Here is a 70721-nt window from a genome sequence, read left to right on the forward strand (position 1 = left end):
AAACTAAGCAATATGAACCTGATATACTTTTTTTTTTTTTTTGAAAACACCTGATATACTTTTTTTTTTTTTTTTTTTTTTTTTTTGAAAACACCTGATATACTTATTAGTTATTATGTTTGTAGTAGTATATTGCTTCTCTTATCCTACCAAATCCACTCTATATTAGGGATGACAATATTATATGGATATCCGCTAATCTGATCCACCCGTTTAAAACAAATGGACGAAAAGCCGAAATAAATGGATGAAAAGCCGGTAATGGATGGAGTGGATGATGGATCGGATCGGATGTAGATGAAGATTTTTTCACCCGTTAACCACCCACTCACCCGTTTATATTACCATATACAAATATATTTAATATAAGAACAATAAAAATACTTAATTTTATTGCAAATTAATTTTTTTCGAAGAATATGTAGTTAGTACTTCCTTAATTCATGGTAAAAATAACCATAAATTAAATTTTATGTGAGATTTTTTTTTCATAAAATGTTCATCCATTAGTCACCCCGATCCACTCATTTCATCCGCAGATGATGGATAGACGGATATGGATAATGGGTGAAACAGATGATGGATGGATATGGATGGAGCAATTGGAATGATGGATGGATGCGGATGAAGCTCCACTCGATCCAAATCTGATCCATTGTCATCTCTACTCTATATAAAAGGGCCCTGGTGCAATATGTGGTACCATTCACTAAGCTATATGGACTTGTATGTATGTAGCCTATGAATAAAAGCTACATAGTATTTGGCATTGGAATATTATTATGTCATCATAAGTCATTAGTAGCCAACTTGTTCTTTATTGCTACACACAAAATCAATCCTCCACCAGACTTTTCTTTCTTCCCCTTTTCTAATCCTTAAAGCTCCAAGATACGAAGTATACCACAAAATCAAACCTTTTAAGTGGATCTTTTTAATTATTTATTCAGCTTCTTGTTATGATTGGATGATACAATTAGTATAGCTGGCAAATTGGCGATATACTCATTCATTTATTTTCTTTGAGTCGACCTATTTTATCATTTTATGACAAGGAAAAATATTGCTTAATACCTTATACTATAAAGTCTTCTCTTTTTCGTTTTACGGAGTATCTCTACTATATAAGCTTAATTTTGTCAAATATATTATTCACACAACAATACAAATGGAATACTAATCAAGTTGTAACATCTTAAATAATTCTCATTTTTTCCACATTACAAAGCATGTTCTAAATTGGCTAGGACAGTGTGCCTAATTTACGATCGAAGGAACAGTTTTATATTCAATTATATATCAATATCTATCAACTTGTGTTCAATGTATTTGCAAATTGAGTTATTAATTTCACAGTGGAAAATCAAGCTAGGTTGAATTGAATGAATGGTATGTAGGATAACCATATTACCTAATACTCAAAACTTTATTTAATTGATTTTATTGACCTTTTTTATCAAAAGCATTGCACTAGTCAATCTTTTCTCTGAGTGCAAGCACTTTTAAGGTACACATTCTTAATTCTTTGAATATATATCGAAATAGAATGTAATGACTTGACTTGTAAAAGTATAATTAGTAATTATTTATCATTTTTTTATAATAGGGAAAGGTCATGGACAAATTTACCTCATATATAATCGTTTTTTTTTTTTTTTTTTTTTTTTTTAATGTATCATTTACGGATCAAACACGTCGTGGAACGTAACTATTGGAAGTAGGGGGAGAGGAAAGGGGTTTCTCACCTTCAAGTAGCAAACTCACTTTGTAAAATTCAAACCTTAGAACTTTACCATTAAAAGTAAGAGTTTTAATTTATCAAATGAACTAATATAAGAGAGCTATGCCCAATTATACTTACAAAAATTAGATGACTATACCAGACATCATCTTGTATTTTACATATATTTATCACTAAATATTTATAATTTATGATAAAAAAATTAATGAAATTTTCACATTTTGAAATTACACATAAATATGAATTAGTATTTTCTCTCCTTAAAATTAGTGTACAATAAATTATGTCAAAAAGCTAAATCATACAATCAAATTTTAGATCTAATGATGAGATATATAATATTAGGTGAATTAATCATAACAATAAAAACAAAGGTTGAATTGGAATCGGTTTACTTATTATTGTTTGGCCTGGTAATAAGTTAAAATCTTGGCATGTTGCATATATAATGGGAAACTTAAATTTATAGGTATGAAATTTGATTTCGTAATTTATACATATAACCGATTGTACCACATGCATGGTATAATCAAAGTTATTTTTTGCCTAGTTTATACTTTATACGCTTCTTGTTGCTAATTAATCATATAGAGATAAATTTAATCTAGTAATTTCTACATATATAACCAGTTCTTTTTTTTTTTTTTTGAAAGAACATATATAACCAGTTCTAGCTACCTTGTAACATGGTATATATATTATTGGACATTGTAACATGGTACTAATATGAGCGATGAAAATCCTCAATTTGATCTTGTGATTTTTTTTTTTTGAGTTGAGATATTAGCTAGACATAATTAAACTCTTATACTAAATCTAACCTAATGAAGTAATTAATTATCCCTCACGATCATCCAACTGTATCATACATTCATACGAATATAATTTACGTGTAACTTTGCACAATTTGATAGAAAAGTAACCAAATTTGAATAATTGGGGCATAAATCAGACATTAGTGGACATATTAATTAAGCATGCAATTTAAAATCCATCGTCATCTTTGGAGGCTAAGTGGATTAGGGAAAAATGGTAGGTAAAAGATGTACAAATTAATGAGCTGTGATTTTGAATGGATTAGCTTAGCCACCGACGCCAATCTTTTAGTCACTTTGCTATAGGGTTATTTGGCAATTCTTCTAGCTAAAGATAGTAACACCTTTTCCCCTTGTTTTTTGTATAGTACTAAACTTTTATGAAAATGATTGATTTGTATTTTAGAATTTGCTCAATAACATATGAACATTTGGTACGTATTTGATAAATTTTCATTAGGGTAAACTAAATGAACTCACGTTATAATAAATTTGACATTATAAAACTCTATTGAAAGTTAAAAACTCGGTGTAATTGATGCTCTGTAGTAAATGAAGCAGATTTAGCACATGATATTGAAATTTTATATTAGTTTTTTTAATTATTCCCTTCTTCTCATCCCTAATCTTGCATAAAATTTATTATTCAAAAAAATTTGTATGTTAGTCATCTGATTCCTCCTTAATTACTCCATTCTCCTCTACTTCTATGTGGAGTAGACTCACATGTGCTGAGACTCTTCTAAACAACAATAATTAATAAACGGACGGAGTATATCTTTGCTAACTTTCAACTATACACTCTGTATATTCAATACAATCATCTCTTTGTCAAAGAAAAAACAAAATCAATCATCTCAAATAAATAGATTGTGACATATTTCCTCCGTAGTTATTTAAGTGCATCACTTTGATTAGCAATGTGTCAATATATAACTTTAACTATCTATATCTTTAATTTTTTTTATAAGCTTATTAGTGTATGTAGGAGTAGTGTAGGAGTAGTAGGAATAAAAGCTAAGAAGATGAATGAGAATGAGGTGAGGTGAGGTCATATCATATAAGAATCGAAACTACTCAATCGAAAATTCCTTTAAATGAATGATTTTGATAAATGAGTAATGAGTTGGACTAATTCCAAGGTAGATGTTGGCGGGCCGACGGGCACACACAAAGCTGGCCATGTGGGGTTCGCTTATTTTCCTTTTTTTTTTCTTTTTTGTTTTTAAAGAAAAAAAACTCGACCATGAACCTTCACGTACCTTCTAATTTTTGTTTCGATCGTACACTTCTTCTTCTTCTTCTTCTTCTTTTTTTTTTTTTTTTTTTTTTTTTTTAATTTTTTTTAATAACTTTTTCCTTATTTTTGATTAAGTGGCAACTGAATCTACCAACTCATCAATCTTCCTCCATCTTTTTTATAACGTACCAACAAAGTCTTGCATGAAATTTGTTGGAACAATAACAGTTAGTTGTTGAGTGAATTATTCCTTTGCACTCTTTTTTGTTCTACTCAGTTGTTAAAAAGTTAATTAAATGTTATTATGCTTTTAGGTAGTAAGGTGAGGAAGAGAAAAGTTAAAATTGCCTAGAATTTAAAAGATCGAATGATTATAACGAAATATTAATATAATTATACATGTTGAGCCCATGAATAATCCATATGTGAGCATTTTCTTGTCCCACACTAAAAGATTAAAGGGGAAGTGTAGCAGTAATGGAATCCCACATTGAAATAATCCAAGAGTTACCACCACTATATTACTAAGGGACTGCTATCTTCATTGCTATATGGTTTTAAGGTAGAACCTGCTTGATCTTGTAAAGTGGTAGACTTGCACTCTCCCGTGATAGGTGCGGCCCAAACCCGTATTTGACAACTCATAATATGAGTTCTATTAAGATAGTATTAACATGTGTATTGTGATTTTAGGTTTTGTATGTAGGGATATTTTTTCTTTCTTTCATTGATACAAAACCTTGTTGCGTCAATTTTGACATATGGAGGCCGACCATTTTTTTTCGTGGGGTTAATGTCAATGTCGACATAAGGATAATCGGTAACTATACTTATTTATTGCACTGTATATATAAATGTGGTATTGATCTATTGGTTCTTGAAGTTGAGTGTTGATTCAATTTTGAAAGGAGGTTGTAAATGTTTTTTCTTTTCTTGGTGAGAGAGGATGTAAAATTATGATAGGGAGTAAATATGAGGATTTTATTGGTGGTTTAATTATACAATTACATAATCATAATTTCACTACGTACAAATATAAAATAGTTGGAGCAACTCCTCATTTTATTTAAATTTGATGTATTGATTATTAAGGGATAAAGGGAGTACGACAGAATGAAACAATGAAAGCAATATGATATGGGGGTAAAATGTGAACGAGGAAGATTGGATTAGGAAGGTAAGAAGTAGGAATCAAAGGATGTGAGAGATGCAATCACAAATCACATGGCATGAGCGAATGGGAATGCGGTGGGTGAGGCCAATGATGAGCCCACCATCCCATACATGAACACATTTCAAACAAATAATTCAAGCTAAGGTTTCTAAGTCCATCAAATTCAACGCCGATATCATACGTGGCTAGCCCTTATTGATTTATTTGTTATCATTACTAGTGAAATACAAGTACCTTTTTATTCTTCCCCTTGTTTCGTGATTTAGCTTATTTGTTGTTTTATTAGCAAGCATTACCATTTACTACTATTAAGGAAACTTGGAAAGGTAGAAAGTACTACGCAGTTGTCAATTCCAATTTTGAGGAAAAAACCTTCTTTAATAAAGACATCAAATTTCTTATTTTAATCAGGCTAGAATTTTTCGAGTTTCTTTTTCAAATGATAATATAAATTGATTACAATTATTCTCTAATAGATTTGTTGTATCGAATTTGTTTTTGAAATATCAATGGATGTCATCATCTCATTCTAATAAATTCAAGAATAACAATAATACATTCTAACAATAATATATTTATGAGCATAAAATATAAAGCACTTTGATGATGTTGTCAAAAAAGAAGGCCAAAATTATTTTTGTTTGATTCATAATTATACGAAGTATGAAAAGTCAGGAAAATTAAGAAAAATTGAATAAAGTAGGGAGAAAATATTATTGATAATAACTGTTATAGTCGTACATACCTAATAATAATGTAATTTTTATGTAGCTTAGTCATCAATTATTATACATACATTCTAAAATGATTAGCAAGTATTCTAATAAAACGCTTAGTTTGTAATTTAGCTAGGTAGAGTTGGAAATCACATAGTAGGGCTCAAGTGGTAGATAGTTTTTTTTTTTTTTTTTGAAAGGAAGGAGTAGATAGTTAATGAAGGCATTAAGTCAATTTAAAAGCACCCCACCTAGAGAATATCCAGCCTCCCATTGTCTCCTTGGTTTCTCTAATAATCTCAACCTCTCTTTGTCTTTCCCTACCTAGCTAGCTTCTTCTTTCTATCAATTCACCCTCCTTTCATATTATTAGGCAGCAACCATATATTATTATTAATTAGTTGCTCTATACATATACTTATTATCACTACTAATTAATCACTCATCACTCCTTTGATTTCGATCATTTCATTTCTACATTTCATTCTGGAATTCATCACTTTCATTTCCAACCATGACTTGCGGTCAGGATCAAAAGGTATTACCTCTAAATCATCTTTCTTTTATATGTAAAATAAAGTCGTTTAATTAATTCATCAATAGAAATCATAGAATGAATGGGGAAATGTATGTTCAGGTAACAACTATGGTGTTGAAGGTTGATCTTGACTGCTGTCAATGCTATAGAAAGGTTAAGAAAGTCCTCTGCAAATTCCCTCGTGAGTCTCTTCCTTCTAGCTTCATTCGTCGTTATCATTATACTTATTATATGCATGTTTTAATTTAAGTTTATAAATGAAACTGGACTGAGTTATATGATTTGATTTGATTTGATGACAAGAGAAATACGAAACCAAATGTTCGATGAAAAGAATAACACGGTGACCATCACCGTGGTTTGCTGTAGTCCTGAGAAGATCAGAGACAAGCTCTGCTGCAAAGCTGGCAAATCCATTAAGAGCATCGAAATAGTCAAGCCTAAGCCTCCTGCTCCTCCCCCAACAGACAAACCTAAGTCTGCTCCCGCTCCTGCTCCTGCTCCTGCTCCTGCTCCAGCACCCGAGCCTCAAAAGCCGCCCAAGTCCGCTCCAGCTCCAGCTACAGCTCCTGCTCCAGCACCCGAGCCTGAAAAGCCTAAGCCGCCTCCGGAGCAGAAGCCGCCACCGATGCAGAAAAACGGCTCCAAGAACGGCTCCAAGAAATCCGGCCCACCACCTGAGGCAGCTCCAAAGCCAGCTCCGCAGCCTGAGCAAGCTCCTAAGCCTGCAGCACCCGCTCCCGCTCCAGCTCCAGCTCCTGCTCCTGCTCCAGCACCAGCACCAGCGCCGAAGCAACCAGAGCCACAGGCCCAATGGGTTCCAGGATATCCACCAGCAGGCCCACCACCTCAGGCGTTTCCGGTAGCGATGTGCTGTACTCCTTGCTATGAAGGAAGACCCGGTGGGCCATGCTATGGGCCTGGGCCCGGGTACCCGTACGGTTACTACGGGCGACCATGCCCACCCCAACCCTACTGCGCTAGTCGGTGCGATTATTTCAGCGAGGAAAATCCTGCTGCATGTTCTATCATGTGACCTGTTTTTCTGCTCACCTTAATTCAATCCCTCTTAAAACGTTTGCTTATTGCAACCTCCATTTTTTTTTTAATTTTTTTTTTGGGATGGGTTAATTAATTGCACATCTATAGGTTGGTTACTTACAGTCTACAGGCTTATTTTCATGTTAATATAGAGATTATACTATTTTTAATGATAATAAAATTAATAATAAGGTTGTTTATTAATTAAGTGGCTTTGTTCAAGGGGGGTATTACACGTTTTCTACGCACTAAATTAGTGCGCTCAAATTTAATTAATCATTCATATTTACCTTAATGAATCAATTGCTTCAAGGTGTACTGTACTTCCTCATTTTTATATATATCTTCCCCTCTTGGATCTGTTGATCATTTCTTTTATTTATTCCGTTTCACAAAATATTTATATCTAGCAAAATTAATGAATTGATCGGATCGGAAACTAAATTTAAAATTTGATTTAATATTAATTTTTTATAAGAGTGAGATTCTCGCTATAAAATAGTCATGTGTAGAAATTATGTTACTTTATTTTCGTAATCTAAAACGTACAATACAAATAAAAGGGACTAAAATACGAGTTGTTGGTATGATGAATAAAAAGTTGGTACCAAATCCAAAAGGTTGATGTATTTATGTCATCTTTTGCGAAATAGGAAATTGGGAGGATAGTACGTGATTAGGCTTTTTCCACAAGAGTGACTTTAGTCCCAAAGAAAACTAGTAGTGCAAGTTGTGTCAAGGACCATAAATATATAAATTAAATGAAATAAAAATGTATGTACTATAAGGTGATATGAATTAGATTTTAAAACTAAGTGCGACTTTGCTGTAATAACACAACAAAGTGAAATGAAAGCAATTTAAAAGTTACAATCAACCACCATTTATTTAGTAGGTCTATATCTTGATTGCGAAAGTAGTAAATTAGGTGCACGAACAGTGAGGAAACTAATCTTTTGTTACTTATGATTTTCATAACTTTCTGTATCTTTTGTTGGTGTAAAAGCATTGTTTTTTGAAAGCAATTTGTTACTACAGTATTAGTCAAAGTTATATTTATGGTATGTTTATAAAATCCAAAGCAATCATATGCCTATATTTAAAGATTTAATAATCTAAAGTGTTCAATTTGTTTTATGTAACCCCTAATATATAGGCCTAAATACACTAGGAAAGGAGCTGAGGGGTGAGGGGGGTACAATAATCACGCAATGCTTTGCTCACAATCAACGGAAATAGTGTAAATGCCAGCTAACTTAATTAGTTTGTAAAATTTTGTAGGTTTCGAATCAATTTGTCTACATCATCACATACTTTTTTGGGTTTTTCTACAGAAAAATACGGCGTGTTACTACATACAAGTATAAAATACGAGTAACATATAAAATGTCATCTAATTGCTCGATTAGTCTTTAGTCTCATAAACTTTTTATTTGATCAAAGGGAGAGTACAACTGTTGAACTGTAGAGCACGAAATTGGAGATGGTGTATATGGTAGTGATTTGAGTTGAAACATCTTAGTGCTGTAATCCAAACTTTACAAATTGATGTACTCGTATTGAATTAAATTCCATCTATTATAACAAGTTGAGACCGCATAGCGCAGTGGATTAGCGCGTTTGACTTCGGATCAAAAGGTCGTGGGTTCGACTCCCACTGTGGTCGCAAGTTTTTTTTTGTTTTTTTTTTTGTTTTTGTCAATGCATGCACATGGACCAGCCCCATTGCGAATTGGTGTTATTATACGTAGTATATATTGGTACAATTTCATATTTTCATCTGCAGGTCCAAGTACATTGACCTCCCTGCATGCAAACCATATCATGCAAAGTCTTACTAGATCCAATTCACCAGAGATAATTGCAACTCGCCAACTGTGAGAGTCGGATTTCAATCAATCAATCAATCAATCAATCAATCAATTAAATACTACTAAAAGCGAATCTAAAGACATACTTGTCAATATATTATTAAATAATTTCCCGCCAATAGTACTTTCTAAAAAAATTATTGTTATGTAAGGAAAAAATAAATTATATCTAAATTATGACATAATTTGTTTTATATAAAATATAAATCTTTTCCTAAAAGATTAAACTATCCATTATAAATTTATATTTATTACATGTATTTTAAATATTTTCTCTTACATGCTTTTATTTTTAGTATACTCTATAGTTTTTAATACTCAAGTCATTAAATCAAATATTTATAATAAAATTATCAAAAATATTTAACAACCGTGCATTGCACGGGATTTAACCTAATATTTTTATATAAATCAGTAAATGTCACTTTAACAAGAGTTATCTCGTGCATTAGCTATGTATACTAGTTAGGGAATTTTTAATTGTTATGTTGAGTAATGTTATATGTAGCCTTAATATAAGCATTAAATACACCGTTAAAAATTGTATAAAATTAGGAATTCATGACAAAAACACGCGTAAATATTATATGTAGCCTATAGTATTTTTTATTTATTTATTAATGTATGATTAACGATATTTATTATCAAAGTAATGCATTGGTAAACACACAATCAAAATGAAAAGAACATTTAAGAGCGAAGGAAGTAAAAAATACATTGGATTTAAATGTGGGCCAACTTTTCTTACTCTTGTCAAATTCGTGACAAATTTTAGAATTCATTATGTCAGTACATGGCCCATAGCTCACCAATGTGCTTCTCATACTGGTTTTGGCCATTTCATGCTAGCCTAACCCATATCCCCTTCTAACAAAAGTTTTTTGTGGGATGTGCGGCTGAGCCGTATCATGGTTCGTGCCAAAACCTACATGCTTTGGGGCAAGTTAGGCTTGGGCAAGAGCTATGTGTTATGCTGTGCCCCCCACGAATGGCTAGGCTCATGTACCACCATATTGATATGTAATGTACAGTTGTGTTTACATACCTAAGACAAATTTGTGTCGAGTTGCATATTGCCATGTTTCTCTTAAGCAAAGTTAACCCACAACTTGACACGCACAGTACCATGTCGCATTGTTCCATTTTCATAACGTGTTATAATCTCTTTTCGTGTTGGACCAGGCCGAGCCAATGAGCCATGCTTGAGGCCGGTCCAATCCAGTGACATTTTTACCTCTAATTTAAAGGCGCAATGAACTACAGTATATGGAAGTTCAGAAGTCGGAAGTACGAGGATTGTGGAACCTACAAGCTAAGGTGTTTGTGTAATCTGATAAGGCCTCAGCTATGCGGTGTTACTGAAGTGAGTTGAAGATCAATACACAGAAAAAACATAGAATGGCATCTCTGTTTGATTATCAAATCCTTCCCTCCAAATTTCAACACTTCACCCGCTTTTCTTATTCTTCTTCAACCTTTGGCCTTCCTTTTACTCTGAAACCCAATTCTCTCTCCTCCCATTCCAAGCTCTTCCTTGTCAAATCCTCCCAACTCTCTGTCAATGACCCACTTCAAATTCAACCCGGTTCTTCCAACCCAGATACCCGAAAAAGCTACTTATGGGTCAACCCGAAAAGCCCAAGAGCTGCTCAGCTTCGCAAGCTATCATACGATTCAAGGTACTCTTCTCTTGTTGAAATTGCTCATTCTTTAGATTCTTGTGATGCTACTCATGAAGATGTTTCTAGGGTTTTGTTTGGATTGGGGGAAAATGTTGTAGAACAGGATGCTGTTATTGTTCTTAATAATATGAAAAACCCCAATACAGCTTTGTTAGCTCTTCAATTTTTCCAGAATAAGATCAAATTGGTTAGGGAAGTTGTGTTGTATAATGTTACTTTGAAGGTTTTGAGGAAAGGTAGGGAATTAGATAGGGCAGAGAAGCTGTTCGATGAAATGCTTCAGAGAGGTGTTAAACCTGATAATGTTACTTTTTCTACTATTATCAGCTGTTGTAGGTTGTGTTATTTACCCCATAAAGCTGTTGAGTGGTTTGAAAAGATGCCGGCTTTCGGTTGCGATCCCGACGATGTTACTTATTCTGCTATGATTGATGCCTATGGAAGGGCAGGGAATGTTGATAGAGCATTTGCTTTGTATGACCGTGCGAGGACTGAGAGGTGGATGATAGATGCTGTGACATTCTCCACCTTGATTAAGATATATGGGAAGACGGGTAATTTTGATGGGTGTTTGAATGTTTATGAGGAAATGAAGGCTCTTGGGGCGAAGCCTAATTTAGTTATCTATAATACATTGCTAGATGCTATGGGGCGTGCGAAAAGGCCTTGGCAAGCCAAGATAATTTATAAGGAGATGACAAACAATGGGGTTTCCCCGAGTTGGGGGACTTATGCTGCTCTTTTACGTGCCTTTTGTCGAGCTCGTTATGGTGATGATGCCCTCATGACTTATAAAGAAATGAAAGATAAAGGACTAGAGCTCAATGTTATTCTTTATAACTCACTTTTAGCAATGTGTGCTGATCTAGCTTATGTTAATGAAGCAGTACAAATCTATGAAGAGATGAAGAGTTCCGGGACCTTCCAACCAGATAGCTGGACATTTTCATCTATGATAACAGTATATTCATGCAACAAAAAAGTTGCAGAGGCAGAGAATGTGTTACATGAGATGGTCGAAGCTGGTTTTGAGCCTAATATCTTTGTTTTAACCTCGCTTATTCAGTGCTATGGGAAGGCCAATCGAACGGATGATGTAGTGAGGACTTTCCATAGGGTATTAGAATTGGGTATAACTCCTGATGAAAGGTTTTGTGGCTGCCTTCTAAATGTTATGACACAAACACCAAAAGAAGAGTTGAATAAGCTCATAGAGTGCATTGTGGTGGCTAATGAGAAACTTGGCAATGTGGTTAATATTTTGTTGGAGGATGAAACCAGTGAAGAGCAATTTAAAGGGGCTGCATCTGAACTCTTTGATTCAATTAGCACTGAAGTAAAGAAGGCTTATTGTAATTGCTTGATTGATTTATGTGTCAACCTTAATATGTTGAATAGAGCTTGTGAGCTTTTGGACCTGGGTCTCGCTTCTCAAATATATAGAGATTTACAGTCCAGAACTCCCACTCAGTGGTCTTTGCACTTGAGATCCCTTTCCCTTGGAGCTGCTTTGACTTCATTACATGTTTGGACGACTGACTTGGAAAAGGCCATTGAAAGTGGGGAGGAACTTCCTCCATTGCTTGGTATCAACACTGGACATGGAAAGCACAAGTACTCGGAGAAAGGATTAGCAGGTGTATTTGTTGCTCATCTGAAGAAACTTAATGCACCATTTCATGAAGCTCCAGATAAACTTGGCTGGTTTCTGACAACTAAAGCTGCAGCACAATCATGGTTAGAGTCTCGAAAGTCTCCTGAACAAGTTTCTGGTTAGGTGCTCCTAGTTCATTTCCAAATTTTTGTGGAGGGATCTGTCATTTTTAATTGTCCAAGAGTCAAAAGTAAGTTTTCTTCTTTGTATCTTATTTATTTATTACTCGTAGATGATTTCTTTTTATATAGAGTTGGTTTGTTCTCCTTTGGCTATTATTCTTCAACAGTTGTGTGACAAGTTGCCATATATAGCTTTAAGTTTTAGTGAGAAAAGTAATAAGAATACTTTTTAATGATTTAGATTATGCTGGAATTATTTTCTGATTCATAATTCAATGTAATAAATTATTTATTTGATGGTCAAAATTTATTAAATTTGACTACGATTAGTAAAAGATGTGAACTTGTACTTGTGAACAGAAGGAATATATAATATAAGCTGCATGTAATGTGAGACTGAATTCTTTTAAAACACTCTACACTATATTTCTCTGAAATTATACACCTCATAAATACTCCCTGTGAATTTAAAGTGCAATACTCTTAAAAGGAAAAACAATTATCTGTATTGTTAGTTACACAAAGGAAAAAAAGGAAGGCATAGAAAATTATTCATTAACTTAAATACTAGTGGGACGATAAGAAATTAATCTACCTATAAAATGCTACTGTCATTATACTTTGTATAGTATTATCCTCATACAAAGGTATAATTTACTAAAACTACCTGTTAGCTTTTATTAGGATAATTTGATACTATGTATCTATTTCCTTGGCTAATAGGAGGATGTTGCCATGGAAAGACTACTTACTTCCATCTTGTATGAGATGGCTGAATGGACTGTTAAAAAAAAGATGAAGGCAGCCTTTTGCTTGCACTTAATAACGATCCGAATACCAAAGAGGCCAATCTCAATGGTGTTTTGTCTTCTTCAAGCGCCAGTTGAATACAGTGTTTGGTAGTCTCACTTTTCAATTGATGGTGTCTGAGTTGTATCCTCTAGTACGTTTCCTTGTTTTTCTGCCTTTACCTTGTTGAATAGTCCTCAACCTTTTCCAAAGACCAAGGTGAGCCTGTCAACCAACTTGGGAAAAAATACATGATAATTCTCAAATCATAGACACTAAGATAGGGAGGTTCATTATGAAAATTACTTTGTGGATTTGCTTTGAGTATAGATAGAGATTTCTCTTATGTTCTGTTAATGAAGTCGCGATACTCAAAAGATACATCAAAAAATGGTTTGAACTTGGATCTTCGAGGAGGGGATTCATATTATAGTGGATCAAACCAAAAGGTGTTGATTTTTTGGCAAATGGTAAATGGTCAATGTTTGTGGAATAATTTATTGCTTGGCGTTTCAATTCCTCTACTTTTGAGGTGTTTGTATAGTGGGAGGTTGTGCAATTTATTTTGAGCACCATTTGCTGATTTTTTATTTGTAGAAAAAAGAACATGCATCAATGTTGAGTGAGGGCAGCTCTCCTGTCTGGTTGATTCTATGAGTTATTTTTTAGCCCTACTTTGGTATATAGCCTCATAGGTGACACCTTCCCGTTTCTGCTTGTTTGTATTACTGATAATGTATTGGAAGATTTTTCCTCCATTATATGTACAGAGTGTGAATGAGTAAAAATTTTAGAAAATCAAAATCTTATTATCCTCTTCAATGTATCAAACATGTTGTTTTGTTCTTTCCGAACTTGTTTTTACGGTAGCATTTAAAGTTGTCAAATCAGTATTGATTTTACTGGCATGTGAATGCAAGCTCTATTACTATTCTAGAATGGCAGGCTACAGTTGGAAGTGGGGAATTAGTATTGAGAATAATAAATCATATGAAAGTTGGGAATTTGTTGGAAGCTTATTAAATTTCTATATCGAACAATAATGAATTAAAAGATATCCCCTCTAGTGCAAATAGATTAGTGCCGCAGGCAGCTTAGAATTTGCAGCCACTTCAATTTTAAGGGACTCTCACTATGGGGTCATGAGTCATGATTGTGGTTTAGGAAATATTAGTGTCTCTAGTCGAGAGCCTATCAGAATTACGGTTGATAACCATAGCTGAAGTTGAATTGCCTTTTTTACCACTACAGGAAGAACCAGGAGAGGCTCTTAGCGACTTCTTAATATGCTTTTCTATGCCAAATGATAATGGTACATGAACCCTAGTCAGGCTTAATTTTTAATACCTCAAACAACTATCTATCGTGTTCTTAACTCTGAGGTTGGTGTTGTGGTAGTTCAACTAGTGATGAGTGGTATTGATTTAGTAGCTAATAATCAGGGACTGCATTGGAGCTTTTTGGGACATGTTCATGAACACGGAGACTCAAACCAGATCTGGTACTTGGCACTTTGGCAGTGATAATATCAATATGTGGAAATGAGAAAGCTGTTGAGGCATGTATGGGATTGGTTTTTTATTTTTTATTTTTATTTTTATTTTTTTTATTTTATTAGTCTTTGTGTCACAAACTCACAACAGAGGACCTATACTTTACCCTATCCCAGGTAGAATCTTGTTTGAGGCATTTTCGGAAGGGTCAGAGGCTCTTCTTACTGTTCAGTGCTATACTGAAATTTGCTGAAATCATTCGATCAATGGTTTGGTATAGTTTGAGCTTCCTGCTCTTCGAGGAGAAGTAGGTGTTTATCGTCTGACACTCCCCCCTTCTGGTTTCCTTGGATTGAAGCTTTGGATATGATATCTAGTATGGCTTCATAAAAGAACTGTCTGCTTTCTTTGATTCACATACCCTTTGTAATATGAGGTTCCTTTTCATTTCAGTCTGCTCTTTCTTGAGTCATTACGATGATTAAACACCATAATATCTCCTGAGTGTAAATGAAGAAGATTACAAGGGCCTTCCTGTTACAAGAATTCAACTGGAAATGAGGATTTGTTTATCTGAGATGTTAGAGAATCAGGCTGTTGACATGGTGTCAGAGTAATATTTTGTTCACTGATAAACCATTATGCTAAGTATGACGGGGTTATACTTTTTAAGATAGAATTGCAACATCTGGTTTTGTGTTTTAGGTTAATATTCAAGATTTTGGTTCATTATACACTTGTATGCGTGTATTGAGATTGAAATGACTCTTTCCTGTGGCTATTGAAGTACCAATTTCACTTAACTGGTCTTATCCATCTTCCGAATTGGAGAACACTTTTTCAGTGACCAATGATTTGTAGTTATATGAATTGGTGATGGAATTTTAGAAGGAAGAAGTTAAGGCAAGCTCTTTATTGCACCATGAAATGATACAAGTAGCATTCATTATTAGAAATGAGGAACATGTACATATGTTTGGAATCAATGAGATGTTTCTAGTCTCAATTTTAAATTAGGGTTGTGATGAAGCACAATGCTTATTGGAAGTTGCTAAGACTCAAGAGTCAAGGTTGAATTAGGACAGTACCTGAGTTGTCAATTAGTAACTCTGTAGGATTATGAGCTGGCTGTTAACTGTATGGAAGATGACTCTTTTTTCTTCCTCTTTTAAGAACTTATTATTGTTTTTGTTTTTAGAAAAAAAATAAAATAATACAATTGGATAAAAAATTAATCCATCCATTATATTACATTAATCTTCAAATTATACTATTGTTTATTTTGGCCTGTCCTTAAATATTTCTCATTACCTTGAATGAAAATGGCATTCTACCCAACCAATGTGATGCTTTCTTAATTCAATTTCTTAACTATTCTTTCTTTTCAAATTTTCATATTCCATGTAATGTGGGACTCCTCACTACATTTATCAAATTATTATATTTAATCAGTATATATATTACTTTCACACTATATATAAAAAAAACTCACTTTCCTACTATGTATTCTTCATATGCTTGCTTGGAGCTAATAGAATAATATCATAATAATAAGCCTAATATGCTCACATGCCGGTTCTCTTAAATGTCATGGCTCATTTGATCTTAGAATGATGTTCAACTTATCATCTAATATAAGGTTATCCTAGACTTCCTAGCTCCCTAGGACCATGCTATGTAGTCAAATTTTAGCTGTAGTGAACAACATTTACCTTTGCCGATTCCCTAATGATCGAAAGTAGTTATGTTTTAACTATTAAGGTTTGCATTGCTTCTAGCTATTTTCAATAATAAGTAAATAAAGGGTGTGGATTTATCCTTATCCTCCATTGTGAAGGTGGTTTCTGGGATATCTTTATGACTTGTTTGGGAATAAGCATTTCATTTCAAATGCTGGAATTGGCCAAATCGAGTTGTTCGGGAAAACAAATAATTTGGAATTGGATTTATGGAGTAAAATGGTTTTCAATTTCCTCTGTAGAGACATGGGCTGTTGTTTTTTTTTCCTCTCAACCGAATTTTTCATTCGCTCGGTTATGTACAATGAACATCATTGCTGCAGTTGACTTCGTGATTTTTTTAATGTTTTTAATCTATTTGTTTTTAAATAACATCCACATTGTTCTTTTCATATTTAAGATAAAGCTCCTATTTAGAAATGCAATGGCCAATAACCTAACCTTAAGGGTGCTTTTCAAAGCTATAAGTGTTCACATCAGGAAGACCCTGTATAATAGGAAGACAAGGAGCAAGTGTGCATAAACAAATACTTAGTTTATTGTCTGAACGTGCATGCCCACATGAGTGAATTGACCTGATCATGTGTAGAATGTTTAAAACCCAATATAGTAACCATCAAGGTTGCCTGCACGTTATGCTGCCGCCTGACCTGCTTAAACTATGAACAAACTCTATATAAGTCTTGTTGTATGGGTGTTGCTGGTCATTTTATCATTCAGTCTCCACCTCAATAATTACCATGGGTAACTGCATTCAAGCTGTATTGTCTCATACGGGAGCATATAGCTCTAACAAGCAGCAGGAATTTGATGAACCTAAATGCTATGCAAAGGTTCACCCAATACCTGCTTCCGCCTCAATGCCATTGGAAGGTAACACAGAAAACCTAGTTAACCCCCCAATCCCTCCAAAGATGTCAGTTGATGATAGTTCCAAGCGCAAAACTGTAAAGATTGTGTTAACTAAGAAACAGTTGGAGGAGTTGCTGAAAGATGTGAAGGAGTTAGAAGCTACTGGAACTAATGTGCAGTTTGCTGAGACCTTCTGGGAGAAGGATCGTAGATCGAAAAGCAGGTGGCAGCCATCGCTTGCTACGATCCTAGAGTAGATACATTAGAGATACCTTTTTGTAACTCTTTTTATCCTTATTTTTAGTGTTGGATAAATTAGATGCAACCCAGTTTTCCTTGGACCTACGATTTTGCATGTGTAAAATCTGTCTGGAAAATGAGAGGTGTTTTGATTTTCTAGGGCTAATATAACTGTTTTAGATTTTGATGTTCTATGGCCGTTTTATTCCTCCCTTCTTGTCATTCATTACTCAGTGACTTAGAAAGAGGTTGTAATGTTTATCAATTCAGTGGACAAAGCATTTGTCTTTAAATCATAGAAGTGATAGAACTCAGACAGGAAACTTATACACCAGGGCATGTAATACAACCTCACTCTGGAAGGCTTTATGCATTTGAGATGATTTTACTTGAAGCTCTTAGGTTAGAAACTTCTTTTATGTTCTCCTAGTAAGAGCCAACAGGTTTAAGAAACCCTTTACTAGTTTTGTGAGAACATATTTGAGGTGAAGCTTGTGTGTTCATGTATGCGTATGTCAGTATGTGTATCGTCACTCTATCAGAAAACATAAAATCACTCAAATATTAGATTGTGTAGAGCCTTGCTTGGATAGGAGCCTCAGGCACTATGATGTTGCACCAAGTTTATCTTTGCATTTCCTTCTTTTCCCAATAGGTTATTGTCTTATTGATCTGACTTTAGGAGAACGGAATAAGCTTCAGGGTTTGAACAAAGTAACATGTATTTCTGATATGCTAACTTTAATAAAATCAAAATTCACAAAATCATATTGTTTGAGTTGCTTCTCAGCTTCAATCTATACAAAATTAACATGTGAGGCTAGCTGTTGTGAGTTGCAACTCAATAACATTCTTCACAAACATTTACACACCGAGGAAAAAAAAAAACGCAGAAAATCCCCATCCCTTGACTGATTCAATCCTGATTAAGATTTTGTGACCCTGCAAAATCATCAGAAATATAAGAATTCATGACAAATATTAGAACTAAATATTTCTAATTAAGTTGATGCTATCCACAAGAGTACAAGACCTTCTGAGAATAATCAAATAAAAAAAGAGAAGGGTGGGATTGAAGTATCACCGTTTAAGGAAAGCTTTGCTCCAATTTTTCTTGTTTTCATCCTTTGCTGCTGGTATTATTGCCTTTTGCACGGCTGATGTTTCTTTCTTTGCTTTTCTTGCCTCCACTTCTACGGCTTTGGTCAGTGTATCAACCTTCTTCAGGAGAATCTGTCAGGCAATTTTAGCTGGTAAACTTATTTTCCTCACAGAGGAAGGAAAGGCATAACTTTAATTAAGCAAGATATTACCTTGATCTCTTCATCTTTGGAATCTAAGCCATCATCTTTTGCTTGACAAATCTTCCGTAAATTGATAACTTCTTTTTGAAGCCTATCGTATAAAAACCCTGAAACTGCATCTTCACTCCCTATATCTTTGCTTTCCATTTCCCCTTGAATTGCAGAATTACTATCCTTTGACAAACCAGTATTTGCTATTGATTCCGAGTTTTCCTTCCCAAAACGGTCTGTATTGGTAGTCTTAATTCCCCACAAGCTTCTCTTGGCTATATTCTCTTTTGAATTATGGTTCTCCAAACTATTTACTTTCTCCAACCAAGGTTGGTGAAGGGGAGAGCTCCTGCTGTTGATCACTGAGCCTCTTGGCTGCGATGAAGATCTCTTCCTTGGTCCAGTATTGTTTGATACAAACCCCAGGATTCGATTAGAATTTGTGTTTTTTGGTGTGCTCTCGTTGCTTGAAGCATGCTTTAGGCCTTCTTCCAGAGTCTTTAGCCTCAGCTTGAATTTTTCCTGAGGTTATAGTTCGGTCAAACACCATTGATTAATGAATCAGGACGCGGGGGGGGGGGGGGGGGGGGGGGGGGGGGGGTCATAATGCAAAGACAGGTATGTACCTTCAGCTGTGCTTCTGCCTTCGCTGTTCTTTCAGTCACAGCTAGTTTGTCTTTTAAACGCTGCATCTCAGCCTGAGAAGTAGCATAATTTGCATTACTTAACTGGAATTATATACGTAGTATTTGATAAGAGCTCCATGTTAGTAGTTGCGTACCTGCAGGACCCTACGCTCTTCCAGCCATTGCTTCACCGGCATTACCTTATCATTTTCATCTTTCCATTCGTTAGCAACAACAGTTGCCACCCTGTTTGCTGACACCCTAGCCCGTGCAAGTTCCCTCTCAAGAGTTCTCTTCTCCTCCTAAATATCAGCAGAGGCAATTTTTGATTATTAATTACACCATTAAGTTACCTTGGGACTAAGCTAGTTTATATATTTTTACAGTTAACATTAAGAGTGTTGAGAGCATTTGTCACCTTATTACCTCATAAATTAAGTGCAAAGATAAATGAAAGCTTCAAACAAAGGTGAAAATAATATGCAATTTTACAATACTCTTTTAGTCAGATTATTAGACTTCTTTTAATTTAGTCGGATTATTAGACTTACATTCAGCTCGGAGATTTTGCGTTTGTATTCTCTAACAACATTAGCAGTAGCTCCACCAGCCAAAACGGCCTCCTCAAGTTCCTGAATGGTCTGGCTAAGCTTTTCAACCTCTACAACTTTCTGACGGTTGGTCTTTTCAAGTATTTTGTTTTCCTCCAGGCAGATTTCTATCTGTCTCCTTAACTCAAGGTTTTGGTTTTGTACATCCTCAACTATCAAAGCCCTTTCGAGGGCACTCCTCAAGATTTTCTCTGTCTCAAGAAGAGCTGTTTCTTTTGACTTTGTAAGACGCTCCATAGCTTTCTTATCCTCTAGTAAAGAGGCAATCTGCCAATAGAGAGAGATCTTAAACTCAATAAACTATCTAGCAGTCAATCTGTTGATTCTAAAAATTATTTATACATCAAGTAGTACCTCATTTTTGTACATTTTGATGTCAGCTTCAAGAGGAGCTAAGATCGAATCAATTGGTATATAATCATCATCCTTTTGGTTTGTGTGTAGCCTCCTAAGGGCTGCCTCGGCTGCAAACTGTGCAGCCAAAGCATCCTTCTTCTCATCAGCTAGTTTCTTCATCTCTAGATTCTGCATTTGGTCAATTCCCAAAATACATTCATTATCACTTATTTGGTTCATTCACTCACTTCCTTGCACTTATACGAAACCTTTATTAACATCAGAGAGTAAGCATAAATACCTTTTGTTGCAGGACGTTCTCAGTCACTCTCAGTTTCTCATCCAACTTGTCATAATTAACTTTGAGCTGTACAAGTGATTCAGTAAACAGAAAGGGAATACACAATGCATATAAACTTAGCTGAAGATCATGGAAAGCTATAGCAGAAATAAAGTCAAGAACATGACAGAATTATTATATACCTCATCTAGAGCCTTTTCCTTCTGTGCTTGAGTTGCTCGCAAGGCCTTGATCTCATTTTGTGCAGCACATAGATCATTATCTTTCTCTAAAGCCATGTTTAAAACACAAAAAATAATGTTGGAATTCAGACATAGCTGATTAAATACATTGTCTTTGAGGAAGTATAGAATAGGTTCTTATGTAGTCTGTCAAAAGCAATAGTTAGTTATTGACGACTTCATCTGTTGCGTTGTTTATTCTTAATGCAGCTTTAAACAGCGATTTCTGAGTTTCCTAGATACTTACATCTTAACAGACTCGTCTTATATTGCTATTGAACTTAAATGCATGTAGGCTATGTCTTGCATGATTTGATTAAGTTACAGGTAATACACTTCTTAGAAGTTCTGACACTGATATTCAGGTGATTAATCAGGATCAGTTTGTTACAAATTCTGGTAGTGTCAAGTGATTGAAAGATGTGTGTGTGTTACGCTTCACCTAATTAATATCACTAAAATAGAATTTTCTTTCATCTATCTTCATAGGCAGAAATAACAACTTTTTGAATGAAGAAATCACTTTTCGTTTTAATAAAATTAATCTTGTACCTAAATTTTAATACTAGTATTACCCTGTAGTCTAGTGGCAAATGAAGTACTGAGAATTAGGAATGATAGACGTAGCTCGACTCAAGCCGCAAAGATTTAGGGATCAATTCTCACAAGGGGCATGGGTTGAACCCGTGGAGGTTGGGGGGTGGACAGGCCTAATGGGTATGCATGCTTGGGCCCGCGCACCAGCCCCCCACTCAAAAAAAAAAAAAAAAAATGGCTAGTGAAGTACCAAGGAGGTTAGATGATATATCAGATCAAACTAGTTAAATTTCTATGGAGGGGTCACACACTCACATTCTCATCATTCTTTGCCAGAGATATAAGCAATCCACCCCAAAACAAAATTACAAAACTTCTAGAAATGTCAATTACTTCCAGTTCTTCCACATTTGTCATGTGTTGTGTACTACTTCTCATAAAGTGAAGAATTTAAATGGTGCTGGAATGGATCGACTTCTATATTCCCTTTTCATTATGAGATAAAGTTGGCAATGGCATCTGCGATCATAGCCCAACAGTGGACTATGGCTAAGTTATAACTTGTGATTTGCAAAAAATGACACGATATGACGGGTACAACCTAATTATTAATAAATCATAAATAAATGGTTAAGATGGCACATAATATGGGACAATACGCTTGGCATGCACAACCTATTGTGAGCTGTGCTGCCTAGAAGCAAAAGTGCTACATGACTCAATCTAATTTAACCCGCGAGTTGGTGGTAAATGTACTCCGTACACTTTTATACTTTGTAAATTTCTTTGTCGTATTTAGGAGATTTCTACGATAAGAATCATTCTAATTAAAGTTGTGTATATTAGAACCGACCCCCAAACTTTTATAACAAGCAAATTAGGTTATGAATAGAAACACACCTTTAAGTTGATTTTGCAAGTGGTTAAGCTCCAACACAATAGGGTCAGGTTGAGGCTGAGAAATGAAGCTAAGGTCTTCCATTCCTAACATGATTGTATTTAACTTGGAGAAAATGGATAATGTTTGAAATATCAAATATGTAATGTGGAAGAGGGGGGCTAAATATAGTTGGGTACAAAGGAGGGTAGCTAAGGAGAAGTCCATGCTTTTAAGGAATTATAAATAATCAGTGGCACCAAATAATTCCTTTTCTTTCCCCTTCAAAACCTTCATTTTCCTTTCATAATCTATCCTTAATCACATTATAAGCCGTTAAACCCGCCTTAATTCCTCCTTCTATGATAGTTACCGTTACTACCCCCTTATGATATGCTAATGCGATCGGTAATTTCATTTCTCTCATAATTTCTTTTATCTTCTACTATCATTTTCTGATTTTTTTCAATAGTATTTGGATTCTAAAATACTCACAACCCTAACAACTTCCCGAATAATATTAGTATATTAGTGTTACTCCTACTCGATTTGCCATTTTATCTTCATTTATTTACTCACTTAAATTCTCAAGAGTTAGTGAATCTACAGTTGTCGATTAACAAAGAGAAAAGAAAATTATTTTAATAGAAATTGTTTAAACCAAAAGCTAATACTCAATTCTACATGGACACTATCTAGGGAATAAATTTTTAAAATGACGCAAAATAGGCATTAATTTTGATAATTTAAACAATTTCTAGGGAAATCATTCGACTTAATATACTTCGTAGATATGATGCACTTTTATGACACTTGCTACTTATATCATGTGTCATTAATGATATACGTAGTATGTATTAATTTGTACAGTGTACACCATCTTGTTAGAGCAACTCCAATGACAAGCAAATTTGACGATTAGCTTGGCATGCCACAGCTTATTAGTAGTTGTTGGATTGAAAATACATGAAAAGAGCTTAATTGGTGCAATTAGCCTTTTATTTTGGAAAGTTTAATTCCCAAACAAATTAGCTTGACAAAGCTAATTTGCTTAGCCAAGCTAATTGAGTTTTCTTGTTCCAATGGTCAAGCTAGTAGCTAGGGATTTATTAAAATTGTAAGCAAGTCCCTAGCTATAACCGTTGCTCTTAGAGCAACTTCAATGGCAAGCCAATTGTCAAATTAGCTTGTCAAGCCACATAAGCTTTCAAGCTAATTATGTTTGTAGCTAGTTTCATCCCCAATGACTAGCTATTAGCTTATTATTTAAATTATCAATTTATTATTTTTATCTTAATTACTAATTGACTTTATTTTCTTTTTGGCAAGTTTTTTTCAAGCAAATTAGCTTTGTCAAGCTAATTTGCTTGATTAACCTAATTACATATTTTGGCTCCAATGGTCAAGCTAGTAGCTAGGGACTATTTAAAATTGCAAGCAAGTCCCTAGCTACAACCATTGGAGTTGCTCTTATACTCTTTCAAGATTAATAAGTGTCATATATTCCTGCTACTATTTGTAAACATGAGATTTACAAGAATTGACTTAGAGCAACTCCAATAGTAAGCTAATTGTCGAATTAGCTTGTCATGCCACATAAGCTTTTAAGCTAATTGTCATTTTAGCTAATTTGAGCTTCAATGGCTAGCTATTAGCTTAATATTTAAATTAACCACACCTCCTTAATTTATGTTTTTTACTTTCATTTTATTTATTCTAATTTGTTTTATTTTAGCAAGTTTTTCCCCAAGCAAATTAGCTTGGCAAAGCTAATTTGCTTTACCAAGCTAATTGCATTTTCTAGCTCCAATGATCAAGCTAGTAGCTAGGAATTATTTAATATTGCAAGCAAGTCCCTACCAACAACCATTGGAGTTGCTCTTATAACCCTTTAATCGCGTTATAGAGCCTCAATTTCAATTTGAGTTTTTTTTTTTTAATTTTTTTTTTATAAAAAAAAAATTTAATGAAAAATCTTTATCCTCTCACATCGCGCCACTAAATACCCTTCCTTTTTCCAAGTTTAGTGTAATTATCAGAAACGAAAGTTGCAGTGTAAATGGGTAATGGACTGTGAGTTATGACTAAGTTGATGACTAGAACATATATTTGCTTAAGCGCTAAACCTTCCTTAAACCATGCTTTGTTATTCAACCATTAAAATGACATTAAATCAAGGAATAATGAAGAATCCTTATGACTCTTTTTTTGGTTATTGATAGATTTTGTACTGAAGTGGCTTAAAAGTCAAATTAAGAACAAAACAAATACATGAAAATCAAAATTCTCTTCATCTTTACTTGAAAGTATAAGTCATAAATGATGATGTATTTTGATTAAATTTACATTGAAGATAAGAACAACTACTTTACTTAAGCCATTTGGCAAAGCTCTAACAGAAGTTTCCAAATCTTACCAATAACATCCCCATTATATGTAGTAGTTAGTGGCCCAAAAACTATCTACATCAAATTTGAATGTGTCAAAAATGGGCTTTGATTAAGAAATTGGGCTTATGTAGCAAATTAAGATTAATTATACTCCAAATAGAATAATTTATGATAACCAAGAATTGAAAGGGACTTCTCCAATAATGGCGGTCAAGCTTGTTTCCTAGGTGCCTCTATTAGTGATATAGGTTAGGTAAAAATAAACTCGTGTCACACTGATAATTAGCAATTAAGTATTAATTGATCTTTTGTGTTTAATTATAATTGTATTGAATCATCAACTAACTAGATTGGTTGTAGTTGTAGAAGTTAAAAGAATGAGAAACCTTCCTTGATTGTAAATTTTAATTATGATATGAGTTGCCTGTTTGCAACTTAAATAATTACTAGTCTTCTTATGCATAACAAAGCCAAACGTCGAATATAACATAGCCACCACGTTACTAGCATGTCAACCCTTAGAGTTATGTGTTAAAAACACCGAGTCATTAGCTAAGAATGGCAATTGGCAAAGAAGGCAACCATACAATAAGCAAGTGACTACTAGTGTCTATCATATATATAGGCTGCAGATAACTTGCAGACAGCAGAAATTCAGATATAAACTAGTTTCCAAAAGTATTGATTGTTTCGAAGATGCTACCTTTTTCCCACAAGTATATGGAAATGCAAGAAAGATTTCTCTTGTGAATATATTCTGTTTCCATACCCTGTACATTAGCCTGAATTTATTATATCAGCTGTTGTCAGAGTTCCTGAATCATCCACATCTAAATTTCTGAAACAGTCCATCAAAACGGTGACATCTTCATCAGTGATCTTTTCCATCTCTTTTAACTTCATTATAACGAACTCTGCAGCACTGTTATAGATAAATACAGTACGAGTAATTATTAATCGCAACATCTACTATACTTAACTTGCAAGCATCAGTAAGCTTGAATTGAAGTGAGGAATTCAGTGTTAGTGACTTGACTAAGGTAGATTAATCCTATTAGGATAAGTAAGTCAAACTGGATTAAATTTAAGGATAAAGATTGAATAAAACTTTTTTAGGGATTGAAAACCTTAACTGAGATTAAGAGCTTCCTCCAAGTAAGTAGTAACTCACCTCACGACGTTATCATTATCAAGATCAGCTTCCTCAATGTCAGCTAGTGTAAGCTTCCTGCTAAGAACCCAATCCAAAAAGGTCTTCTGCCTCCTCTCTGTATAGAGTTCAGTAAGGTAGAAAAAGAACTGAGCTAGACACATAGTGCTGCACAATATCCAAAAAACAGCAAAAAGCCGGCCTTTTGCTGTGGCAAAGCTCTCATCCCCATAGCCTAGAGTGGTGACCGTGGCACAAACACAATAGAAGGCATCAATCAGTTCCATTTCTTCGTGTAAGGTTAAGAACATTGTTCCTACTGTCATTAGCGACAGGAGAAGGATCGAGGCCATCACAAATTTGTATCTAGTCCTATTGGTTTCTACTGGCACCACTTCAAGCATCTCAGCAGGAGATACGGCCTCCTCTTGAAGGTGAAAAGCCTTGACCACAAGCGCCTCATTCTTTTCAACGATGTATTCAGCTGCTCTGCTGAGAATTATACCGACAACAGCCACCCCGCTAAAAACAAACAAGCTGGCAAGCAGCTTGGCCAGAGTGGTAGCAGGGACAAGATCACCATATCCAACAGTAGTCATTGTGACAATACAGAAATAAAGGGCATCAACTACACCATTTGTTTTCTTGCCATCGAGCTGACCCCTAACTAAGACAAAGCAAATTGTTCCAGCACTAAGGTACAAGGCCAATGCTAGGAACACATGTAACAGGACAGGTTTTTCATTGGGGCTACAAGATGGTGCTGGAGGACTCGGATTATCATCATTATGAATGTTGATGATTGACTCTTTTGAGGGATTGTACTTTGTGAAAGGGGTGCTTTTGCTACGTCGAAATCTTTTTCTTGTAAAAGCTTTGTTGACATCTCCAAATTTCTTTGCAGCCTTACTGACAGAGCGCTCAAGTAATGGGGATTTGACAGTGTCTTGGTCAGCCATCGGAACAACTTCAACTCACTCAAGCATTTGATTCCAACAGCCTGTGGAACACATAGGGTCATTAATTCATCAACAATGTCCTAGAATAAAAGGGCCAGTTTGAGAGCTCGAACTAAATACCTAAACTGGATAGGGTCATTCATACAGGTTATAGCTGCATTGGCAGATTAACCCTGAAAAATGACTGAATCTAACATACTGCGTAAGTATATCGATCCCCAAATGTTCTTACAGCATTACAATAGGTGGTAAAGAGATGTAAAACATGTAATAGTCCTCTTCCTAGTAGTTACTGCTAAAATTCTTTAACATCATAACTTGTTAAACAGAATCCTACAGGAAAAGGACTGTATTACACTGTTATATTTGATTATGAATGTGCCTTATTCTCGTCATGCTCCAAATAATATTGAAGAGTAAGCAGGGAAACAGGTTATGGACTCCATATATATACACAACATCTACATGTATATGTAAAATCCACTTCTCAAGAATCCTCTCAAATTTCACACTTCATGCTTATAGTATATAGTGCAAATATTTATTTACTTGTAACAACTCGAAGATCTTGGCAAGTGTGACTATTTACGAATATCTTAACATAGTTAAATTGACTTTCAGATCCACGGAAAATGGATATTCATTTGAGTAAAAACAATACCTTTATGTAGTTTTAGGTGTCACATTATTAGTTCAAATTACACTATTAAGGTGACATACAACGATATATGTTACCTCTGGATTATGGATGTTATAATCTTTAGCAATATATATAGTCAATCAATCTCCACGAGGAATTGTATGTGCTGCTTTATACTCCTTCCATTCCATTTTAATGTCAGGGGACAGACTGCAGCTGTATAATCTAATCTGAATTCTGAAACCAGGAAATTAACTAAATAAGCAGATACCACTATAGAAGGGATTGAAAGAATCTATAATAATCCTGTATTTTCCAGCTGCATGCAGTAAATAAACCAACACTATAGGTGTGTGTGTGTGTGTCATAGTTGATTTGGGATCTTAGGATATCATAACAAACACAAAGAATAGGCATTTATTAGCATGTTTAAAGCTATTTTATTACCATTTTCTTTTGTAACATTCATGCACACATCGCGTGCACATAAGAAAGAAACAATGATATATGAGTTGCATGAAATAGATGTAGGAGAAGAAAGAAATTACCTTTTGTAATGCTATTTGGAAAGATGAAAGATCTTTGTTTTGTACCCTTAAGATTAGAAGCTAAATTCCTTAGTCCATGTTCTTGAGTGTAATGCCAAGATAGTTAGAGAGAGATATTTAAAGATCTCTAGTCCTATTATTGTGATTGTCCTAGTGTTTCTGTTTTGTTTTCTTGTTATTGTTTTTGACTTTATACTAATATAAGATGTTATATTTTTTGTGGGTATGAATTCTCCAAGTTGGAATTTTGTCAAACTTATGGGATCCCTCATTATTCATTGCAGCTAAATGGTGGCAGACAATGGGGAAGGGCTTGGATTTGTGAGAATATGGAGTTGATTGTCATTCTCACATTACCTACAAATACCAACGGTCCATCATAATAATGTCATGTATTTCGTCTATATAGGCCAATATGTCCAATTATATTTTGGCTTGGGATGTCAATTAGACTGTCTACTCTGGAACTTTGTAAGCTGTGACCCATAAAAGTCGACGAGAGAGACAGGGACTCACAGAATGGGTGAAGTAACACCAACTGCTTGGGTATGGAAAGGATCAAAGGAATGAGGGTTATCTGCGCCCAATTCATACATGAATTTTTTTTAAAACAAAAATTTGTCATAAGAGACATGTTGGTGGCAGAAAATATCTTATGCAACCGTTGTATATCCTACGTATTATTTTCTTGTCAAGCTTTGAAAATAATGTCTATACACAACTCATGACCCTTTAACATCAAAGTTTATTAATTAAGATGACCCTCAATCCCAACATGACAACATGTGAGTGTGTTTCAGGCCATGCATGAGCCTGGCCCGTTTATGGAACATTGGTAGTGTATGACATTCCTTGACTTGTTCTAGACACGATCTATTGAAGCACATGAATGGTCAAGCCCTTGCACAACTCTTTTTTTTTTTGGTTACAGAGGCGCGATAGCAGGTGATGAGAATGAAACTTAAAATTTCTTAAACCTAAGAAAAATTTTAAGCAACTTTAGTTATCCCCACTCTCCCATGCACAACTTTAATGGTATGCTATACCAATTGATAAATGGCATCTTTAGAATGGGCTGCAAATTGAAAACCCAAATAATGTTTTTCTTGATAGGCCATTACCCACATTGACATTTCAATATTTCATACTTGCCAACTATGTTGTTTGGTTGGCTTAATTTCTTGTGGGCAATTAAAATTCCCATGAATTTCACTTTGGGCTTGTTGTTTGGTTGATACAAAAAAGTAAAAATGGGAGCAATTTCAATTCATGAGAATTTTGACTTCCCTCAAAACATGGGAATTAACTTACCCAACCCCCTTGGTAAGTTAATTCCTATGGGAATTTATTTCATTCATTTTCAACCAAACAAAATTCATGAATTTCCATGATTTTTTATAAAGGAATTTAATTCCTACAAATTGTAATTTTATGGGAATTTTCACTTCCCTAATGAACCAAACAACGACCCCTCATGTGTTTTTACAGTCAGGAAAGAAAAACAGTGCACACTCCACTCCAATGAGCGCAGGAAATGCAACAATACCAGAATATTCAATTTGGGAATACAGCATAACTTCCTCCGGTATGCTTTAAATCCTTCAATTTATTCTTATTTTTATTTCATTTCAGTAGAACGAACTCTTTAATATTGTGTAGTTAGTCCGATAATTGGATTTCGGAATTCTCAACTGAATATTTAATTTGGGAATCTGACATTGCATTATTATAATCAAACCAATTGAAAGGCTTCTTCTTTAATACACTAGATTAATTTGAAATGTAATGATCCACTGATCCCTATATCTTCTTGAATTGTTAAACTATGGCTTACAAAGTTAGAATAATACTTCAGTGTTGTTTGATTGGCTAAATATTTTGTGGGAATTTTGAGCACAAAACATGAGAATTTACTTATCTTACCCCTTTTGGTAAATCAAAATTCTCATGGAATCCATTCTTAACCAAACAAATTTGTTAAATTCCCATGATTTTGATGATGGAATTTATTTCCCACAAATTGAAATTTTATGGGAATTTGTCATTCCCTAAAGAACCAAACAATACCGAATTATGTAGGATTAGAGCTGTCAAAAACTGACCCGATTCGAGAACCCGACCTAAATCGGCAATGATCTGAACCCAACCTGTACCTGAACAATGATGTGAAACTAGTGACTTGTAACCCTGACCTGATCTTAACCGAAAACCGATTTGATCCAATACTTTATGACCTGAACACGAACTTGCACCTAACCTGACAGTAACCGTCAACTGATTTAATCCGACCCGACAACAATACTAACCCGAACTAGTATCCGACCCAATCAAAACATGTATCCGAGTCATGGAAGGTTTAATAAAATTTTATATACCTTTTATTCAGCTTATATACTGGTACTGTGAACCCTCAATTCGATTTAATAAAATTTTATATACCTTTTATTCAGCTTATATACCTTTTGTTCTCTATTACTTGTATATAAGTTTAATAAAATCTTGATGATGCTTGATCAAATTATGGAAGGCGTATTTATATAATTCAACTTGACCACATCGATATTTATTAGAATTGAATTTGAATCAAAACCCGACTCAACACTAACCCGAACCTGAATGTACCATCTTATTAACCCATCTAAACCCGACTGGCCGGCTCAATACAACCCGAACCTGAAATTAAACCCGATCTGAATTTGACTCGAATTGAACCCGACCTATATCCGAAAAGGTGAAAGACCTGTTATAACTTGAACTGAAATTGACCCGACTCGAACCTAATCTGAAGTTAGATTGACCCGACATAACCTGATCTTGATTTAACCCAAGACCTGATTTGACCCGACCTGAACCCGACTTAAATACCCAAATTGACAGCTCTATGTAGGATTGGAAGTTTTACTTCACATATTAGGGCCTGTTCTCATTGACTGAGCTGAACTCAGCTGAACTGAATATTTTATAAGAGAAGGAAATTAGGAGCCGAGCCGAGCCGAGCCGAGCTGAGCTGAGCTGGAGCCCAACCCGACCCGACCCGGGCCGGGCCGGCCGGGCCGGCCGAGCTGAGCTGAGCTGGGTGAATTTCAACGTAAGAGAACAGGCCCTTAGTCCTCGTTTCGTTGAAAAGCTCTTATATTACAAATAAATGATATGATTTTAAAAAAGTCAAATTGATTAGATATCTCAATTAGCCTGGGCGATAATGATCAATGAATGAGCCAACCCTCTCATCTAAGGATATTTTGTGACAAAACCTTTTGATTTTTTGTGAACTTTAGGGTGATTTTAACCATTAGGATAGGCAATCCAAGTCACACATGGAAAAAATAAGGAAGAAAATACTTCCTTATATATTGTGCACTTTAGGGTGATTTTAACCATAAGGGTAGGCAATCCAAGTCATACATGGAAAGAATAAGGAAGAGAAGACTCCCTTATAAATGAGAGCACACTCCAATTAGTATGAAGCCTTTTGGAAAGAAGCCCCAAAACAAATCCGTGCAGGCTAGGCCCAAAGAGAACAGTATTATACTAATGTGGAGTGGAGTGTGCGTGCGGTTTAACAAGGTGGGTCAGTGGGTGACCCGGGCCCAATAAGTTGTCTTCTGGCCATTTTTCCCAAGCTCCAGCCATACCTAAGAAGTTACACTTTTTGCATTCTTCTTCTTCTTCTTCTTCTTCTTCTTCTTCTTCTTTTACGTCTTGAACACCTTGATCCCTTAGTGGGGTCGGCAACATGAACCAATAGGAGGACTTCCCAGAATCCCAGGAGGTCACCCATCCTAGTACTACTCTCAATTATTGTGGCTCATGCTAATGGATATGACAAAGTTTTACACTGGCTGTCAGTGGTCTACCAAAACCCTCCTCTTTTATCCAGGCTTGAAACTGGCAGCGGAAAACTCACTTGCGAAAATTAGATACACAAAATTGGTTTATCATGGTGATAGACTTTCTCTAAAATTAGGTGACTTATATGGTTGTATTCTATACCGAGGTTACTTTTGATCATTTTTAGAATAATTTGATACTCCATTTTGCAATATTTATTGTACACTCGCTTCTTTTATGGTATACGGAGTATGCGTGTTCAAAACTCGTGATGATATGATGCTTCTGAATGTTATGCCAATTTTGCATACTGTCTCATATGATCTCCTTGGCATATAAGCCTCTAGAGTCTAGATTTGGTTCAATTCACTTGTTCAAAATAATTAAGCACCTTCAAGTCCTGCACATTTGCTGCATGCCTGCATTCTATTGTAATCACTTGTATCTTTGTAAGAGCTACATTGATAAGTCTGTGATTTGTGACTGCCAAATATTAGCTCTTACAGTAGTGCAATGTTTTTTCCTTTTTAGAGTGCTGATTATATCTTGGATTTACTCTGTATATATTATAGTTTTTTATAGTTTGGTTGTGTATTTTCATTTTATTGCCATAAAAGATTTTGAATGTTGATGGGTTCATTACAATGAACTTGAGCTAATATGCTGTTTTTAAACATGGCCACAAGAAGGACCGCCAAAGTTGAATCTCCTCTTCAGTAGTAATGTGTAATAGTCCTGCAACAATTGCATGACCTGTTTTCTGTTTGCCCCCTGTTCACTTCATACAGGTTTGCCTTTTTTCTGGATTGTGTAAAGTGCTGGAAAGACTTTATTGATGTTGATTTATTTATGTTGCTTTCTGTAAACTCTTGTATTATGTTGTCTGGATTTCCTTATTATTTTTATGTCAATTGTTTCCGTATGAAAATGGAGAACAAGGATCTATATAATATGCCTGATAGATCCATGTGTAAGTTACAAGAGTGTAGAAGACTAAATTATATAGATATTGGTCATGTTTACTATTCTCTTGTTTTGACACTTTTCAGTAGGACCTTTAAAGAAGCCTACTCATTATTTCTTATTCTCACAAAGGTCAATTTGTTACATGTCAACTCTATAACTATCGAAATGGAGATCAAATATAGTTTAACACTTAACTTGGAATGTCATTACATATAGTAGGTCCTTTTAGCAATATTGAAAAGATGATTCATCTAAGTTTGTTAGTTGTCTTGCTGATTTCCTGGGGCTGCAGACATCTGGTGGGTAGATGAAGTCTGACAGTATCTGCTTGGAGCTGTTGTTTAGGATACAAACTGATCTGAACTGGTGAGAAACTAAGAATTCTCCATGTAGGCAGGGAAGTTGGGATTAAGACAATTTCCACCTCAAGCTTATGGCTCTGCCTGCTTCACTACATAATCTCAGCACCTGCATGTTGACGAATGACCGGGGTCTCCTCTGAAATAAGATCTAATAGCATAATCTGGATGGAACAACTTGTTGACAATCGTCAAAGATACATAAATTTGTTAAAAACAGAAATTAGAGGATTAAGCCTAAAAATATTCAAGTTGGTTCACAAATGCATTTTTATACCTTACCCAGGCTTCTTAGACTCAGCTAGTGTACTAGTGTCAAACAAGTCAGTTTGTAAAGCTTTGCATTATTTTGTCCAAATGAAGGGCTAAGAATCCACATTTTGCTGGATTGTCTAGTATCCTAATGGGTAGTTGAGGTGAAATGGAGAGTTCAACTGTTCAAGTAACTGTCCTTTGCCTTTCCTACTTATTTACTCACAATTATGTTAAATGTCCTGCAGATGAACTATATGTGGCTCTTGGCATAAGTTAAATGGCATTGGAACTTGTCAACAGTCAGGTTTAATGGTTTATGAAGCTAATCGGATCCTGTCCTTATTCTAGATCACTCCTCTTGAATCTTGATACATCTCTGCAATTAATTCTGGTGAGCCATTCATCTTGTTGTGTTTGTTTTCTGCTTCAGGACACATTTGATATACATGTTTGAGATTTTCTTTTATGTTTGATAAAGATAGTGGATATGGAAAATAATAATAATAATAATAATAATAATAATAATAATAATAATAATAATAACAATAATAATAATAATAATAATAATAATAAAAAGCTGTGCTTGTTTAGGACCACATAAGAGAAGATTTCATGGAGCAGTCAATATCGTTGATACTGTATTTATCCGTTAAAAGACAAACGAGCATATTCTTTTGTTGTGAATCATTGCCTGAATGCCTTATTACGTAAAAGAAAATATCACAATCTTTTGGTATTCAAGTTGGTGTTTAAGGTCCAATTATGGTCTGATAGCACATGTTTAAGCTTAATGGGTGGCTTAATCATTTAGCTGGCTGATTATCCTTGATTTCTATGGACAGATCTCAAGGATAATCCATAGCTACGAAAAGATCAGTATGACCAAATATTTAACAGTTTATCCCCTAATACATGATTGAAGAATCTAATGGTAAGTTTTCTCTCTCTTCAAGCCCCACTTCAGTGATTCAGTCTTTACTAAGCATTCTTGTCATTTTATATTATGTGCTAGGTACTTCACTTGTTAGGCATATAATTTTTTGTTTTGTTTTGGGGTTTATCTTATTTTTATTTTGCCTTGTTTTTTTGTTGGAAAAACTAGCTTGTGTGGAGCCTTTGAATGAATCAGTTCATAACAGTTTTGAGGCTGAGTTCTTGTTTAATAGTCATATCTAGGAATGAATTTATATGTGTTACTATGTAAAGAAAGTCTCATGGGTTTGTCTATTTCAACTCAAGTGCGTGTTTTTTTAACTCAAGTACGCATTTTTTTTCTTAAAATTACATATTTGGGAGACACTTTGAGTCAAAATTGCCATGGACATTGTAGAAACTATAAAGAGAGAGATGAAAAATACATATTTGATTAATTTGATTGTATTTCTCATACTGAAAATGGAGATACTCTAGGCCCATATAAATAGGCTTACAACTCAAAAAACTAACAAAGCTTTAAAGTAGGAACTAATAAACAAGTGGGTAACAAACACTGCAGTACTACACCACTAACTCAAGTACTTTGAATTACGTTCTAATAAACTGATATTTAGGAAAATAATATGCAACTAACGTTCCACTAGTTTGGGCACTAATAACTAACTACTTTGAATCAATCCAACATACATTGCCACGAGCTATGTTACTTGTACTTAGGTACCCTTACGCAACACGGATACGTGACCAAGTGTCCAACCCTGCTATTCTGCGAAAAGTTTCCATGATTTTGAGCTTAAGTGAAGTGTCTTTGTGACCTACCCATGTCAGAGAGTCGAGGGTCCGACACAAGTACTTAATTTTAGATGAAAAATCCGAGTAACAAAGGTCATGAGACTCATTAAAAATTACATACTTTAATATATATGATAAACTGATTACCATTATTACCATTCATGTATATGCCATTATTACAGTAATAATAGAATTGTCTAGCAGCAGTATACCCGTCCATCAAATATCAAAGATGGAATATTGCTATTAAATTAGAGTCAACTATTGCTATAAAGTTGTGAATAAATTTACACTTTGAATCAAGATCTTTTGTAATTGAATCTTTAACACGTGTAGTCAATTGGTGGCATACAAAATCACTTTGCTGCTAACAGTTTGATTTGGCTTTTCTTGGTTGATTCGTTTCTAGTGTTTTCTACACAGTAAATTATAGGTATAGATATTACGTCCCCATTATTATGCATAATATGTGATAAAGTAGCACAGTTCAGTACATGGGAATGATTGAATGGGTGATTAACTGATTTACTCATTCTGGGAAATAAAACAAAAAGAAAAGAGTAAAAGTAGCAGAAAACTTTGAGGACTAGACATCTATGGTCTCCCACTCTCTAGTATTACTCTTTCTCTTACTGTACTTAATTGTGATTTGACTCTTTTCCCTTAAAACTCCTAGAGCTGACAAAAAGAGAATCCTGTACTAATAAGGCAAATTAAAGGACTATTATCATGCATAATTTCCGAAAAGATGCACAGTACATGGGCTATAATATAAGGGTTATGTCATCAATTTGGGTGATGAAATAAGGATGGTAACATGAGATTTTAGGAATAGATTTTTTTTTTCTTTTTTTGGTGCACAGAAATAGATGTTTAATTAGTTTGCCACAAACTAGTACGAGCTGAATATGGAGTACTCTGTATTACTTTGTTTTCCTTATAACAATACTTTGGCTTGCAATGTCTTTGGTGATTTATATCTAGGGAATAACATTGTCGTTTGATATCTTGTTAAATTTGAGTCAATGTACGATATCTACTTAATATTGATAACTATAGCTATTATTGATTGAAGCTATGCATTCTAAACTTTGCAGCTAATACAGAAAAAACGGAGGAAGCATCATTCTTCTTGATCTAAATAGGACTGATTTTTGAAGTTGAATATCTTTTTACCCCTTGAAACTTCTAGACCTTAAAGAGGAAGGGGGGAAAACAAAACAAAAAAAATTAAGAAAGATGTATTAACAAGGCAAATGACTAATGACTCTCTAACTTCCATTACTAATGCTAGTTTGAAGGGGTTGGTGAAAAGTTTAATGTACTTGAACCTGTAGTGTGCATTCATGGTGACATGGAAAAGGTGGGGAAAAGTAGACTAGTTATGCAGCAATGATTTGCTGTTGTTGAGCTTCAAGTTGAAGTTCTTCCTTCATCTTTCTAATGAATTCTTCAATCTTCTTATTTAGCTCTTCTGTATTGCTTGCAGGTCCTTCACTCTCTGTATCATCCTCTTCTCCTCCTACAATAATTGACCCACTTTCATCCTTGTTCTCTATTTCAATTCCTTCATCCAGCTGTGCCCCATCTTCTACTAAGTCTACCACTTGATGATCTTCTTCAATTAGTACTGGCTCTTTTTCTGCCGCTGTTGCTGCTGCTGCTTCTGCTTCTGCTTGTATTTTAAGCACTTCGTCTCCAATGGAAAATTCTGCTTCTTCTTCAGATAGAGGGTGAACAGGTGCTGCAGTCTGCAACATAAGGTCTTCTTCAACATTCATGATCTCTTCGCGGATGTCAATATCAGTTTCAGCCACCTTTGTCTGTAATTCTGAAGGCAAATTGCAGGAAGTTTTGTGCAAACCTGATCTGCCTGCAAGGAAGACGAGGATTCCGTTGCAGAGAAGAAACATGTACTTCCTCTCATAAGTGTGGGTAAGATAAGGCAAGATAAACTTGGAAGAGTAATAAGTGTAAGAGTAGAGAAAGGAGAGGCCAGTGAAATAGGAAAGAAGGAAGGAAAATAGAGTAATTGAAATGAACAACACTGAAGCTTTTCTAAAATAATATTGGTACTTGGTTCTTAGGCTTGATATGTTATTGCTCTTAGAAAGTAGTGAATCATCAAGCTTTAAGGCTTCAACTCGAAGGCACATTCTTCAGATTCTTTACTAGCTACGGAAATCAAATAAAGAGCAGGGTAAACCGTCAAGTAGATCGAGAAAATGACTTGAAATCCGAGTGGTCCTATACAACTTTCTTATTCATGGAGAAGCAGAAGGCTCTCCTTATATAGAGGGCAACCAAGTTCTCCTGCTGAAAGTTGCATGGAAGACGGTCATATGATGAATGACCATAATACCCTGGCTATCAGTTGTGAGATCATGCATCACGACCTAAGATGAAAGGGTAGAGAAGTCAATATACAGGTGAAACTTTATCCAATTATTTATTCAACTTGCTTTTGAAGGTTCTAGTTACAAATGCTAGATCTTACATGCATAGGGACGATGTGCTGCTGGAGGATTGTTGATGATTGTGGTGAATATGGTCTATAATTTTTACGTGGTACTTCGTATTTATTATTGGTTTGTTTGAATTGATATTTTCAGTTGCTAACAAACCATAGGACAGTCCAGAAGTTGTGATTTTGTGCAATGTTGCTAGATGGGCCCACCCAATAGACATGATTGAGTTAGGAGGAGGATTGAGGCCATGGATTCTTGAATATATCCTAATACTGTTTGTTTATTTTTTATTTTTTTAGTTTGGTGAAATTCTAATACTGTTTACGTTCTCTTCAACAATAAGATCCATTTTAGATTTTAACTTAAACGATGTATGTGTTGCACGTTCACACTAATTAATCTTTAATACGAATAGTTAGAATTTAATTTCTAACATAGTTAGAATCGTGTGTAGTAATTTTCAAGTGATGAATTGTTGTTATGCTATACTTGTATTACGTTGGCAGAACAACCAACTAGTAACTACCCCATAAGCAATTTCATTAATTAGTAGTGTTACAGCTGTAATTGTGTAATTGGTTATTAGTGTAATTTTGTCATACAATTTGCTTGAAAATAAAGGTGAGAATAGACTAAAAGAGAGTTAGTTGATCAAATCAGTTGCATGCATGCTGCTTCAGTCCTCATTTACCTGCATTATTCTTCGTATTAATCCATCTTTCTTGTTATAAATAGTAGCCTAAGCTATAGTCTTATTAATTGCCTACTACCGCACGTACTACGTAGTATACTCCTTCCGTACATCTATTTGATCATATATATAAATGCTGCTGCTTCTTCAGTTCTCTTGAATAAATCCCACTTATTGTACGTATAATTGTCTCATCATCGTTCTTCCTTAGGATCGTGTCATGGGAGCTGCGCGAACTTGTGTGGAGCTATGTCACCTTAAAGATTACTTACCCTTTATTACTTTCCTGCTACTTTCTATCACAGGTATACTACAGCCACTCTTCAATTCAATGCCATGTAAAAAATACTCGTACCAAAATACTAGCCTTGGTTTACTACATTCTTCTCTGATTTTCTCGGTTTTTAATTTTTTTTTTTTTTTTTTTTTTTTTTTTTGACAAATACAGTAGTGATTTTGTATCTACTACTGAGTAAGTGCTGATCTGATCAATCATGTTTTGGCAGGAAGTTTAGGCAGCAGGTCTTTAGTGAAAGAACAGACAAGCAACAGAGAGATTAACATTGCTAAACTAGTCATTTCCAAGGACTTTGTCAATGGCACCAACTCTAGCTTGTTGAAGCATAAACTCCCTCGTCCTCTCGCAACACCAATTGGTAAACAAAATGCTGCAAGATTTTCAATTTTATGTTAATAGCTGATACCCTCATTTTAATGCGTGACATTGGTGTTGTTATGGATCAGGCACTGATAGATTTGGATTTGGACCAGCATGCTCTGAGCGCGATATAGACATATATCAAATGCCGAACCCAACAGTCCCAATCCAATATTCATACATCATAGTCGCGATAAGTAACTTCTGCACATCAGACGCCTGCAGACTTGGTAACATCCATGTTAGTTGCAGGGGGTTCAACTTCGATTGGGGCCCCAACATAGATCCCACTGTGTTGCGGAGAATCTCTGATGATGACTGTCTAGTGAACAACGGTGATCCCCTTGGGCAGACGGAAGTGTTGATATTTAAGTATGACAGAATTCACATTTATCCTTTCTCTGTTTCCTCTGTTTCTTGCCTATAATATCTGAAATACGTACTCGTTTGCCATAATACAGTAGATGGGGGTATGTATGATTATAAAACATAAAGTGTGTATATATCCAATAATAATGCTAAATTTACCAATGAATTGCTTTGAGATATTTATCCATTATTACTGTTCATTGTTATTCAGATTGGTTACGAAAAGAAAAGAGAGACAAAAGTTAATATTCCTTGAAAGTTACAACATCCTATGTAAAAATAATGCGCTACCTCATGCTGGATCTATTTTGTACATGACTCGTATACTCCAATGCAGTAAGAGAAATGAAATCAGAGTTGCTCTTCTCCTTTGTCTAATGCACCATGGGCGGACCCATGAAGGAACAAGGGGGGACGACCATCCCCCAATTTTCGGGAAAAAAAGACAAAGAAAAAAAAAATAAAAAAAACTATGAAAATAGTTATATACAATTGAGTGTAAGAAATTAATAAGAAGTTTGCCTTAGCCAAGTTGGTAGTGGGCTAGAAATAATATGACAAGGGGCCCAATATGAGATTCACCTACAAGGGTTTAAAACCTCTTTTTAACATTTCTCCCTTTTTTGGGTGTTTTATTTGAACCAAACCACTCGACTACTCACTTATTCCTGTTTGCCAACCACAAAACACAAACCACCACCCACGTGGCCACTAGTCCCGGACTGCCACGCCACCGCCCGGCAAGTTGGTTTTCCCTTTTTTTCATATTTTTAAAACCCTATTTTACAACGCTTAAGTAATGTTTTTGTGAATTTATCAATTATCATTGTTCAATGGTTGTAAATTAGAGAGTTATTTGGTTAATTAGTTTGTGAAATGTATTTTTAGTGAATTGAATTATTGGGGTGAATTAGTATGGGTGATCAAGAATGATTGTTTGTTAACTTTCATTGAGAAAGAAGTGTTTTTACAAGTCCCTGATGATGTCATTGATCGATTTCAAAGAATGAAGACTTAACTTTTTTAAATTTTGTACCCGAATTTTTTTTTTAATAAATTTAATTAGCTAAATTGCCCCCCCCCCCCCCCCCCTCGTCAAATTCCTAGGTCAGCCAGTGTAATGCTCATAGTAAGAGGATATAAAAACAGAGATATGTACATGTTTCTTTTATACAGCTAATGTTTAAATCAAACCAAAAGTAAAATTATATGTAGTAAAAAATATTGAGGTTATTTCTATATCCATATACAGCTACAGAAAAACAAGAGGTAGCACATGCTACCCTTGAAAAAAAAAAATCTATTTTTGTTAAAATAAGCTCCAGAAAAGAGTTAATACAAATTGGAGAAGTTGCAGGTAGAGTACTCATAACAAAATCAACCTACTACAACAAGTTACCAAAGTCAAAAAAAAAAAGGAAAATTAAATTTCTGACATTAAATCAGAAGGTACTAATGTTTGCATTTGTTCAATGTTCAACTCCAAAAAAAATTGACTTCCATATATATTGTTCTCCATCGCCTTCTTCAACTCACAGACCCTGCATCAATTCAAAAAAAAAAAAAAAAAATTCAGGAGAAGCATTTTTAAAAATTACAGGAAAGTTAACAAAAATAACAAAACTTTCACATCTAATAAGTCTAATTATAAGTTTCGGTAACAAATCAAAATTATCCTCAAACAATTCAGATTCAGAATGAAAAGATAACATTTTAGATAGTAAGAAATCAAATTACCAGAAATAGATGAATAATCATTGGAGTAATTGGATAGTACAGAAACAATCGATTTACTTGAGCAGTTGAGCTTCTACAATTGTAAATCAATGAATTAGTGTAGAAATTGAGAACATTGGTCTTGTTTATTGATTCAATGAGCCGCAAATATATAATACAATGTCTGACTTCTCCTAAGCCTAGTCGAATACCACTAGCTAAAGCATGGGCAAGAAGATATATATGGGAAATAATATCCTAGAGAATCAAAGTATATCCTAGATAATCAATCAAGTATTCACAAATCAAATATACTCCCAAATATTTCCCTAAAATATATCGTAATAATTAGAAACTACATTAAAAATTAAAAAATGCAATGAAATTAAATTGGGTGAAATTAAAGATACCTTTGGGAGGGTAATGGAAATGGAAATGGAGAGGTTTTAGTTTTCTGAGAAGCAATTGTAGAACAAGTAAAATAGTAGGTTGAAATTGAAGCTGCCACCATTTTTGTGATTTCTGGGTGCTTGGAAGAGTGAGTGTGTTGAAGACGGAGAAAGGTAATGATGTTTTTCGTTTCCCAATGTACACCTTAGCTTTTTTTTTTTTTTTTTAGTTTTCATTTTTTATTTTTAGTAAAAAATTGTTGTAACCGGTTTTAGCAAGTTACTACCGGAATCTTTACCTCCAGTAATGGGTTCAGTCCCTTTTGTGCAACTTCTCAAACTTCAATACCTTTTGTGCAAATTTTGTCAAACTTCAGTACCTTCAATTTGTATTAACTCCTCCAGAAAAATAAAGTAAAACACATTATTGGGGTGAATACAAAAGAGAAGGTGTGCGTATACAAAAGAGATGAGGTGTATATATGTATTAATAGTGATGAAATGACCATAATGGGGCTATAGCTAGTTACTAATAACCATGCAACCTTAGTAACAGCTTTAGGGTTTATTAACCTCTGTTACTCATTCTCTCTCCTCCCATTGAATTGAATTTAAATCTGTGAGTTTAGGTCTCATTCGCCATCCTGGTTTGTTTCCCCCGCAACTAACAGCGAGCTAGGACACCAAGCTCCTCCAATTCTCCTCCCTCCTTAGGGCACCCAAATCAAACTAATAAGGTCCTTTAATTTCTTACTTGCAATAAATAATAAATTGGTTTAAGTTTGTGCATGCATCATAATTATACTACTTGTTCTTGTTTTTATAATTAGGCGAATTGAAGGAATTCGTTCCAACTTAACCTCGACTCCTCCGCCCCGAAAAACAATCCACCTAATTGATTAAGGTACACACACTCAAATCAAAACCATTTTTAATACTCTACTATATTGCATGTCTGATTTTCAGGCAGGGTTAATTGTATCTTGTTGCTGCAGTTTTTATATACTTCCTCCGTTAATGGTTAATTGCAACAAAGGGTATTATTTGTGAGATATAAAATGTTCCTTTGTTGCAATTAACCATTGATGGAGAAAGTATGTCTATATGTCATGTTTTGTTCACATATTGTCTTTAGAATGCTAATTATTAAGATTTCTTAAAAGATAAATAAATAAATAAAGCTGCATGCTACTGTTGTAATGCAATTGTTGTTATAGTTCAGGCCCGGCCCTGAGGCCTGAGGGTGCAATGGGCCTAGGGCCCGTCGTTGAATGGTAAACCAAACATCTACACCAGATTTCCGTCAAATTTTCAACTTCTTTCTTTGTATTTCCAACAATACCAACCATACATCTAATGCTAGTACTTCGTAACGCTTAAAGTCAAATAAAGTCCTTAGAATTGATGACACATTCCAAGGCACCAGAAAACCAATTGCCTTGGTTTTTCCAAGAGAAAACCAATGAATGCCTCATTTCCCTTATACCAATTCAAATATATTTTCTCAAAAAAAAAAAAAAAAAAAATTCAAATATATTGAAAAAAAATTGTAGATTGCTTTCAAAAAAAAAATAAAATAAAAAAAATTGTAGATTAAACCAGTGTAAATATGGCTTAGATACCAATTGAAGCTAAGTATTCATGGAAGTATTCCCCCCATTATAACTACTAGTACTATTATTTCCATTTTTTATCACCAATTCTTGTTTTGTGTTTTCCTCTCATATAGTCATATGTATGTGTATGTGTTCCTATTTACTATTTCCTATTGTACGCATGCAAAATAACAACAACATTCGTTAAAACAAACTTTAGGGCCTGTTCTCATTGACTGAACTCAGCTGAACTGAACTGAACTGAACTGAATATTTTATAAGAGAAGGAAATTAGGAGCTGAGCTGAGCTGAATTTCAACGTAAGAGAACAGGCCCTTAGATTGATATGGTGTGATATGTATGTATGATTCTTTATTTGCCGCAGAAATAAAATTGTCATCCAAGGCACTACCAGGAGATATGAATCACATACGCGCAACTATCAATGGAAAAGTGTTGTCCCATGACACGAACCATCACCCTAATAACAACAACGGTAACAACTTCAACGGAAGTGGTAACCACTCATCAGTTGATCAAGATAACAATGAGTGCACCGTGCGAGAACAGGATCGCTTTATGCCCATTGCTAATGTCATTCGCATCATGCGCAAGATTCTTCCACCCCATGCCAAAATTTCTGATGATGCTAAGGAAACTATCCAAGTAATTTCTTTCACATTTCTCTACGTATATACTACCATTCAATAATATTTAAATGTGTTAGTGAACCAACTCAACCAAATGGTGCGAATTAATTCCACTTTGATGGAGGGTGGAATGAGATTCGAACCCGTGATCTTTGTGTCATGCTGGCTCTTGATACCATGTTAACGGATCATCTCAACCAAAAACTTAAGCTGATGGTTGAGGCCCAGGAATATGTTTTAAGCTTTTGGTTGAGTTGGTCTACTAACAAAATGCATACACGTATATATGTCTTCAAGTAATAAGGTTTCATCATGTCAAACTTGTGTGCAGGAATGTGTGTCTGAGTACATTAGCTTTATAACAGGAGAAGCAAATGAGAGGTGCCAGAGGGAGCAGCGTAAAACAATAACAGCAGAAGATGTACTATGGGCCATGAGCAAGCTTGGGTTCGACGACTACATTGAACCACTCACTCTTTATCTGCATCGTTACAGGGAGCTGGAGGGGGAGCGTGGCTCTATCCGCACTTGTGAGCCGCTCCTCAAGCTTAGTAGAGCAGCCATGGATCAGTACGCGGCATTTGGGCCAGTATTTCACATTGGACCTCCACCTTCACACCATCATCATGGGTATTTTGGAGAGTCTTCCTCTGTGAATGGGTACTTAAAAGATGGTTCGGTAGCTACTGCTTCTGACGCGGTTGGTGCTCCCGCTGTTGCTGCTGCTGGTGGTCCTCCAAACTCTGTTACCAGTTTTGAGCCTTATGGTCGCCATAAATAATAATCTGTTCATTTGGGATGATGCATCATCTGATTCTGATATGTTGTTGTCACTTGTAGTGCAAACAATTAACAATGTAACATTCTTAATTAGGCGTGTTTAATTTCCCTTTAACTTCTTAATTACTTCATCTCCGTCTCATTTGCTAGTGCCTATTTATTGATTGAATCACGAGGGAGATCATTTACAGATGATCAACGACCAAAAAAATTTGTCTATAATTTTGTGGTTAAAAAATACAACATGAAAGCCCCCAGCGAGGATCGAACTCGCGACCTTTCGCTTACGAAGCGAACGCAATACCACTATGCTATGGAGGCGGTACAACAACTGTTTTTCTTTTTTCTTATATATTCATATAAATATGAGGTATTTAGGAGTTTTTTTTTTCATTTTTTTTCCCCTTTTTTGGAAGCTAAGAAAAATAATGTAGTAGTCGTATGTAGAGTATCAATGTACTTCCCCCGTTTTTAAATACTTGCTCCATTTTTCCATGCACGGAGTTTTAGGAGAAATTGGAGATTGTAATAAAATATTGAGGTAGTGGAGTTGGTGGAAGAATAAAAAAATTAAAGAAGGCAAAAGTAGTGTAGAGAATTAGAGAAGAGAGAATATATATTGGGACAACTAGGTGATAGAAATTAATTAAATATTGTAAAAGTTTTCTAAAAAAGAAAATGGAGCAAGTATTTAAAAACAGCCGCAAATGGAAAGTGGAGCAAGTATTTAAAAACAGAAGGAATATCATACATTTTTTAAATTAAGACTCATAATTTAATACTCCCTCCGTTTACATACAAGCACAATTTTATACTCCCTCCGTTTTTACATACTTGCTTCATTTCTCTATGCGCGGAGTTTTAGGAGAAATTGGAGAAAGTAATAAAATATGGAAGTAATGGGGTAGTTGAGAGAATAAAAAATTGTAAAAAGCAAAAGTAGTAGAAGAATAGAAGGAGAGAGAGTATTATGTTGGGTCCACTAAATGTGAAAAATGAATTAAATATTGTAAAAGTTTTCCAAAAAAGAAAATGGAGCAAGTATTTAAAAACGGCCGGAAAAAGAAAGTGGAGCAAGTATTTAAAAACGGAGAGAGTACATACTTAAGATTCCGTAGATATATTTTTGTTGAAAAAAAAATAATAAACAGGATACTTGTGTATAGTATCTTTCTTTTTATGGAATAGTATCACTCTAATTCATAATTCCATAAAAATTCTCATAGAATCATGAATATATTATGATTATTCTTCAACCTACATCTAATCTTGCTATAATTATTATAAATACCAAAATAATTACAACATAATCCACCGAAAAAAGGAAACTGTCTTCCATTATGATTTGTGTTTCATTTACAAATCATTGATTAAATGGAAACAAAATCAATTAAAAAAAATTATGGATAGTTTACATATCTCGTGCATAATCTGGGTACATAAAAAAATCAACGCAAATAAGGTCATAATTATTTTATGATCACTTGGACACTACTTGACCTATATATAAAAAAGATGAGAGATTTAAATGGTTGATAATATTGAAATAATAATATAGATTCAAGCTTTAATCACATAAAGTCACCATGAATATCTGCATAATTTTCACCTTGGTCTTAAGCACCTTCTTTTTACTTTCTACCGCAGGTAATTTGATCTCATCTTGGTCAAGTATTTTGTTATTATGGCATTTCGATTCAAATGTTTTGATGTTTCTAAATATCATTGCCTCATTGGTTTTGAGTTTTCATAAAACGCGTTACTAGTATTTAATTTGATGAGACTCATGAGATTAATCATATCCCTCCTTTTTCTATGGTATACATCATGTGCAATTTATAACATACCAATTATGTGATTAATAAGAATTTTTAAAATTGCACATGATGCGTACCATAGAATTGAAAAAGAGGGATTAATCTCATGACATCAAATAATAATCTACAAGTAATGCTTTTTTGTGTATACAAATTTTTTAAAATTAATTAAGGATATATAAAACTACAAGCAAGTTTCTAATTACAATTATTGCAATTGTTTTTAGACGTAGGTGTGCTACGAGCCGGAGGAGCATATAAATGCTCAAAGAATGACATACAAATAACTCAAGAGGATTCGTCGCCATTGCCCGACGGGATTCCATCCTACAACATTGTAATACTTAATGCTTGTGCATCTGAGTGCAACATCTTTAACATCCATGTCAATTGCGACTGGTTCAGCTCTGCATTTACTATCAATCCTACTGTGTTTCGAAGACTTGGCTACAACGATTGTCTCGTCAATGATGGCAAGCCCCTTGGTGCAGGCGAATCCTTGATTTTCCAATATGCCAACGAACATAGTTACTCTTTATCTGTTTCCTCCGTTGATTGTTCATGAAATACATTTATATTCTCTTAGGACATCAATTATAATTATGTGATAATAATGACAGCAAATGAATCAATTATAATTATGCTTCATTCATAGTTCATACTCCGTTTTTTTTATTTCTTCATTAGTTGTTTAATATACACTTGCTTTATTAATTTTACAACTATGATATTATATCGATTTTCAATGTTTCACTTACGTATGTACTTACCATTGTTACCAATCAACTTCCATCATTTTTGCATAAATTGCATTTTTAATATGAATATTATGCACTCGACTTAATAGAACTCGATTTGATTGATAAATTCGTCAACACAATTAAATAAACCAAGATCAAACAACTTCAAAAAGGCACAACCTCACTTGATTTTGAGCTTAATCATCTTACTCATAAATTGATATTACACCGCTTAAAATACGAAGTAAAAAATAAAAACTCATAAAACAAAATCTAAACTATTTTAGTATTATACTTTGGTATACCAAATCCCAAATAGTAAAAGTACAAAATGAAGAGTGGGTCTCTTTGATACAATGTGTGATATCATCTAAACCCGATTAAATAAGTGGTACAAGACTCAAGCTATTAGAGGCCGAGAAATACTCATTTAATACATACCTAGTACGTCTAGTAGGCGTATTGATAAGAGAAGTCGGAGACACCAACCATGGCAGAAACAATTTGAGAAACGATGTAAAAAGATCCTCCAATAATAACAACTATCAATATAGCTGAAATTGGGTTCTTAAGCAACTCTACAATTGGCTGCAAAATAGTATAAATAACTCCAGTACTCACTGTAAGTGCATACAATGCATATCTTCTTACATTCTCCCAGAATTCCTCCATTAATGGGCCTTCTGGGCCTAAAGCCCATGCCTTGTCTTGGCCCATCATCATCAGCAGAAGCCCAATTGAAGCAGCCCCTGTAAACACCTGTAATCTTCTTTTAAACACTAATTTATCATTATCATTATCAATAATTTCATGTTTTGATGATGATTTAATGACCCAATTTCTGTGTTTGGAAGAAAGGTTGATAATAAGGTTTTTGTTACCCAGAAATGCAGGGGAATTTGATGAAATAAAGTTGGAAAATTTAGGATTTGGTGGGGTGGTTTTGATTGGGGTTGGGAAGAAATGTTGGGATTTAATCGAAGTAGTATTCATTGGTTGAACTTTGATGATTTCTGAAGAAGAAGAAGAAGAAGAGCTGCTTCTTGTTGTTCTTGTATTAGATACTGTTATAGTGGTGTTATCTTTTTGTATGGTCTTCAAAGAGATCACCAGAGCCTTATCTAGTTATCTGATTGTTAAGTGGGCCGCTTTTTGTTTAAATACGAATAGTAGTGTTGTAACATAACCCACCTTCTGCTGCTCTGTACCCGTCCATTACACCCTCCATTTTTTAATGGCCTATTTGCTAATGCTAGCTGATAACTCGATAAGTGGTGTAAAGTGTAATGGTAATGTTTTCTTATTACTAGGGATGGTAGTGGGTCGGGTTAATTGGAAGACCCGTCCCATCCCCACCCATAGGGATGACAGTGGGTTGGGTTAAATAAGAGATCCGCCTCATCCGAGGCGGGGATGGAGGATGATTTGGTAGGTGATGGGCGGGGATAAGGTATAAAATTTGTACCTGCATGGGTGATGGGGCGGATATGGATGTTAGAGTAGACTCGTCCCATATCCGCCCGCCCTGTACCCATCTTACACCCGCACCATATTCCCTTTAAAAGAGTTTAGAATTTATAAAACTTGATATCCCCTAAAACCCAATAAGCTTGACTAGTGAAAGTCCCAATTTTTTTAACCTAATTTGATATAATTGTCATTAATGTGATACAATAGAGCATCATGACAATGGGTTTGGGACGGTTTTGGGGCGAGTATGAGATGGGTATGGATATCCAAGTGGGTGATGGGGCGGGAATGGATCCTATATTGTACCCGATGAGGTGGGTATGGATGTGGATGTTGTACCCGCCACGGGTGATAGGGAGAAGATGGGTATAATATTTTTTAGGCGGGTATGGTATGGAGGTACCATCATCCGCATCCGACCCGCCCCATTGCCAATCCTACTTATTACTATCTCTATTTCTCAATTTATGCAACAAAGGAATAATTTAGGGTTTTTCTCATTTGTGCCCATGTGGTTTTATGTTTTCTCACCTGTACCCAAGTTTTTTGAAATTTCTCATTTGTATCGATGAGGTTACAACAATTTACCACACATAACCAATTTTATTAACTAAAATGATAATCCTCTTTTAAGTAATTATTTAAAAATAAAACCATTTTTTTAAAGGATATAAAAAATAAAACAGAAGAAAAAAAAAAACCCACCACCAACTACCTCCCCCAGCCCCTGCACCACCCCAGCCACCTCCCCCACTCCCCGGAAGCTTCCCCCACCTCCAACCAGTCCCACCATCGAGGTCGTCGGCTTCCGGTGATCTCCCCCCACCCCTTGCCGCAACCTCCCCAACCACCAAAACCCCCTACGAATCTAAACCCTAACCTATATAACCACCACACCAAACACCTTATTCGACCCTCCCAAACCAACCCGAACCCTCCTCGAACCTCCCCACCGCCCGCCGACCACAAACGGACAACCCCTGACCCTCCCGAACCATTTCCACCCCTCCCCACCCTAAACCCGACCCAAATTAGCCCCCTTCCACCCATATAAGACAACCCCCCTCCTTCCCGGCCACTCCCCGTCCCTGGCGACCAATCCTTAGCCCTCCCCGCCCTACCCGATCCCCACCCCCACCTCAAACACCTGCAGCAGCAGTTGCAACTTTTTTTTATTTTTATTTTGTGTTTTAATTAATTTTATTAATTTTTTTTTATTATATTAACCATGGTAATTAACCATAGTTAGTTATATATTTTTTTTAGTTGATCACTTAATAGAGGATCATCATTTTAGTTAATGAAATTGGTTATGTGTGATTAATTGTTGTAACCTCAAGGGTACAAATGAGAAATTTCAAAAAACTTGGTTACATGTGAGAAAACGTAAAACCACAAGGGTACAAATGAGAAAAACCCAATAATTTATGTCTCACACATAATACCCTTATGTACATAATAAGAAACGAAACTGGGGTAATATATTTTGTGCACTTTCCAATGTAGAACTTTGAATATAGACATCAACTGGTATATGGAATCTATAAATAAATATAACTAAAGTAGCAACCGCTGACATCATATTGTCCACATGGCAGCTTTACAAGAAAAATTTTCCCGCCTAAATAAAATATGATGTCATTATATAAATTTCTTTCGTTTCAAATTTAATTTCACCTCATCTCAATTTATCTATACTCTTTAATTTATTTAATTTTTTTTTCACCAACTATTTTTATCCAATACATACTCTATATTTCTTATATGGGGTAAATAAGCAATATGAATACATATGATATACTCTATGTTTCAAAGAAAATTCTAATATCGTGCATCACACGAGACTAATCTAGTAATTTTAGTATTACTCCCTCCGCCTCCTAACACAAAGCCTCTTTTGGTTTTTGCGCGGAAATTAAGAAAGTTATGAGTAAATTCTTTAAAACTAATGATTAAAAGTACATATGTGCATGTGAGGATAGAGAGATAAAAATTAGTTAGAAATAATTGAAGAGATAGAAGAGAAAATGTTGTTAAAAGTACAAAATAGTAAACGAAAAAATGACAACTCATCAAAAAGAGGGTAATAATGTAAAAAAATACCCTTTAAATAGAAAAAGATATTGTATTTTGGTTTACCCAATTAGAAAGTGAGGCTTTGTATTATGGGACGAAGGGAGTAGTAAATAATTTTTAAAAGTAGTTATTATGAAAATACTAAGGGCCTGTTCACATTTACTGAACTAAACTGAGCTGGGATGAATTGAACTGCATAGAACTAATTGGAGCTAAACTAATCTGAACTAAGCTGAAATGAATATTTTATGAGAGAAGGAAATTAGAACCTGAATTGAACCAAACGGAAATTAAGTTGAAGTGAACAGGCCCTAATTGCAACGAAACTAACAATGTCCCACATCATAATATCCTTTTCTATACATATATTACAAAATACAATTACTCTTTTTGAGTTTTGATCGCAAATAAAAAAAAAAAAAGTAGCAAATACAAGTTCATCTGCCTTATACTAAATTAGCATATAGGAGGGGTATATAAGTCATTTTACTTATTAATTTAGGGGCAACTTTGTACTTTCATTATATTTTCCTCCCTCCTCGATCACAACCATTTTACTTTCTTCCTCCACACAAGCAACTACACACAACACCAACGCCACCACAATAGATGGTGACTAAAATTGCAACCGCTTCCCTTAAAGGTGATATGGCTCTGCTTGACACTTTTTGTTATTAGGGTGTCTTTTGTTGTCGCGCGCGAAGCAATGTTGTGGCCTTGAAGATTGTGGCGGTGGCTAAGATGAAGACAGGAAGACGAAGATGGTTGTTGAGGAAGGAAAGCACGAAGACAATTAAAGATGGTGGTACGACCGTTGTAGAGTAAGGAAGATTATGCGAAGAAAAAGATGGAGATGGTGGTGGTAGCAAGGACTTCATGTTGATCAGAGGGAAGAGTGGGGGCTCTGATGGTGGTAAAAGACATTTTAGAAATGAGCTTTTTATTTATAAAGAGGCAAAAATAGCGCTAATTAACAAATTGCTGATTAACTAGAACAAGCCTTATATATAAAAAGTAAATGAGGGAGAAAAAAAGAACAGAGGAAGTAAGAAGTCTAGTAATACATCTTTTCTTTGCATGTGTCAAATTGAAACATGGAATTGATACCAGAGATAGTTTTGTTCTGGGTTTTATTGTTGTATGGCCTGTTCTTTGTTGCTGTTCTTTTTATGGCCTAGTTTGTATTTGCTCTGTCTGTGCTGCTGTGTCTGTAGCACCCTTCCTGGAAGGTGGATGCAGGGACAGTTAGTACAGTTAGAGTAGGCAGCTTGTTCTCTCAGGAACCCTTCCTAGAAGGTGGCCTGGGTTTGCTTGCTGCCCTTAGGGTTTGTTGTTGGTTTGGTTGTGTTGTTTGGCCCTCTTTTTGGGTCTTGTGTAGTTTGGTTGGTTTCAACTTAGCTTTTCTGTAAGTTGTAACTGCTGTTCTTTTGGTAATAAAATTCTTCTCACTTACCAAAAAAAAAAAAAAAAAAAAAAAATTACTTTATAAAGTAAAATTTTCTGTAATTTTTTGGAATTGACTTAATGATTTCGCTTAAGTAAAATATCTTTAGATTCGTAATTATAAACTTCATACACGCATCTTATAAGAAAACATGCTATTAAGATACGTACTCTGTATAATTTTCCATATCAACTCATCCACATTATTAAAAGTAAGTAGAAAATAGTTTTAATGGATACAATTTAGTAATTAGTATGGTATTATAGTCGAGTTTTGTGTATTAAATTTAAAGATATACATAATTTAATAACAATGCATGTATAATAAATCATCTTGATATACACGATTAAGATTTTGGTGTATAAAAGATGATTTTTCATATATACTTGTACAACGCTTTTATCTCAATTGAAGATCATGATTCATGACTTGATGACATTTAATTCGATCCACTAATAAATTCAAATCTTACTTTGCTAGATAGTTATATATTTAAAGTCTAAGTTTAAGACACCCGTGTTAGTACGAGATATATAGTTTAAGATTTAAACAGACTTTAATTCAAAGATATCTACACATCAATATCATTTCACGACGTAAAACTCACTAGAATGTGATGGTTTAAAAGACATACGTAAAAGATTGTACTATACATAAGTTTTATACAGTATGGTACAACAATACAAGGTAAGAAAAACAATCATTATCATTATATGGTAAGAAAAATAATCATTAGTATGATGTCATTGTAGGTTAAAAATAATGTAATCAATATATTTTAGGTGTTACACATATGATATGAGCAAATGAGCACAAGAGTCAAGAATTAAGGTTACCCGCCTCCTCTCTCCTAACAAAAAACCCCTGCTACTGCTACTACCGCCGGTAATTCCCCAACATACCCAGAAAAAAACCCAGAATTTCCATCATCAAAACCATCAATCTTTATTCATTTTTGTTGAATAAAATGGCAATTCACATCAATTTCCCCTTTTTTTCTTCCTTTCTTTTCCACCCCTAAATTCTCTCTCCTCCGCCGTCGTCTCCGCCGCTTCCGCCGCCGTGTTGTTCACCATTATTTCTTCAGGTACCCTTTTTCTCTTTGTTGGGTTGGTGGGTATGTCAGATTATTGATTAATTTTATCTGGGTTGGTGGGGTTTTAGCCTTTTTGAAAAATGATTGATGATTATACCGTTTGAATGATTTTTGAATGTTTCATGAAAATTGTAGATAATGGCGCATGATGAGAAGGGATTTGTGTCATGGGATGAACGGATCATTTCACAGGAGAAAGGTAATCGTACAGTTCATTATTACCTTAATGATTCTGAGGGTGATTCTGTACTGGCTATTCAAGGTACTGAGAGAAGTGTTAGACATATGTTATATGTTGTTTTCGACGATTTTGTCGATCGTTATGGCTCTGTTTGTAATGTTAATCCTTCCACCAAATGGCGCTCGAGAAGGGAGGTGGTTGACTGGCTTAACAAGCTGGTTGCAAAGAATCAGCACCTGTTGCCGCCGTCGGGTGAGTGTTAATGCTTTGAATGATTTACTCTAGCCCTCTTTTTGTTGTTGTTATTTAGAGAACAATCTTGAATGTATAAATTGGAATTTGGTGAAATTATATTTTGATGATCATGCAATTTTATTATGTGAATGAAATGATGGTCACAATAGTTGATCCACTATCTGGTTACTCAAATATTTGTTTGAAAAAGAAAATTAGATATAAGTGGTGATTCAAAGGTTCAATTATTCATCACAGAAAATTGGCATTGCTGCAACTCACTAGCTAGTACTAGGTGAAGTTTGGGGGAGTACAGGGTGAATTCAGAAGAGTTGCAAGGCCTTTCTCTAAACTAAACAAATTAACAATTGGCCTTTTGGGGTGATTTGAAGTTTGGTACCGGGAACTCATTACTGGGAATATTTGTTAGCCTTCATTCTTCAATAGTTCAAAATATGTCAACGTTCGAAACCTTAGTTAGCCACATATGGCTTCAGAAGTTGCACATGCTTTTCATTATCGTCTTATTTATCCTTGGCCTAACCCATATAAACCCTAGTCTTGCCTTTCCTTGCCATGCTCGTAGCCTCATAATATCTTTCCTACTTAACTTTATCAAGCTTTGGCATGCCCTTCTAAATCCACTAGCACGCCGAAGTTTTTTCCGCTAGTCTTTACTACCACTTCTTACATCATAGAACTTTAGACATGTGTGTATGGAGGATAATGAGAACTTTAGAAGGGAAATAAAATACTTTGTAGTGGAAAAGGAAAAGCATGATGATGAACAGTTTAATGTGATTTTTATACAAAATATGCACAAATAGATCACAATTGCTTTGAATGATGATATGATTGATTTCTTACCTTAGGGTGCTCATTCGTGCTGGTATGATTCCCCTTAGAATTAAGGCTTTGTTTGATTGTTTGTTGTTGTTGTAACGTGCTATGACAGAGAATGCATATGAAATCTGTATCTCAGTCTTCACTTCCATTCCAACTGTATAAACTGTGGGAAATGGGAATCATGAGTTTATGAGGACCGGGGAATGGGGGTTAGTAGACTTAAATGGAAAATTGCATGCATATTAACATAAAATCTAAAGTTTTGCAAGTAATGTGAAAAATAGAATCTATTAAATAAATGCATATCAATCCAAAATGGAAAGAGTATCCGTATGCTAGGAGCTGGAAGGTTCTGCCAATTGAGCTGTTTTGTGATTAGGATATGTCAAGTGAGCGCGGTATCCACTGGCAGTATGCTGACAATATGCAGCAATTTACTGTGATGGTTGGAGCCTTGTAGAACGGGTGTTTCATATAAACTATGTGGCTGAGGTTATATTTTGTTTCTCTTTTTCCATAATGTCAAAAACTAAAATGTGCTCATGCAATCCACTTATCTTTCAATGTCCAAACACCCGCCGTATGGGTTCTCTTTTAGCCCAACTAAGGTACTCATATAGTCATATGCAGACCATGAAAAGACCTCCATTATGTCAAAGTCTGTCCAGCGCTAGTGATTTATTTTTATTTTGGATTATGTGTGTTTAATTTTTATGTGTTGCATCCATCCAATTTCTCCTCGGACCATCCCCTCTCTAAGGCAATATAGAAAAAAGATTTTGAAGAAGAGATAGGGAAGACAAATATTTAAGTGGAGTATGCCTCATCAATCTTTGGTGTCTTCCCTTTGTAAAAAGATCGCGTGTCTTCCATCATCTGTCTTACTTTATTTACTTGTTCGCATTTTGAAAATTATGATCTGTAAAATGCTTCAGTTCATCAGATTTATTTATCTATTGAGCCATATATATTTTTAAAAATAAGTTAGTTCATTTTTTAAAAGGTAACCCCAAGTTGATAATCAAACTTGCTGAATTGTGCACACTTTCGTTATTGCTTATACTATTGCTTCCTCTTAGTCTCTTCTCATCCAACCACTTCTGATTTAATGCATAATGATAACACTTACAAAATATATGTTCCAATACGGTCATAGGTTTATAGTCCTATAGAGTCTAACATGACTATGAAGTATGAACATCTTATCACCTTTTTTTCCCCTCCTCTCTTAGTCACAAATACTATGCATCAGTATCCTCTTTAGTAATGTCATTTTTGGAATTATTATCGGTGAAGTCACCTTCCAGTGTTCAGTTCACACACTCGTATTGAGTTGGCTTTTTATTATTATTTTTATATAAGCTGTGAAAACTATACCATGTTTTATGTTTATTAACTTTTTCTTGTAGTTAGCTTATGTATACGAATTCTTTCCAAGTTTTATAATTATCATGATTTTAAAATTAACCGATGACATCAATTACCTTGATGTATTATGTATTATCAAAATGTTTCGGAGTTATTTCTGGTTTTCCAGGATCCAGATTGATCTGGTTGCATGTCAATGATGTCTCATGTTTTGCCTTTTCTTTTAGTGACCCCTGTTATTAATGTTGATAATTTTGTCAGAATCATTGGCTTGTGCTCAACCCTTTCAAAATCGAATACGTGGATCCAATGGCACTCTAAATTCTCATTCACCTGTTTCGGTACGTACTTTATCCTATTTTAATGAGGTTGACTTGTGACTATTATGAAAGGCATTTCTTCTTCTTTTTTTTTTTTTTTTTTTCTTTGCTAACTACTCTCTTGCTTGTCCAGCTTCCTAGGAAATTGAAGGCCCAAATATCTGATATTGTGTGGAATGGGGCAGGTTGGGCTTGTTCCAAAAAACTCATGCATTATCCTTCTTTTATCCGAGCTGGAATTGCCATTTCCGTAAGCATCTATCTGGATATTAAATCCTTCTGTCATTAATTTTCTATCGTTGGACTTAGCCTATCAGTTTCTGATGCAGGTGCATTCGTTTGTGTTCGTCATGGCTGCAGAAGGAAATCCTTACCTTGGTTACTTAGAAGACATGTATGAGGATAAAAAGAGTCAAAAGAAGGTTAAAGTGCGGTGGTTTCACCGCGATGAAGAAGTCACAAGTTTAGTGTCTCAGCTGGATGCCCACTCTAGAGAAGTATTTATTACACCTCATGTCCAAGTAATAAATGCAGAGTGCATTGGCGGACCTGCTTCAGTCTTAACTCCCAAACATTATGAGCAATGTGTGGCTGCTCTTCCACAGTCGATATTATGCAGGGTACATTTGTGCTTCAGACAGCTAAAAAATGATCAGATCAGACCTTTCACTGTAAGCAAATTGCAGGGTTATCGTAATCAAGCAGTTTTGTCCTGTATAGATCATATCCTTTTCTCCAAGAAGAAGACCAAGGATCATAGTAAAAGAAAGAGACTTGATGAGGAAAAAATTGGAGACATCCAATTAAGGGGTCATAGTAGAGCTGAGAAGAGTCCTTCAGCACTAGGGAGTCAAAAAACAAAAGTTGTGCCATCATTTTCAAAGCTGAAGATAAAGTTAGCTGGGCAAACAGTGAAGCATGGAGATTTTGTGGAAAGTCATCATGATCAGGTTTCTGCTTCATTTGGAATCAATGATGAGATAGAGCTACTTTGTCAAGATAGCAGTATCCGAGGATGTTGGTACAAATGCAAGATCTTAGAGATCTCCAAGAAGCACATCAAAGTTCAGTATGATGATCTGGTGGATCCTGAAGATTTTGGGAAATTGCAGGTAATATACGAACTTAATGCATTCATATACAACTTTATATGGAGACTAAGTTTGCCCCAAAAGGACAATACCAATCAATCAATCAACCAATCAAGGCCTTAATCCCATAAGTGGGGTCGGCTACATGAACCAAAAGTGATTATTCCGTATAGTCATCCACAAAAATCTTCCTCCTCCATCCCTTATGATCAAATACCTCATCCTCATGTAAATCCATATGCTTAATATCCTTCCTAACTCCTTCCATCCAAGTCATTAGCAAATTAATATTCATCAATCCAATAGCTAAACTTATAGTTGCTTCTATCCCATCCCCCTCAAAAAATAAAAGGTCCCTTGTGGTAAATCTACTGCAGGAGAGCATAATTAGAAACAACAAAAATTGTATGTAGATGCACTAGATGTTTGTGTGCGTAAAAGTCAATATTTTCAGAAATGAATTTGACAAAGAACAAAAAAATTCGAGAATTTACCCAAGTTAGTTGCATAATCATGTTTCCTGAAGAAGAGTATCTTGTAGATTATCATGTGTTTTACGTGGTCTTATCTTGGTCTCTGCATGTTCACTAGTTATTACTCCGTAGTCTGTATTGCTTTAAACATATGTAACCCCCCCCCCCCCCCCTCTTTTTTTTTTTTAATAATTTGATAAAATACCTCTGGGTTTTATAAAGACGGGATACTGAGAATAATTTGTTGATGTATGTGCCAGGAGTGGGTTGCTTCACATAGAGTGGCTGCTCCTGATAAAATGGGTCTGAGATGCTCTGGCCGTCTTACAACTCGTCCACGACCACCTAAGGACCCTGATGACTGCATTCTTGAGGTGGGGACAGCAGTAGAAGTTTGGTGGAATGATGGCTGGTGGGAAGGGGTCATCATCGCCGTAATTGTTTGTGGGACTGACCGCCTACAAATTTACATGCCTGGTACGCTCTATTCCTGCAGCCTTCAATCTGTAGTCACCTGCCTCCTACCTGGCACTTTCCCCTCCCTTCTAGATTAACTTAATTTCTATAACAAAAACTATGTACTCCTGTTATGTAATTGTCATTGACACTAACCGGTGTAAACATCTGTCCCTGCTCTTATCACTGCCCACTAGAACCAAGAGACATCAGGAACAATCACTTTAATGTCTTCCTTAACTCAACTCTCATATATGAGCTTTGATCAAAAGGTCTTGCAATCATTAGAACAATTATACTTGTAGGAAAATAAAAGGTGTGAATTTGACAATACCACCAAATTGGTGATGTGTTCTCAATCCACATAAGGAGGTGAATGTCTGCGGATTTTGCTGTGTATCAAGAACCCCTTGTCTTAAGATACGATTGGTTTTACTTAGTCTAGCCTATCTCTGGCCTCAGATTGAGTCAATGCACCTAATTTGAGTGTACACTATGTTTATATATTTGACGTCTTACTTGAAACATGTGTTATTCTGATGCTTGAATGGCCCCTATGCAAGTCAACATGATATGTAGCAAGCTAAAAGGTGATCATTATATAATTCTTAGATCATTTGACATAATGAAGCTCTTGTGTCCTTCGAAGTTGAGGTGGAGCTATCTGGTACTCCTATGAACTATAAAGAGAAAGTTACTTTTTTAGTCCCTTGAACAAATGTTGTTCAGAACAGAACAATCAGAGGACTAAACATTGTAGTGGCCTACCATTTGAGCAAGGGGGTTATAAGAGTAGAATATAAGATTACATCATTATGTTATCAACTTATACTGACATTGTAAAGATTGAGAGTGATCTATAGCAAACCATCCAGAATATAGGCATATGGTGGGCTGGTGGGGGATATTTAGTCTATAATTGATGCACTACTTGATGAAGCTTCTGGTGAAGTCATTGTGTAAGATATTGTTGAGAAGTCGTCCAGGTATGAAATAGCTCGACTGGCCCAAACTATACAAAGTATAGCATAATGGAAATATAATGGAATTCTCATTTCTTCACCACTTTCCCCACACTTTATGACACTGTGCTGTGCGAAGATGCTTCTTAGTTTTGCCTGCATTCTCAGTTTCTCACTAGTTATTTTGTTTTCATAGTCACTCCCCAACCATTCTCTCCTTTTGATCTTGGCTAGGACTTGGGAAATTTGAGTATGGGAAATTGCATTTATCTGCAAATATATGTATTTTTCAGGCTCGAACTTTGGTCAGTATAAGAGATTTAATTTCTGAAACTTGCAATTATAGTGGCTCTTTTCTATGACAAGGCACTGAAATTGAGTGATAGTGCCTAATTATTATGTGGGCTATGTAATTTTAATGCTCAGAATTTCAGTTTCTAAATGAAAGAAGCCTTGTTTATAACCTAGTATTAAGTTAGCATTTTTTTTGTGGGGGGAAGGGGCTTCATAAGTATAGCAGGCATCTAACTATCTACAAAGATGGATTATCAATTATGTTTTAATTGATGCTTTCTTGTTATCAGATGAAAACAGATATGTGACTACAGAGAAATCACTTGTAAGAATGGCCAAAGATTGGATTAATGGTTCATGGGTTAATGCAAAGACATGCCCTGACATTCTTTCCTCTATATCTGCCAAGTCAAATTCGCGCTTGCTTGATTATGCCATGCCTCCTATTTCAGAAGTTGTGGAAGCTGAAGAAGGGCAAGATGCACCTGTTGTGAACATGCATAAGCCTGTACTTACAAATGTCGCAGACAATACAGCATGCAGAAGTCCATCAAACAAAAAGGACAATTCTGATGCTGAGGTTGATGAGCAACTGAAGGAGGATCATGTTGACTATGATGTTGGTATTGTTGCTAAAGATGATAGGCTGAGCGCAGAAAAGGATTTTGAATTTTGCAGGCAGCAATACACACAGGAGAAATTTGTGGAAGCCAGCGTCAGGTGATGCAATTTTTGTAATGTGAATGTAAGTAGCATATTTTGTAAATAGCATAGACAGATTAAAGAGAGCAACCAAGGAAGGAATCAGCAATACTGGAGAGTCAAACTCATCGGAAATTTTTTAGTTGTGGAATATTGGGGTGGTGTATAGAGAAGCTGGACATATCTATATGAGGGGGTCTGAGTTCAAACGTTGAAGAGCTCACTGCAGAAAGAAATTAGTACAGCTTTTTTCATGCTTGTCAATAGTGAAAAGGTTTAGTTACTATGTAGCTTGAATCAAGTTTCCAATCTTCTGACAATATTTTAAGAGTATTTAAACTCTCGGAAGGTATAAAACTATAAATTTCAAGTTGCAACATTTGCAATGCAAGTATGTGCCTTTTTCTACATTCATTGCTCATTTCTCGAGTTAAGTATAAAACAAGGGATTCAATTCTTGCAAAATGTGGGGAAAGGGAATTCTATTTATTTTATAGAGAGAAAAGGGACTGGGCTAGAATGGGTTTGGGTTTTCAGTGGGTTCTAATTAAATAAGGGAAAGAATTGAGTCCCCTTGGTTAAACAATTGAGTCAATTTGATCAACTAAAAAAAAGGAGTATGTTTTTTTTGTTTTTTTTTTTTGGATAAATATTTTAATTTAAGACCAATAATAAAAAAAAAGAGTTCCTTACTCTTTTTGGAACAAAAATAAAGCATAAAATTACAATACTTTGAATGTTTATTTTCTTCATCATTTTCATTACATCCTTGACCTCCTAACTCCACATTTCTCTTTAATTAAAATCATGACCATCTCATAAACTAACTCTGACTCACGTGGGCTGTCAACCAACCTACCACCTAATATAATTACACCCATCCACTTATTTATAGTTTGGGCATATTAGAAATCTCATAAAAGGATGCTTGACTTTCTTAGAAACTCTCCTTAATGACCTTCTGTTGCAATATACACTAGGCTTATCGATAATTTTTTTAAAAAAAAAAAATAAAAATTTAGGGCCCTACAAGCCTTCACTAAAATTACGATGTGTGCTTCTACTACAAATGCAAGACAAATAAGCTACAAACCAGAGAGATGAAGAACATTAAAAAATTATTAAAAGAATATTTTTTTTGGATAACAAACATCAAAAAAATTTCAAGAACAAAGCTTTTGTATTGTTGTTGTACTTTCTTAATTTCAAACAGCCATATTTTCAAAACAATCCGCAGAAATTATTAATAAAGGGATTGAATTTGTCTGGTTTAATCAAGGCAATAATGAGGGGACTTAATTCTTCTTGGGTTAAAGGTGAGTTAAGTCACCTGAAAATACCCCTTAACACTAGAAATTTAACCCTAGTCCTCTTTTCCTCTATAAAATAAATAGAGTTCCCTTTCCCCACATTTTGCAAGAATTGAGTCCCCTGTATTATACTTAACTCCTCATTTCTCTGATTATACTCTATCTCTGTCAATATGTTCCAAATTTGGTCAAACCCTCCTTAAAATAGTTGGATAAGCTCTATTCTCTTTCTCTCACTTAATATAAGTACTAGTTAATGTTCGAGCCGTTTTCGGATTTTTCATTTAATATATGGTTGAATTATATCTTTATGCTAATATAGAAAATTAATTTTATTTGATGAATTTGTTTTTTTTTTTTTTTTTTTTTTTTTTTGAAAGATGTATGATGATTTAATTAGTTGATCAACAATTCAATTGGATTTTATAAAAATTAACACACTTTTCGTTTTTTGTAAGTCAAAATTGATTATGAGATCTTAAATGTTACTCCCTTTGTCCCTAAATTATATTTCTCTTTGGAACTTTACACGGGAATTAAGGAAGGAAGAACAAGACAAATAACAATAATTAGATAATGCAATGGGAAGTACAAAGATAGATTAGTTATTACTCATGACAAGTCATCAATCCTTTGCAAAAAAAAAGGACCAATCACATGCTCCTAATTAAAAAAAAATTAACCAATCATATTCATTGTAATTTGGCACAAGGATTATGAGTGAGATCAGGTAAGGATGAGTGAGAAAGCATTAAATATAAAACAGAAAACAGAATTGATTTACTAAAAAAAACTTACCAAAAATAGAAAGGAGGAATGTAATTTTGGAATACCAAAAATAGAAAGGAGGAATGTAATTTAGGGACTGAGGGAGTAAGAGATAAGAATTGTTAACTTTTTTCTACCTTGTAAAACTTTGTATTTTGCAAATTGCAGCCATTTAAAGTTTGTATTTTGTAAATTGCAGCCATTTAAAAAGTAAATTGCAAATTGCAGCTCAAAAGTGCATATAAATTGTAAATTGCAGCCCGATTCAAGTTTTTCATCGGTTTACATGTCGAAAAATCTTCGGTTAAGGTTTTAGTGGCCATTTTAGGTCTTAGCGGAACGAATTGAGCTCGGGATTAGCAAAAAAATAACCTAAGTGTCTCATTTTTACCGTTTTTCATAAATCAATACATTTTTGTTACACAAAACGAGGCACTCACGGGAGGATTTCTGGCAACTTTTTCTGAACATCCTAAATTAGTTTTTGCAGCTGTTTGTTTCGGATGGAAAGAGTTCATTTGAAATCTGTAAGATACACTTGCATAAGATTCCTTAGATGGGCTGACCAAAGTACTTGTCAGTCTCGTAATTTGGTGATCATTGTTAAAAAATAAAAAAAGTGCCTTCTCAAATTTGGTGGTCATAGTAAAAATAAATAAATAAATTCTGTCTAATATTACCTTTTGCTTTTTTTTTTTTTTTTTTTTTTTTTTTTTTTTTTTTTAAATTTCTGCTAATCAGATGTCGAGGCTTTTTTGTCATGAGTTTTGGCATTCGACTATGAAATCGAATTTAGATGATGTTGATTGTTTGATATTTTATTTCATGCTTGCAATAAGCACTTCTAATTCTATTGGAGATTGATTTTCATGTACTACCTCCGGTTTACTATTACTCGCAACAAAAGAATATTTTATGTCTCACAAATAATACCCTTTTGTTTGCAAGTAATAAGAATCGGAGGTAGTAGATTATTCTGGCACATCATTCGTTGTACGATTTCTAATTTAGTTCAGCTGAATGCTTTCAGGATTAAGAATTTGATATTAATTTATTTTCATATTAATCTAATATATAAATAAAGTAGGCTTTTTTTAAAAATTATCTTTAGATATTAGGATTTATATTATTTAAAAAACTAAAAATTATATTTTGATATTTAAAAAATAGAAATTATCATTTGATGTTAATGGTTTTATGTAAATATCTGATAATATGATATTTTCATACAAAATTTTTAAAACTTATAATGCAAGAAAACAATTAAGATATCACCAAAAAAATATTTATATACAAAATGTATATGAAAATTCGTGCATCGCACGCCACATAAGCAAAAGTAATATTTCGACCAATGAAAAATTAGATTTATATATTAATTTAGAATTTTTATTTTCAGTCGCCATTTAAGAAAAAAGTTAACAAATGAAATTTGAGAATTGAAAACAAAAAATAGTAATTAAAGATTTAAATAATGAAAAAAAAAACAAAAATTATCTATTATATTATCTTTTACATTAGGATTTATATTATTTTAACAAATAATTAGAAATTAAAAAATATATTTTGATTTAATGATTATCTAACTATCCGATGAATGAGATAATATTTATTTCAATTTATAAATTCAAGTTCTTTATACGTGAAATTTGAATAAGAATAATTTAAAACTTAACAAAATATTTTATCATAAATTAATGTTAAAATAATAGAATAGAAAATAAAAATAAAAAATATTGAGAAATTACAAAAAAAAAAAAATAAATATGCAAAAATGAAATATTTAAAAACCGTGCATCGCACGGGCTTACATCTAGTATATAAATAAAGTAGGCATTTTTCGTAAGCATTCGGCGCGCCACATAAGCAAAGGTCTTATTTCAACCAATCAGAAATTAGATTTTTATTTTATTTTAGAATTAAAAAATTCACTTGCCACCTAAGTAAAATTGACGAATGAGATTTAAGAATTAAAAAACGATAAATTATTAATTAGATTGAAATTACTAAACTAAAATTATCTTTTTTTAAAAAAATAAAATTAAAAATAAAAATCATCTTTTAATAAAATCAACTTTAGATATTAGGATTTAAATAATTTTAAAAAACTAATGAATAAATTATATGTTGATATTGCAATTTAAATTATTAATTAAAAAATATATACTAATGTCAAAAAAATTAAGAAAGATTGAAACACAATAAACATAAACTAAGTTAAAAACTGTGAAAGTAAACACGTTGAATTAACATATTTGAAAAGTCATAAAAATACAATATATGATTGTAATAAAATTAAATTTATATAAGAAAGATAATTTCAACTTTAAAAAGTAAAATTGAAATAAAAATCACGTTCAATGATTATAAAAAATATTCTATTATGGATTAGATAAAATAATAATGTAATAAGAAAAGTGATATTCTTTCAAAAAAAAAAATTATATAAAAAATATAAATTAAAAATAAACCAATCTAATCTAATCTAATATATATATATATATATATATATATATATATATATATATATATATATATATATATAAAGGGAGTTTTTATCTTGCAAATAAACAAAAATATCCGCTAATCATTCATCATTTATTCAATTAAAAAATTAAATACTATATTAACAAAATTTACCATATTCGTTTTCAAAAAAAAAATAAAAAAAAATTACCATATTCAATGACAAAAATTTATCACCACTTTAAATTTAGCATTGTTTTTTTAATCCTAAATAACCAATCTATTGTTAATCTCATAGGCCCACACAGATAAACATACAATTTAATGAGAATCCCAAGTGCCAACAATATTTGTAGGCAAAGAAGCGTATTTCAGAATTTGAACATCATAATACCTTGGTTTAAAACTCAATGACGGACACAATATGTGATTCATTATAACTTTTTTGAGATTTATGTATGAAAAAACTACTTGTCAAAAAAAAAAGTATGAATAAACCGTGTATCGCACGGGCTTTCATCTAGTATCTACTAGAGTGTACTCGTGCTCATGCACGGGATATATGTAGTATATATATATATATATATTATAGAGAAAAAAAAAATAGTAGAAGTGATAGTTATTAAAGGGTGATTATTGTATTTTTTTTGTTTTTTAAGAAAAAATATTTAATTGAGTGATATGGGGAGTTATGAGTAAAAATGGTGGTTATCGGTTATTTTTTTCAAAAAAAAAAAATAGAAAATTAAAAAATAGAAGTGCTAGAATTACGACGATGGGAATTTGGAGTGCTGTGAATGAAAGTTGGAAAAAAAGCTCTTGAATTATATATAAGTTTCCAAAACATTATGATAAATTCTTTGAAAAATTAATAAAAATTATGGTCAAAGTTAGCATTATGCATACAATGAAATACATGTCAATTAATACGGATGCATTATGCGGTTATGCCTATCTTGCAAATTCCGAGAACATTCTAGAGAATACATGAAATTGGAAGCAAATAGGAACAATGGGTCATGAACTTTAGAGAACATTATAGCCACAAAATTGATGAAAAATTGAAGTTCTACCATCTTCTAAGCATACCATTTGGCCACCATCCTTATCTATCTACGCAGTATATATAATTGATGTTGCGCATACAATCAAGTATTCACATAAGAAGCCATGTCATAGTATAAGTCTTCCTACATATTAACCCTATATCTCTGCTTATATATGGAAAATTTTAAATTTATGTATACTACGTATGAACAAATATCTATATTTCGTGACTTAGGTCGAATTTTTGTCTCAATATTTATCAAACTATAATTATGTGATATAGGAAACCTAGTCTACCATTGGTTAATTGAATCAATCGAAACATGTAGTATTTTTTTAAAAATTTACTCAATTATAAAAAATATAGAAATTTATAATTTTTATAATTTTGCATTGTTTTCTGTAAGGTTGTGTTTTTCAAAGAATAACAACCGAGGGATAGCTCGGTTGGCATACCATTAATTTGAAGAATTTCTTATTGATTTCGATCAATGTAAATGGATTAATTATATAACATAAAAGTTTGACATGTTGTGATGACGGGATGTACACAAAATGTCCTATTTTTTAAAAAGTCCAGACTAAAAAATCGGTCCGAAGTGATTTTTTAAAAATATATACAAATATTAACCTATTTTCTAGAATAGAGTTCCCGCCAGTTTCACTCTAACTCTTTTAATTAATATCATTTTTAAATTTCTTTAAATATCCTTCTCAACCTCCTTCTAGCTATAACTACATTTAAGCACAATGTGCAAGGGCTTAGTGGTTTTTCACGCATCAAGAACACCAGAGCTGAATTTTAGATTTTTTTTTTTTTTTTTTTTTGAAATGTACTTTTATATTTATATTATATATTTCAAATATTTTTAAATTATTTTAGTTTTTGTTGAATTAATTATTTACTGAAGAAAAACACAATGTGTTGAATTGAATTGCTTACAAGTATGATTTTAAAAAGGTAACATCTCATACGAAATACCAGAAAGTAAATAACAAATATTTAAGAAATGGGAATTTCCATTTTCTACGGAAAAAAAATAAAATAAATTACTAATCCATTTAATCAATTAAAATTCATAGAATTTAAATTTCCACATTATTAACCAAACAAATTTTAAAAACATGAAAATAATTGTTCTTAAAATGTAATTTTACATTCTTCGAAGTAAAAAAAAAAAACAAAAATAATAAAATTAAAATAAATTCCGCAAAATTCTTTAAATAAGCAATTTTCATGAACAGCCAAAATAAATTTACCCTTCTACACAGTACATCACTAGATGTAAACCCGTGCGATGCACGGTTTTTTTACATAATAATTTTTTTCTATTCTAATTTCTATTAGATAAATAGAAAAAATAAAGATTATTTTGTTTTGACAACCCCTATAACACCAATGAAGTAATTATAACATTAAATATTCATAGCATGTACACGGTGAAAAATGAATGACCTTCCTTATATCTAACATATGTGTTTATCTAATGGATCGTAGATTGTGCTAGACGTTGAGTCGCATACTCTAATCCACCCCTCTTCCAAAATTAACATTTTGGCTCCTAATTATGGAAAATTCTATTGAATTTAAAGTGGTGATAAACTATTATCATGAATATGATAAACTTTACTGTAGTACTTAATCTTGTTAGTCGAATAAATGATAAATGATGAACGATATTTTTTGTTTGTTCGAGATATATTGAAAAAGAATATTTTGTTTATATATATATATATATATATATATATATTAGGGGAGGGATCCAGTAAGAACCCCACCTTATGTAAGAACCCTAATTATGTTCTAAACTTTTTCCTATGTTCTAAATTTTTTGTAACTTATGTTCTAAAGTTTTTCCTATATTCGAAAGATTTTCTTACTTATGTTCCAAAATTTTTCCAATGTTCTAAATTGGTTTTTAGATTATGTTCTAAATTTGTTCCTATGTTCTAATTTATTTTTTTTCAGCTTATGTTCTAAATTTTTTTTTTCTATGTTCTAAATTTTTTTTCAGCTTATGTTCTAAAGTTTTTCCTATATTCTAAATTTTTTCTACTTATGTTCCAAATTGTTTTTAGATTATGTTCTAAATTTGTTTCTATGTTCTACATTATTTTTTCAGCTTATAATCTAAATATTTTCTATGTTCTAAATTATTTTTTTCAGATTATGTTCTTATATAGAGGAGGGTTCTTACATGAGCCTTCCTCTATATATATATATATATATATATATATATATATATATATATATATATATATATATATATATATATATATATTGATTTTTTCAAATATAATTCTTTATGTTTTGTTGAAGGTAGTTTATTATCAATTTTCTATTTTTTTTATATTTTTATAGTATATATGTTATTATAATAACTTAGCTTTTCATACTTCATCGTTAATTTTTTTTTGTCATAAACATGTTTTAAGTTTATTGAACGTGATTTTTAATCTATTATATTAATATTTTATTATTATTTTATTTTTACTGTTTATATTTCATTATAATCATTTTATATGTTTTGTCTTTTTTCGATCTAATCCAAAATTGAACATATTTTAAAATTTTTGAAAGAGCTTGATTTTCATGCTTTACAATTTAAAAATTTTTATTGAATGTGATTTTTATTTTTCTTTTTTATTAACATTATTATTGTGATTACTAAAGCTATTCTGATTAATCTGAATCACAACAAAAATAAAATTACTAACCTAAACTTATATTTTGTATTATTGTCTGATTGTTTTACAAAATTTTTTGTAACTAACTTATTTTGTCCTAACTTATAGTATACAACAATTATATTGTTTAATTTGAAAATTCTCACATCGAAATACCGGCAAATACAAGTTCATGCGCCATTCATTTATCTAATGGCATTTTTTGTAATATTTGGGGGTAGATGGTATTCTAGGGGTGTATCCTATTTGTTTCCCAGCTGTCAAAAAAAAAAAAAAAAAAAAAAGTTCCAAGTATTTTGTACAGCTCACCATTTGCATTTTATCCAAGACATAAAAAACAGAATTGGACATTCTAAAATTTGGATTTTGCCTATCCCACCTGCTAAGCTAGTAGATTGGCCTACTAGTTTAGTACGAGTGCAAGATTATTGATCTATCAGATTAAGGAGTACGAGTACAAAACTGAGGGATAGCGTCATAACAAATGCTATAAATATTATTCATATACAATTGTTTTTTCACAAGTTTTCCAAGGGGATCCCAATCATATCTCATCTTATTTTCCATTTCACCACCATCAGTCATCAACCTAAAGTCAACTAACTTCGACTTGGCGGTGCAGCACGGGAAACTCATTTGGTAAACAAGACGAGACATATAATACAACTGGGAAGATCGAAACTTTAAAAGGGGTGGGGGGGTGTGTTAAGGGAGCGCGAGATAACTGTAAAGCTGACTTATCATGATGACATCTCCTGTGGTCTAAAAACCAAAGTTTTGTACCCTATTCTGTATTTCTGTTTATGTGGATGGAATCCTTCTTGTAACAATTACAAACAACCTGTGGTGTATGATCTCTTCTTATGGCGGAGCAATACCCTTTCTTAATAGCATATCATATATACGGTCGATTTTGCCTGGTTCGATATCAAACAGGCAGTGCGCATCAACATTACTAGTCACATTTCCGCTGAAGATTTTAACAGATATGGCCTCCTGCATCTTCAGATACTGATGCGGGGATATCTTGGTCTCAAGGCAGAGCTGCTTTTCCTGGCAAGGCATTCAAAATTAAGAAGTCAGACTTTCTGGAGTTAAAAAAAAAGAGATTACGAGTGCTCATAAAAGTTGAGGTGGAGGCGATGGAAGCCAGAAAATAAACTTACAGCTTCAGAAAGCAATTCTTCACCCGGATATCTCCCTATATCTAGATCATGTATCAGCGAAACTGGATTCTTCCCAGCTTCAGAGATCATGGCAGAATTTTGTCCTAATTGACTAGCTGGACCAAGTTGAGCACTCTCTTTTGCTCTACGAGAACTTTCATCAGCTTCCCTTTTCCTCTTGAGCTCGAGATACTTATCTGCCTCGGCAGATGTACGGCAACCAGCAGCTCGAGCTTCCTGAATTCCATCAAACGAAAAATAATGCAATCACTTTACAATGTGAATCTTGATAGCTCAAACTCGATTTGACTCTCTAGTTATACATGTTGCAATATGAGCTTAATTTTACCTCAAGTTCCAAAATTCGCTTATGAGTGCGGTGTTCTGCAATGACAGACTGTAGCATATCTTCATGCTCTTCCTTAGAATGGAACCGCATGAATGGATCATATCGGCGGCATATTGCCTTCTCTTCAGGAGACAAATCTTTTTCAAAAGGACTGGGATAAAGCAAATTTCTCTCAAGGATAAAATCCTTTCTTCTGTTTCTCTCATCAAGCCTGTGCAAACAGAATAAATAACATCCTGCATTAACAACCTTTTTCTGTCCTTTGCCCCCACAAGGCCCCAAAATAAATTGAAATACATCAATAATTAAATTGATGGTCTGAGGAGTTTTGATAGAACCAAAGCAAGTCATCAAAATTGAGAAATGTTTATTGGTGCCAGACCACCAGAATGTCTGACTTCTAGTATCAGTTTCAGAAACCATAAAATGTTCATTTTAGCCCCTCCATTTCAAGATGAATTTCAACCTTTTTATTTGTGGTGTCCCAAAAGGATATTTTGGGCCAAGGCTTGAATGAGATAGTCCCTGGCACCAAGTAGGCCTCCTAGGGCCCTTTAGGAACCTTAGGACACCTTGATGCCTAACCTTGCCAAATCTGAACATGTTCTCTAAAGGCTAAATTTGAAGGCTACACACAAATCCCAGTTTTAGATATTTGGGGTGCAGTGTCGAAAGCTCAAGTGATGGTAGGGAATGCATCCCGA

The 70721-nt window shown here is 34.0% G+C and overlaps 8 protein-coding genes, 2 non-coding genes and 1 pseudogene across 13 annotated transcripts in view; 6 read left to right on the forward strand and 5 right to left on the reverse strand.

The window, feature by feature from the left end:
• The first annotated feature begins 5928 nt into the window (after positions 1-5928).
• LOC145611164 (uncharacterized) lies at positions 5929-7469 on the forward strand. Its single transcript, XM_081666442.1, has 3 exons — positions 5929-6224; positions 6324-6405; positions 6530-7469. Exons 1-3 carry the CDS (start codon positions 6201-6203, stop codon positions 7258-7260), a joined length of 837 nt encoding a protein of 278 aa, XP_081522568.1. The 5' UTR covers positions 5929-6200; the 3' UTR covers positions 7261-7469.
• Positions 7470-8857: 1388 nt separating this feature from the next.
• On the forward strand, positions 8858-8931 carry TRNAR-UCG (transfer RNA arginine (anticodon UCG)). The gene has a single exon. It is a non-coding gene; the product is annotated as a tRNA-Arg (tRNA).
• A 1439-nt stretch (positions 8932-10370) lies between these two features.
• On the forward strand, positions 10371-15753 carry LOC145611358 (pentatricopeptide repeat-containing protein At4g16390, chloroplastic-like). 2 transcript variants are annotated; one of them, XM_081666683.1, is made up of 2 exons: positions 10371-10815; positions 11146-12906. In XM_081666683.1, exons 1-2 carry the CDS (start codon positions 10535-10537, stop codon positions 12593-12595), a joined length of 1731 nt encoding a protein of 576 aa, XP_081522809.1. In that variant the 5' UTR covers positions 10371-10534; the 3' UTR covers positions 12596-12906. The 2 variants fall into 2 exon arrangements, with proteins under 2 accessions (XP_081522809.1, XP_081522808.1); XM_081666682.1 differs by adding an exon at positions 15330-15753 and having other exon boundaries at positions 10372-12662.
• A 2671-nt stretch (positions 15754-18424) lies between these two features.
• Positions 18425-22645, reverse strand: LOC145611475 (microtubule-associated protein 70-5-like). The gene is made up of 10 exons (XM_081666805.1): positions 22535-22645; positions 21059-21144; positions 20877-20942; positions 20594-20764; positions 20180-20506; positions 19784-19930; positions 19629-19700; positions 19021-19524; positions 18792-18940; positions 18425-18649 (listed from the first exon to the last, which is right to left on the reverse strand). Exons 1-10 carry the CDS (start codon positions 22623-22625, stop codon positions 18634-18636), a joined length of 1629 nt encoding a protein of 542 aa, XP_081522931.1. The 5' UTR covers positions 22626-22645; the 3' UTR covers positions 18425-18633.
• Positions 22646-25490: 2845 nt separating this feature from the next.
• On the reverse strand, positions 25491-28336 carry LOC145611924 (two-pore potassium channel 1-like). Of its 3 annotated transcripts, XM_081667304.1 has the most exons (5): positions 28199-28336; positions 27746-27887; positions 27131-27194; positions 26073-27051; positions 25491-25823 (listed from the first exon to the last, which is right to left on the reverse strand). In XM_081667304.1, exons 4-5 carry the CDS (start codon positions 27008-27010, stop codon positions 25679-25681), a joined length of 1083 nt encoding a protein of 360 aa, XP_081523430.1. In that variant the 5' UTR covers positions 27011-27051; positions 27131-27194; positions 27746-27887; positions 28199-28336; the 3' UTR covers positions 25491-25678. The 3 variants fall into 3 exon arrangements, with proteins under 3 accessions (XP_081523430.1, XP_081523429.1, XP_081523431.1); XM_081667303.1 differs by lacking the exon at positions 27131-27194; XM_081667305.1 differs by lacking the exons at positions 27131-27194; positions 27746-27887 and having other exon boundaries at positions 28199-28281.
• An 8361-nt stretch (positions 28337-36697) lies between these two features.
• On the reverse strand, positions 36698-37255 carry LOC145610390 (uncharacterized). Its single transcript, XM_081665735.1, has one exon. It carries the CDS (start codon positions 37248-37250, stop codon positions 36720-36722), a length of 531 nt encoding a protein of 176 aa, XP_081521861.1. The 5' UTR covers positions 37251-37255; the 3' UTR covers positions 36698-36719.
• Positions 37256-37478: 223 nt separating this feature from the next.
• Positions 37479-39681, forward strand: LOC145610389 (TPD1 protein homolog 1-like). Its single transcript, XM_081665734.1, has 4 exons — positions 37479-37766; positions 38708-38801; positions 39003-39152; positions 39241-39681. Exons 2-4 carry the CDS (start codon positions 38717-38719, stop codon positions 39579-39581), a joined length of 576 nt encoding a protein of 191 aa, XP_081521860.1. The 5' UTR covers positions 37479-37766; positions 38708-38716; the 3' UTR covers positions 39582-39681.
• A 3902-nt stretch (positions 39682-43583) lies between these two features.
• On the forward strand, positions 43584-44654 carry LOC145610868 (nuclear transcription factor Y subunit B-6 pseudogene; annotated as a pseudogene).
• A 248-nt stretch (positions 44655-44902) lies between these two features.
• On the reverse strand, positions 44903-44974 carry TRNAT-CGU (transfer RNA threonine (anticodon CGU)). The gene has a single exon. It is a non-coding gene; the product is annotated as a tRNA-Thr (tRNA).
• Positions 44975-53019: 8045 nt separating this feature from the next.
• LOC145612033 (uncharacterized) lies at positions 53020-60300 on the forward strand. The gene is made up of 7 exons (XM_081667411.1): positions 53020-53287; positions 53432-53729; positions 56187-56266; positions 56379-56495; positions 56575-57357; positions 58070-58286; positions 59812-60300. Exons 2-7 carry the CDS (start codon positions 53435-53437, stop codon positions 60243-60245), a joined length of 1926 nt encoding a protein of 641 aa, XP_081523537.1. The 5' UTR covers positions 53020-53287; positions 53432-53434; the 3' UTR covers positions 60246-60300.
• Positions 60301-68972: 8672 nt separating this feature from the next.
• Positions 68973-70721, reverse strand: part of LOC145610379 (transcriptional adapter ADA2b-like) — a 6962-nt gene continuing 5213 nt past the window's right edge. Inside the window, exons 10-12 of the mRNA XM_081665723.1 lie at positions 70018-70228; positions 69669-69905; positions 68973-69555 (exon numbers count right to left, since the gene is read on the reverse strand). Coding sequence (XP_081521849.1) covers positions 69364-69555; positions 69669-69905; positions 70018-70228 — 640 coding nt within the window. The 3' untranslated portion in view covers positions 68973-69363. The remainder of the gene's footprint in view (positions 69556-69668; positions 69906-70017; positions 70229-70721) is intronic.

This window comes from Chenopodium album, chromosome 24 (assembly GCF_948465745.1).
Source record: "Chenopodium album chromosome 24, dcCheAlbu1.1, whole genome shotgun sequence".
NCBI lineage: Eukaryota > Viridiplantae > Streptophyta > Magnoliopsida > Caryophyllales > Amaranthaceae > Chenopodium > Chenopodium album.

Excerpts from the sequence above, each read along its gene's own strand:
- LOC145611164 (XM_081666442.1), top strand. The coding sequence starts at position 6,201 with ATGACTTGCGGTCAGGATCAAAAG. Across the intron at positions 6,225-6,323 it reads CTTGCGGTCAGGATCAAAAG|GTAACAACTATGGTGTTGAA; the intron begins GTATTACCTCTA and ends ATGTATGTTCAG. Across the intron at positions 6,406-6,529 it reads AGTCCTCTGCAAATTCCCTC|AAATACGAAACCAAATGTTC; the intron begins GTGAGTCTCTTC and ends TGATGACAAGAG.
- LOC145611358 (XM_081666682.1), top strand. The coding sequence starts at position 10,535 with ATGGCATCTCTGTTTGATTATCAAATCCTTCCCTCCAAATTTCAACAC.
- LOC145611475 (XM_081666805.1), bottom strand. The coding sequence starts at position 22,625 with ATGTTAGGAATGGAAGACCTTAGCTTCATTTCTCAGCCTCAACCTGAC. Across the intron at positions 20,507-20,593 it reads TCAAAATGTACAAAAATGAG|ATTGCCTCTTTACTAGAGGA; the intron begins GTACTACTTGAT and ends CTCTATTGGCAG. Across the intron at positions 18,941-19,020 it reads CCAAAGATGAAGAGATCAAG|ATTCTCCTGAAGAAGGTTGA; the intron begins GTAATATCTTGC and ends ATTGCCTGACAG.
- LOC145611924 (XM_081667303.1), bottom strand. The coding sequence starts at position 27,010 with ATGGCTGACCAAGACACTGTCAAATCCCCATTACTTGAGCGCTCTGTC. Across the intron at positions 25,824-26,072 it reads GATAATGATAACGTCGTGAG|TGCTGCAGAGTTCGTTATAA; the intron begins GTGAGTTACTAC and ends TATCTATAACAG.
- LOC145610390 (XM_081665735.1), bottom strand. The coding sequence starts at position 37,250 with ATGTTTCTTCTCTGCAACGGAATCCTCGTCTTCCTTGCAGGCAGATCA.
- LOC145610389 (XM_081665734.1), top strand. The coding sequence starts at position 38,717 with ATGGGAGCTGCGCGAACTTGTGTGGAGCTATGTCACCTTAAAGATTAC. Across the intron at positions 38,802-39,002 it reads CCTGCTACTTTCTATCACAG|GAAGTTTAGGCAGCAGGTCT; the intron begins GTATACTACAGC and ends ATGTTTTGGCAG. Across the intron at positions 39,153-39,240 it reads TCCTCTCGCAACACCAATTG|GCACTGATAGATTTGGATTT; the intron begins GTAAACAAAATG and ends GTTATGGATCAG.
- LOC145612033 (XM_081667411.1), top strand. The coding sequence starts at position 53,435 with ATGGCGCATGATGAGAAGGGATTTGTGTCATGGGATGAACGGATCATT. Across the intron at positions 56,267-56,378 it reads ATTCTCATTCACCTGTTTCG|CTTCCTAGGAAATTGAAGGC; the intron begins GTACGTACTTTA and ends TTGCTTGTCCAG. Across the intron at positions 56,496-56,574 it reads GAGCTGGAATTGCCATTTCC|GTGCATTCGTTTGTGTTCGT; the intron begins GTAAGCATCTAT and ends TTTCTGATGCAG.